At 39.8% G+C, this 72,089-nt stretch overlaps 1 protein-coding gene and 1 non-coding gene across 2 annotated transcripts; one reads left to right on the top strand and one right to left on the bottom strand.

Annotated features, from left to right (window-relative positions):
• Window positions 1–32,001: 32,001 nt before the first annotated feature.
• On the top strand, window positions 32,002–53,731 carry LOC145447908 (lethal(3)malignant brain tumor-like protein 4). Its single transcript, XM_080326179.1, has 15 exons — window positions 32,002–32,245; window positions 33,067–33,237; window positions 34,403–34,648; window positions 35,787–35,955; window positions 37,627–37,797; window positions 41,291–41,509; window positions 42,811–43,001; window positions 43,907–44,137; window positions 45,793–46,018; window positions 47,305–47,501; window positions 49,287–49,429; window positions 50,062–50,191; window positions 50,249–50,354; window positions 50,945–51,031; window positions 52,063–53,731. The coding sequence occupies exons 1-15, from the start codon at window positions 32,156–32,158 to the stop codon at window positions 52,296–52,298; spliced, it is 2,613 nt and encodes an 870-aa protein (XP_080182305.1). The 5' UTR covers window positions 32,002–32,155; the 3' UTR covers window positions 52,299–53,731.
• Window positions 53,732–67,137: 13,406 nt separating this feature from the next.
• LOC145449243 (U1 spliceosomal RNA) lies at window positions 67,138–67,301 on the bottom strand. The gene has a single exon (XR_013918188.1). It is a non-coding gene; the product is annotated as a U1 spliceosomal RNA (small nuclear RNA).
• Window positions 67,302–72,089: the final 4,788 nt, after the last annotated feature.

The following is a 72,089-nucleotide window of genomic DNA, read 5'->3' as shown; positions in this document are numbered from 1 at the left end:
CAAATGCATGTCTATTTGTAAATGTATTCAATTGAAGCTTAAGCTGGGATCGACGACACAAAGTAATTAAAGTGACATGACTCAGTGACGTTTAAATTTGAGAAAGCGTCAAAACATCATCGGATTTTTATGAAATTACTCGACAAAATCCCAAAACTAATCTGCACAAGCTGGTTTAATGAATTGCTAACCGACCACTACGTCATCAACAAAATGCCATTCGATATTTTCAGCTGGTTGGTAGCTGAAAAGATATCCGGTTGATGCTAATATCCTTTCCATCCAAGTCATTACAATATTCACGCTTGCTCGCCATCTCAAATTCTTCGGAAAGTTTTAATTAAGAGTTGCGCATCGCAACGTACAATGTAATTCCCGTTCCAAATAACAGCTTCGGACGTGACAATTACGTATCATCGTCCAAAGACCGGGAAAGAAATTACATATATGTCAGGAATGCAGTCATGAAAGTCCAGTTCATGTAGGCTATGTACCGACCATAGAAAATCGGCATATACTCCTTAATTTAGCAATTTTAAATCGATGCAAAAACAAAACATATGCGGAACGAAGTATTGCACTGACCATAAAATATGCAATAGCTTCTGTCATGCTTCTATAACACTGTTTTAGTTGCGATAGATAGGCAAGAACGCTTACATTAACGATAGAACCTATCGATAGCTAGTCGACAGACAATTCAACAATACTAATCAGGCCAACGAAAGTTCAGATCGTATATTGGCTTCTTCGTAACGTATCACGGAACAAATATATGCATTTCGAGTCCTTATTATATATCGCCAAAATTACTTTTGTCTGGATACATTTCTGATGATAACCATGAGCGCATAGAGTATATATCAAAGATGTCTGGGCGTTATTGCTCATCGGTAGAGTATTAAAAAGATAATTTCAAACTTGAAAATACTTCAATGGCACGTATTTCACGTGGTTTGTACTGTAAGTCCTTCCGTCGTAAAGATCAATCTCAATAACCCCAAAAAGATCGATTCTCTGATAATGCTCAATTATAGTTGAAAGCAGCCTTCCTCGCAATTGCGCGTATATAGAATATACCAAGAATATATTTTGTTCAAATATCCATTTGTCACACGAGGACGTTGGACGGCTTCGCTGAACGATGGATTTTGATTAAAGAGCTGCTCGTTCGTACATAGCTATTTTCGTGGCTGCATGTTTACGGCTTGTGGTAACGCTATCAATGTTGAAACCGCTTGTTTATAGAACATTTTTATTTTGGAAATTTTTGTTCTTCTATTCAATTCATAGACTCAACCACGCAACTATACAATAATATTTACCAGCCATGGTATGTGCTATAAGTCCTGTCAAGTATATATCAATGTTGTATGGTTAATATTCATGTGGTTTTCAGCGAACGCATGCTATTGCGTTTGATTTATATTTCGTAACTACGTTAATGTCTGGAGTAGGAAACCATATGATGGCCGTTCAACATCCAAGTGTCGTCACCGTGGCAATGTTGATTTGAACTACTGTTACGGACGTGTTATCCAACAAATATCCGAGGTATAGAACAAATGTTAGCTCGTCTCGAAGTGCCAGTGAAATTACTAGGGATGGTGTCAACGTGAGGTTCACGTTCGCGTTCTGTGTGTGAACCTCGGAAATATAAAGGTTCACGTTCACAAACGAACCTTGGTAGGTTCTGCACTCTGAACCTTTTTCGTATATTACAATTTTTACGTCATTTTAACATCTATGGTTGAAATTTAATGCATTTCAAGTACGGGCCAGTCCATGCCTGGTGCTGGCAGCATAAAAAATAAACACTAAACAAGCATGCACCTTGACAATCTCAAAAATTTTACCTGCTTTGTTACGAAAGTTTGCTCTAAATATCCAGCCATCTGTTTGTGAATATTTAGTGACTCTTTGCTGTGAGCTTGACCTGCAATCACACAACATCAAGAGCGAAATAACGCTACATGTCGGTAGTCATCGAATGATACTTCAACCAATCAATGAAATTGATATCGTTGTCTGATGTAAAAAATCTAGCAAGCGTACGGGGTTCATCCTGATTCCATATATCAACTATATCATAAAAAACAAATCCGTGCGATTGGGTTGTTGGCTACTGCTGTATAACTTGTTATTAAAATCCATAGCACAATCTGCTCAATATCAACTTAGCAACACTCGGACGCCGAATACATTGTTCGGTCTGGCCTAGACCGTTAAGGCGTAAGCGGGGCCTACGATAACTATGATAAGTTATCCTAGGCCCCGGCATAAGCTTATTTCCCCTTGCAAGTTCTCGTCGAAATTGTTGGTGAAGAGACGGAAGATATTGATCTTACGGGATTATTATATCATTTGATTGCACCAGTTAATACGTTTGGTGACGTTTAAAAAGTCAGTACGTACTTCACCATTGTGGCTTTATGTGGTCCGAGTCGTCGCTAGATATCGTGCACATTAATATATACATCACTTCACTGAAATGTGGGGTTGGAATTATCAGTATGACGTCAGGTGACGTCATGAGGTTCACGTTCGCGTCCACACAGAACCTTTCAAAAAGGTTCGCGTTCAGACGAACCTGAACCTTTCAGAGGTTCACATCATCCCTAGAAATTACGTCTATAGGTTTTTGAGTCTTGTTGTTCTTTTGTGGTATTCATGGTTCCTGTGGACTACAATGGTCATTTACACCAGGTGTTTGGACCTGAATGCGTGCTTGACAATAGCTGCCGCTCGTTTACCACTACGAAATGCATCTATTACTAACGAAGAATGGACACAAAAGTTTAAAATGAAATGTAATTTAAAAACTATCCCGTGGAGTTGTATTTTAGTAAGCCACATGTTTTACTGCATAGTTGCACGATTGCGTGCAAAATAAATACAACAGTAAAATCACAAAAGTCCTACGATGCAACACAAGCATAGACGTGACCTACTTCGTAATCTTGAAGTATTCTTCATTGCCGACTAAATCGGAATATTCCAAACCAAGACACCACTTAATACAGGCGGCTTCGGATTAAACCCTAAGGAATAAAGTACGAAGTGTCTGCATTCCCCTCTAGGGCAAAGAGCCCAACCATCCAATCAACCAGACTGGTATGCTACCCGAAAGTAATCTGTCTAATAATGCATATTTGAAGACCCCTGCTTGCAAGACCGAGACTTTACACACTGTGCAAACATAACGTAGGCCGTGAGACTATGTATGACTATCATTAGCATCTGAGCTATGGTATTTACTTCAACTCAGAAGTTATCTGCCGTGTATGTCTGATAGTGACAACAACACGACATAAACTAGCTGTGTATAGGCTATAGTTAGCACCGTATTACCAGATGTATACAGCCCACATTCTCGTGTACTTGTTCCACTGTCAACATATTCATTCAGATATAGAATGAAATGAAGTCGTCAATAGCGAATTTAACAGTCTGAGCTTTTATCGTTCACCTTTTAACGAATGGGCTACAAATGTTCTGAATACATCAAAGGAATCATATCCAAAGTGGCGTAAATATAAATCCTCATCTATCTTTTCGTGAGTGCCATACTCCTTGATGTACATTCGAGTCTTCAACCAGATGAGGATTGCATTCCAGAGACGTCGGGAGTATTCCTAGAATGAGTATGAGAATCAACAAATTACCACCATATTGTACTCAGATCAAGATCAAAACGTTTCAGTATCAGTATCATCAGTACCTGTTTATTAATAATTATGATCATTTCAAAACACAAGACTGCGGTATAATGAAAAGAAAGGAAGGTCTCGAAACGACTTGGAGTAGTCTTTGAAATCAGACACCCACCTGGACCCAGGCGATGTAAAGAAGAGGCATGCACGGTGGATGGAAAGAAATAAGGGACAACATAATACAACTTATAGTGTTGAAAATGAATGACACCGGGATGGATATATCAGATCGATGTCAGGTGATATTGAGGGCTGACTAGCATCGATTAAGTAGAAATTGCTGGTTTCGAACAATGCTCGGCTATTTTGCGGGAGGTACCACGAACGATGGACAATGAACGTAAAATAATATTCTTTTGATTTTTCATCGCGCCTCGAATACCTTGTGTGACCACTTCAGCGTCTATACAGGGAAATTGCTCGAATTTTATGCAGTAAATATAGGATTTCGACATACCGCGGGAAAAATCATACATTCGCATATACCACTGTGAGTCCACGCTTAATATAAATATTTACGGAGTGCGAGTTACTCTTAATACAAGAATGATAAGTTCGCTGTAAACGCGCGGATATGCGAGCTCCACGCATCATCATAGCAAGTGTCATATACTCCGGAAATGTCCCATAAAATCCGCTTACACATTCGATTTGTTACCAGAGCCGGGAGCCAAATAGTGAAAGATATTGATTCACGGAACTCCAGCTTTTTACATCGCGTGGTTTTGTGTTTTGTGCTCATTCAGCCAACAACAGGCGTTATGTAAAAAATTAAATGACTCTTCATTCCCGCTATAATACATTCAGTTACAAAGTCAATTCTGCAATATGCTCAGTAGGCTATAATGAAAAAGGGATTGGGATTCAAAACAGTTGGTTGGACAGATGCATTTATACCGCACTGAGAAACGATGTTATATGGTGCTTATATAAGATTGCCCCTGCGTGATTATTGCAGGCATAAAATTACCCGTTGCGAACGAGGTTATCGTTTCACTCGCTTCAATTCAACAATGACTGTACCGACAGGAAGTGTCATAAATGAAAACGCGCGCACGGCCGATTCGGCTGTATAAACGCGATCGAATTGGCGTGATATACCTACTAGGGATGGAGCGAACGTGAGGTTCACGTTCGCGTTCTGTGTGTGAACGTCAGAAATTTAGAGGTTCACGTTCACAAGCGAACCTTGGTAGGTTCTGCACTGTGAACCTTTTATATATATTACAATTTTCACTCGATTATAACATCTTTAACATCTTTTTATGAAATTTGTTGCATTTCAACTGCGGGCCACTCTATGCATGGCGCTGGCAGCATAAAAAAGCAACACCAAACGAGCATGCACCTTGACAATCTCAAAAATTTTACTTGCTTTGTTACAAAATTTTGCACGATATATCCAGCTTTCCGTTTGTGAATATTTAGTGACTCTCTGCTCTGAGGTTGACCCGAGCGAAATACACTACAGTCCGCGAATGATGCTCACTCAACCAATCAATGAAATTGATATCGTTGTCAGATGTAAAAAATCTGGCAGGCGTACGAGGTCAATCTTGACTTCTTATGTTTATTGTATCATAAAAACCAAATCCGTGCGATTTGGGTGTTGGCTACTGCTGCATAACTTGTTGAAGGGGTAATATCGGTAGCAAGAATAGATACCTGTTTTACGCTCTGCTCAATATCAATGTAGCAATACTCAGACGCCGAATACATTGTCCGGTCTGGCCTAAACATTTAATGCGTAAGCTTTTATTCCCTTGCAAGTCTCGTCGAAATTGTTGGCAAAGCGACGGAAGATATTAATTTTATGGGATTAATATATCATTTGATTGCCCCAGTTGATACATTTGGCAACGTTTAAAACGTCAATATGTACTTCAGCATTGTGGAATTATCTGGCCCGAGTCGTCGCTAGGTATCGCATACAATGTACATTAATATATGCTAATACTTCACTGAAATATAGGGCTGGAATTAGCAATATGACGTCACGTGACGCCATGAGGTTCACGTTCGCGTTCACACAGAACCTGAACCTTACAGAGGTTCACGCCATCCCTAATATCTACATTTTACATACAGGCGGCGTGCTGTGCTGCCTTTGGTTGAAATACTCAATTAGTTCCCGCCATCACATAATCGTCACCTTTTTGCGGACTTTATTTGGCACACTCGTATAACGAGGATCTATACCAGCCCAGAATATTAAGCACACGTTTCATTGCCATTGGTTAAGAATCACATCGCGCGATTAGCCCTTATAACATCAAACAAATTTGAATTTTTCACTCGATACGTACCTAGCAAGAAATGAGATATGCCATCGCCACGCATCGGTTGACATTTGCGATATGGAAGGCTTGCAATTGTAATCAATGTGAGCATGGCGTTGCATCACCATCGTACAAAGCGACAAGTTTGCTGTTAATCGCTTAATCCCCATAGTATTTCATGCAAAAAGGACATACATTCCTTCGATAGTGCGAGGGCCTGAAATGGAATTGTTTCTATTCGTTTGAATGATAGCCGCAATGTCCATTTCGTGATTTTGACAAGAGTTAACCAATAGCAGTGGTTCCCAACCTTTTTTTCTTCATTCCCCACTTCAGATTTTTTCAGAGCATTCATTCCCCACCAGGACCGTAACAGCACTTTGTCAGCCCCGCCAAAAAAAGACGTTGTTCTTGGGCCCCCAGAACCCCCTCAGCCCGCTGTGCCTGTACGCTTTTCCCCTGCAACTTATCAGCTACATTGGGTCTACTGTTTAGTGCATAGCCTTATGTCGGCTAAACGCGCGAAGCGCGAAAAATTTATATAATTCGTGTTCGAATCGGCTAATATGATCGGGAATTGCATATATTTTGCTATCAATTTTATATCCCCTCTCTGCTCACGTAATCCGATTTACCGGTCGAGCTGAGTGAGGTGTGTTGCAAAAGGTAGGAGGACCCCTAAATAAGAATTGAACATATTCGGGCGGACCCGCTGGTATATTGACTTCGTTACATTATGCTATTTCGTGACCTCCTATATCTGCTATGTCAAAAGATATGGAAATCGCCAAAACTAAAAGGCACACACGATATCAAATTGGTGTTGCTTTACTGGCAAATAATTTTTCCCTGTGGGATGGCATTTGTCCTGTGGGGTTCAGATCGCCAGGGCAGGAACATTCGGCACCAGCCATTTAGCCAATTAAACATATATGCATATTGCATATTGTATATATATCGAAGTTTTGGGTCACCACAAAGGCATTCCTTCTCGGCCAAGGTATTCTCGCTGCTGATCGTTGTGGGCTTGTGGCACACTTATCGGAGTTGCATGCTACATATCCTATAACTTCATATTCCTTGGCGTGTCGTGGCGCAGTAATGGTCAACGCCGAAGGCTCCATTTCTATAAATTCTACGTATGTTCGTGGGGGTAGGGTACCCAATAATCAGATATTCGGCAATATTAAATCGCGCACCCCGTGCGAAAATTTTTTGAAAAAGTGGCATAAATTGAAAAAATGCTTTAATTTATGTTAATTCACGAAATAATTTTGGGCCCCTTCGAGCTCGCCCCCCCCCCCAATTGGGGGATTTGGGGTGCGGCAGTTACGGCCCTGTTCTCCACTACCCAGCACTTTTGTCATCACAGAGCAGCTATTTGCTGGTTTGACTAAACAAGACACACAGCCACACCAGTATGCAAGACAATCGCCTATAACTGCAACATAAAACGTATTGTGAACCGATACCAGTAACGCTCAAAATTTCGCGAAAGCGTTATTTCACGTCAAACTAGTCGTGCTGGATGCGTTTGTGACGCCATGAATGGCCATCCAGAGTTCAAAATGAGGTTTTGTGAACAACACGCAATATAATTTTCGATACACACACAGGGTTGCCAGATTGGCCCTTTCGGGGCCAAATTCCTGAAATTTGGCCCTTTTTAGAGGCAGTTGGCCCCAAAATAATAATTTGGCCCCTTGGCCCTTTATTTTCAATTTTTGGCCCTTTTTTGAAGCAGTTGAGACATACCGCCAAACTAAGTATTCAAATAAATCTATCTCGCAAATTGAGCTGACAATGTTTATGCCAATGTCAAAGATTCGAGTGGAAACACTGTAGAAGATTTGGATTTGTTTTTGTAGAATGTAGACTGTGTTAGAATTGTAAATACAGATTGTGAACAGGTGGACGAAAAAGCATCGAACATGGCTGGAAGCTATGTAGCAGAAAAAGTCTGAAGAAGAGCACCCTTATAGTAGGCTACTTATTGATTGATAGAAATTTCAAAGAAAAGATTCAACATAACCGTAGAGTTTTTTGGTGAAAAACCTAAAAATCAGGTATATAAGTTAGATAAGTTTCAAATGTAAAGAAACTATTCTCTCAATGTTTAATTAAAATTCATAAAATTTAATCACTCTCATATTATGGCACAAAAAGTTTCGTTTTACGATTTTATATTCAGTCGGAAAAGGCTTGAAATAATGAAGCAGTTATTGTAGTTGGATCCATAGTTGCAGGTAGTGGATTTGGTGTCCTACAACAGTATCAACAATGTAAAACTGGAATTCCGGGTGTCTATGGGTAATGTTGCAACGTTATTGACGCTATTGAACAATTTGGCCCTTTTTGGCCCCTTTTCCGGCGCTGTTTGGCCCTTTTTCGCAAAAGATGTCTGGCAACCCTGTACATACATTCCAGAGCAGTTAACTGGTAACGGTAATTGCGCATGTGTCTCCGTGAATATATTGACTGTCCTGTATATAATTTTTAACAAATGCGTCTATTCCCCACCAGAAACCATTGAATTCCCCACCAGTGGGGGAATTCCCCACCGTTTGGAAACCACTGACTTATAGGCAATAAAATGTCTTGCTTGCGCTATAAATTGCAGTTGAATGAAGCTGGCTGATATGGAATATCATTACGCTAAATGCAGGCCTTGAAAGCATTGACGGCTCACTCAAAAGGATGCGTCACTTCAATCGATAACGATGAGTGCTCCGAAAAGGATTATACAGGAAACTGCGTTTCCCTATACAAATCAATTCTATTGAATTTCGCTTGTATAACGATTGAGAAAAATAATTGAGAAAATATAATTCTTATTATTACCGATGCTGAAGATGACATATATCTAAGTTCGAAAATGCTATGACCAGTAACCGACTTACTGACTTTCTCGCCACGAACTTGATATAGAAAAATTCAAATATTTAGGATCTGAAATTCCCCAAGATCCGATACTGCATTCTCTGCAGGCCTATATAATTATTTCGAAGTGGATCAAGTCAGAGAAGATTTTCCGAAACATTAATTCCGCCGTGATTTTGACTCACAGTTTTTGTTCTAGCGGTTATCCAATCATATGACAAACAAGGATCGGAAAAATACTCAATCAAGTCACTTCAGAAGGAGGATCATCACGTCTCAGACTTCTATAATTCATTGCCTCGATGAGTTGGATACTGGAACCGCAAGATCCAATTTAATTTCCCATCGGTGCCGTAAATATGTGCATCGTCGTAATGTAGACTTCATTGTTGCTGTTGTGCAACGACCATGTTGTCCTGTGGTAGTAACTATTTCACAGACGGGTAGAGTACAAATATATATCTAGGCATTGGTGTCCATTGGAAACCATTGAGCAGAATAGGAAACAACTACAATCTTTAAAACTAATGCAGCAGAACTGGAAGTGGGCTTAGGGCTTACATTCGAACAATCACCCCAGCCGAGTGCAGTAGCGCAATTCATAAAATCAATGCTTCGATATTCAGAGAAGAGCTATTCGTCATATTTTACTATATATAACTCTAATGACATGGGGGATAGGGACACATAATTAAAGAAACTATAGGCCGATTAAATTTACATTATCTTTAATTGTAATTGTGATTAGTCAATCAGCATTCAGCAGACAAGATAATTGATGCCACCCTGTTATATACCACTAGTAACTCTCACTCTCAAGGGATGGTATATTGTTCTGATAGATAAAAGTTTAAATGAAATCATTGGTTAAAACTATACTTGGAATTTTATTGGAATATATGTCATATGTAACAAAGTTATATATATACATAAATACATGTATTTTGACAATTTGGTTACGCATTGTGATTTACGTCTACTGTAACGCGTTCGCCACAGTTTTAACTTGTTTTATAGGTGTCAGAGCGGCGATAAGATTTCATTTTCCTCTCTTTTATAAACGAGCATCGTAATTAGAAGATAGCCACATTCTACACAGATTATTATTATCTTGTGACTTGACATTTTTAAAACATATGTGTGCTAGCCCACAGTGTACATGGTTTATAGGTAAGTATATAGATAGTCCTAATAACCCTGGCTGCAAGCTGTTACGAGAATCTGATTATATCTGATATTACATACTCCAAGTGCTTGCATTATTTTAAATCGGTCCTTGGTCATTGGAAATGAATCTTTTTGATGACTCATTGTGATCCAGCGCTTTCGGTTGAGCCCAAACAACCGAACTGGAATATTTTGGTCGAGCTTTACATCGTTTGAAATCGAGTATTTCGAAATTGAGAAAAAGTATCAAAGAATAGAACGTTGTTTTGGTTCTGTTAAACGAAAAACAGTTGACAACAATTAAAATTAAATATTGATTTGACGTTTTCACATCCTATTTTCCAATGCAATTGAGGTATGGTTTGAAATCGATAAGTTCAAAATTGATAAAGAATATCAAAGAATTGAAAATTTTTTTTTTTTTTCGGAAAAAAGAAAAGAAAAACAGTCTATAAAAATACTATCAAATATTGATTTGACGTTATCACATCCTGTTTTTCAATGTAATTGAGATAACATCGTAGCTGAATATCGGTTTTCATAATTTTTGTAAAATATCTGCTTTTGCGACCAAATCACGGGCTGACGTACTAATTTTCGAAACACTGGCACGAATTGACAAGCATTTAGACCACTTACATGTCGAAATCGCTCGCAAGACGAGCCAGTTCTAGAATTCAATTATATTAGACAGCTTGTAATCTGCGGCCGATTTTGTCAGAACGAAATATATCGGATATTCTGTTCCTATAGAAGAATCACTGTTATATGGGAGAGCGACCAGATCTCAACACAGACATATAGGATTATGGCATTAATTGAATACGCTATTTTTAATACAAAACCCAGCTGATAGTGTGATTTGTAGTTGATGTATTTCAGTCAGTGACGTCAAAAGCTTTTAGATCTGACAAGCACCGCTTTCCCTACTTAATTTTACTTGTATTGATAACGAAAAATACTGCTAACACATATTGTATATAAAAGTAAACACGCCTACGCCGTTTTTGACAAATGAAATCTGAGAGAATTATTATTCCCTAAAACAAGCGAAGTTTTTAATTTTAGAAATCACAGTCCTTGAAATATTCCAACCGTCAACGATGCAGGAAGGCGGATTGCTGAAATATACTCAGAACGCAATATCATGATGAATCTAGTTTTTCATTCAAAGGTTCGTGGCAGTTGCGACATTGGAAATTACCAATTGCTATTCTGAGACAAGAGCCGCATTTAAAACTGCTATATTGCGCACAGACTGGCGCATATTACTAGATCTTTCAATTTTAGAATTATGAATTGTTGTCCCGCGTATAGCAGCGCACAAAGAAACCATGCACCCAATGTATTGCAATTCGCGTAATGAGATCTAAATACAGTCCATTGAATACGCACGCAGAAGAGTAAGCAATATAGTGAATATGGTCTGTATAAGTCCGATACTTTACAACAGTGAGAGAATGCTACTCCTTTAAACCAACCCACCACGAATTCTTTTCGTTTAATGTAATCGATACCGATACCACACGTCGCGTTACATCGAGACTGAATATTCCGAAGGATTTTGTTGAAAACACGGGAAACTCGTCGCGCACTCACGGGCATGTTTTGAGTCTCAATGCAATAGAATTGGTTTATGAGTAACACGCCATATTTCTTATTCCTATATAGCAGGTTTCTTAAAGTATGGGCCACGAACGCGTTAAGGCGATTTTTTAATATATGTTGAATATATTGCAACAAAAACATTTCTTCGAGCGATCTCCTGTGGATAATTTGTAATTTCACCGTATTCAGTATCGGGTACTATAGCCAATACACGAGACACATAGAACAGTGCTTACGACGACATGCCTTTATTTCATGATAACTCGCGGGTGGGCACAGTTCGGCGCCTCAAAGATTGACAGCAATAAAAGCTTGGCCCTGAATGACTGTCGCTTGTTGGCCAAAACGGTCGATATTGATATTTCCGGTTGCCTAAATGGTCGTCACCGAATATAGTCCCGTCGTAGCCACGCAGTACAAATGCGACCCGCAGAGGAAATTTGTGCACCCCAATTTGAAATCGCGTTCGTGGCACATATCATAGAGCTGCGCTGCGTATAACTGGTTGTCTCCACCTTCTCTATTTCATACATGCCCGTAAAATGGTAGCATTCATTTCGAATTGTGGGGCTTGGTTCATCAGAAGCCAATAGAACTCGAATTTGGGTTGCGGTCTAAAAATCTATCACGGATGCATATAGCTTTGAAGTCTCAGCCTTACCAAGCGTCATCTTTATAAACACGGTAAAATGCAGCTATTTCATCAGTATTATACTAAATTTTAATTCGAGAGTCGAGTCCTTGTTGCTGAAGTCTAAATATCTCAGTATCTGTGTTTCAACGAAGGGGAATGTTGCTGAAAACATTGGTCAATTGGTCATCCCCATACGTAGCCGCTGTCATATCGATCACTTCCCTGACAGATATTATTACCAGATGGCATTTACATCCATGCACGTACATTGATTGATTATTTCAAGTTGACATGCTTCAGGAGCGACTCTACTGATTACACTCGCTAGAAACGCAGTCAATCACAATATTTTTGCGAAATGTAACAAAACAATCAGAAATCATCAACTTCTTGTATCGTTTGTAAGTCGTAAATATAGAATACACTGGGTGCCATCGTGTCTGAAATGTGTAAACGTTTGCGACGTCAAAGTCACGAGATAAGGCATGCCCAAATTACCATGCGCACAGTGCAAAATTTCTGGTAGGTATTGTTTGAATCAATACTAGCCCTCAAGATTGCCAGGCCACGACCTGACACATTGTCCTCGCCTTCCGAGACATGCCACCTCTTTTTGTCGCCTGGCCTATTATATTACCTTCAACTATATTAACTATATTCTTTTACTTTTCATTCAGTGTGCAACTGTGCATGCCTCCGTTTCACATCGCCTAGGCCAGGTTGGTGTCTGATTTCGAAGACTATCTCAAAGACGTTTCGACACCTTCCAATATATCTTTTCATTGTATCGCAGTCTTGTGGTGCATTGAAATGATTATGTTGCTAATAATACATTGAATTGAAACTGAATTGAGTTTAGAACACTAATTTTATACGATCATTTACTCGAACATTAACGCCATCTCGAATGTTACCTTTCTTACAAACACACCATGCATCTACAATGTGACGCAAGATCAGGTAGGCTATAGACTGATAAACTATGATAGGGCGGATGCCGGATACCCATCGATATGCCAAATATATTCCTGCATATGCATTATTAATTCAAAGACTTTCCATTTTGATACCGCTGTTTCCAATTCCATACATGTCAACAAAACAATCATCTATTCACCAGAGTAGTACTATATATACTTCTAATGACATGAACTGTAAATTATTCTGTAAGAGTGCGCGGTAGGCCTATCTTTCTAATTGTATATCTTTTTGAGGCACACAAAATATAAATTGACTCAATTCCCCGGGAGGTGTGGCGAGATAGCGCAGTGGTATAATCCGCGGCTGCAACACCAATGGGTGCGGGTTCGAGTCCGACCGAGGTCGACTTCCGAATTTCGATACCTAAGTGTTGGAGGTTTACCTAGGCTCCTCCTCGCCACCTCATCCGCGTCAGCGGTGTCTTACAAAAGCCTAGAGGTGGGCCGTGCTATAAGTCGGCAGTTACGGAAAATAAGAAGAATATCGGCCTGGTGTAAAGGACTATAGTAGTCGGCAAACACCATGAATACCCCAAAAACAAACAAATTCCCCGGGAATGCACTCGTTATTTGTCCAATAAAAATACAAGACCAAGTTGATTGTGAAATAAAATAAAAAAGAACCACTGCCGCTATAGTGTTATTGAGCTAAACGTGGTCATATCGCTTAAAAACGACATAATCTGGAAAATATATTGACAATTGTCATCATATGTTTGATTTTAAATTCTGTAATGTAACACTCACCACTTGGATAATAAAAATAATACTTGGATGTGAAGAAAACAGCACTAGCGTTGTGATCGCTAATCAAACACAGTCAACAACAACAGCAATCGTGACTTTTAAAATGGGAAACCAATTGTTAATATGGCAAATCAATCTTTCGGGACATGTGAAGGATATACTCATTCGTCATCAACGCTTCCAGATTTAATCAGAATACAGTGATTTTATATACAGCTGTGAATATAGGAAGTCACTAGATATGCGTAGGACTTACGTTTATCAATAAAATATGTGCGTTAGGTGCATATGATCGTTTGTTTCAAGTCCAAGTAAGTTGCGTCGATATAATTGTCGACTCCAGGAAGTTCGCAACGCCCTGTTACAGTTTTAATTTGACGTTTCAATAAAAGTCGCGACAAGCAGATACTGCGAGTTTTCTCCAAGTAAATTCGCATTTCCGGGCTATACAGGGAAACTGAAATTTGTGTAAGTATCAAAATCTGGAATTGAGACTGCGTGCGCGATTTTCTTGCTACATGTAGGAGACCCAATATGCTAACCGACTTGCGTTGGGTGATTGCACTATTCCGAACAAACTATTTCTTCCATCTGCTGACATTAGGTTTGAATCGATCGGTCGGTTGCTTAGTAAGCTCCATTGTACTGGACGTGCGAATTGGCCATCAATACATTCTTTGTTAATCGCACTGAGATGTAACTGTAGCCGATTGGGTCGATACCTGGTGTTGAATCACAACACTCGGTACCATACACAGCCGCAATAACTATTTTAAAACAAGCACCAGACGCTTGCCAATATATTATCGCCAGAAGAAATCAAAACTTAGACGTTTCTAGAGTTTTGATTTTGCGCGGAAATTCAAGTGATCGTATAAGCGTGATTTGCTGCGACGTTTAAACGTATGATACACATAAACTCCAGCGAGAAAAATACAGAATATTAATACTTTCCTTATTACGAATTTCCCTTATACTACTGGTTGCGATGACCCCGTTATCTCCAAGTAATTGTTTTTAAACCCGTAGTAATTTCGTCTCGACAGTAATACCAAAGATAATTCAGTATAAAAGGATTTCTGGGATAAGGAATATGGAATCTCGCGATATTCATATCTCGTGTTGATGTTCCATTATAGATGATCTCCCGGTAAATTAATGTTTCAATTGACGTTGCAATGACGTCAAAAGCTTTTAAAACGTCGCCCTTTCGTCGAGGATATCGGCGAGTAATTTTCTGATGACCCAAGACAACTGAAATAGACGACAACTTATGATGAATAGTGACGCAATAATCGCTGTGCGAATCCACACTTTCAATAATGCATACCTGTACTCTTTAAAACAACGCCTTACCAACGTCCCTTGCTTTTAGCACTCGGTGCAATAAACAGACAAGTGTAATTCAAAGAACTCCGGTAATAACCTTTCCATGACATGCTATTTCCGCACATGATTTTCCATTCTTAAGTCGTTGCGTAAAATAGCCCTGTGCCTGTTAGACAAACTTCTTTATGGGGGAGTTCAATATGTCCCTCTGATGATTTTACTAGCAATGTCCTACAAGTGCGCTCCTTGCAAATTTATTATTCAATGTATTTCAAGACCAACATCAATTTATCCACACCAATATCGCCTTGATGGGTAGCGATAGGCTATATCAATTAAGAATTTGAGTAGCCTTTCTTAATTGAATTCATCGTCATCGACCTAATCCGATTGATCAATTAACTGTGATGAGTAGGCTACTGACTGCATAGACCGCACTTTACGATGTTTTGCATATGCAGCAAACCCGGTTATTATGCTGCTATTCTTTGTCCATTATACTGTCCTATCGATCAAGTTTGTGTAATAAAAGGTTCTGCAAATTGAGTTACCTATATCCGTGAATACAGACTAACGTCATAATGACGTTTCAAACTATGGGTGACTGTTTTATCATCCGTGCCCGAGGTTATATCAAGATTTATCGTTACAGCATTATTTTAATCCAATATACTCTGGCTTCATTATCAGAAAAAAGTACATCGATGTTGTGTTGTAGCAGCGTTTGTTTTACTGCCACCCTATCACGATAACGAGTTGTTTTGATACGTCATCGTCTGTAAAAATGCGCGACCAGAGCGACTTAAATCAAGACTGGCAGCACCGTGTGTTTGTACTTCGAGACAGAGTTTCACACCGCTTACCGCTGACACATATGCTCCAGCGATATTTTAGCACTGATTGACGAATGACTGATTGGGTTCGTTTACCATATAAAAGCATAGCACCTGTGCTGAATAATATCTATCTTGATGACAGTAATGTTATGTTGCGTTACGTTATGAAACATCCGTTTCCATCGCAGACTTTTGCGGCGTGACAATGAAGTTACATGTCAAATAAAACAACAGCCGGTAAGACCAAACATAGACCCTCAATTACTGCGACTTTTGGACAGTACTGTAAGCCACGTCTCAGAAACTACAGGAACGTGATCAACGGGATATTATATGCAGAGTACAAAATGTTATTTTCACCAGCTGTCGCGAATGAACAGATAAAAGCACGTAAGAGAAGCGGTGATTAAAAAGTCAAGTACGCGCCGAAAATGGACCTATAGTACGTTGACAAAGACTATCGGTTGCTTGGTTTTTATAACCGAAAGACGCGAGGGATATGAAAATAGCAATGCTGCTAAGTAGGGATGGTGTGGACGTGAGGTTCACGTTCGCGTTCTGTGTGTGAACTTCGGAAATTTAGAGGTTCACGTTCACTAACGAACCTTGGTAGGTTCTGCACTGTGTACCTTTTTCATATATTACAATTTTCACGTCATTATAACATCTTTGGTTGAAATTTATTGCATTTCAACTGCGGGCCACTCTATGCATGGCGCTGGAAGCATAAAAAGTCAACTCTAAACGAGCATGCACCTTGACAATCTCAAAAATTTTACCTGCTTTGTAACAATAGTTTGCTCGAAATATTCAGCTTTCTGTTTGTGAATATTAAGTGACTCTCTGTTGTGAGCTTGACCCGCAATCACACGACATCATGAGCGAAATACGCTACATGCTAATCAGCGAATGATGCTTATTCCACCAATCAATGAATTCGATATCGTTGTCTGATGTAAAAAATCTAGAAAGCGTACGGGTCCTTTTCGATTTCATATGTTTATTACATCATAAAAACCAAATCCGTGCGACTGGGGTGTTGGCTACTGCTGTATAACTTGATAAAGGGGTTAAACCCGTTTTACACTTTGCTCAATATCAACGTAGCAACATTCAGACGCCGAAACATTGTCCGGTATGGCCTGGACCGTTAAGGCGTAAGCTTATATTCCTATGCAAGTCCTCGTCGGAATTGAGGGCAAAGCGACGGAAGATATTGATTTTATGGGTTTATTATATCATTTGATTGATCCAGTTGATACATTTGGCGACGTTTAAAAAGTCAGTATGTACTTCAGCATTGAGGCATTATGTGGCCCGAATCGTCGCTAGGTATCGTGTACATTCCCTTCACTGAAATGTAGGGTTGGAACAAGCAATATGACGTTCACACGAACCGGAACCTTTCAGGGGTTCACACCATCTCTACTGCTAAGTATCTTCACGCTATATAGTCTGTAACGATAGTTAAGTCATGTCAAAAAAAAACCTTGATATGCAGAAAACGTTATTTATCGATTGTATCGATGAAATATTTCGAACAGCGAACGAATGAAAGAACCGAGTTAAATTTAAAAATATTTTGCTCGGAAAATTTGAGCCTGCAACCATAGTCTGTATTTTAACGGTGCAATGAAAGATTTCAGTCATCGGTAGCGTCCTCATTAGATGCCACGAATGCGCTTTACGCTGTGAATCAAAAGTAAATGTATAAGACGTTGCGATGTCTCATACAATGCCATCATCAAAATATCGTTATTCTAAATCACGCAAAACAGTACGGCATCAAAGTGATTCAAACCTTTAGATTCGTCAGTCTAAAATTTTTAAAACCTCTCCCTCTCTCAAATTAAAGGGCTTATTTAGACTTCATCTTGGACTAAGTAACAATTTATTGCTGTAAAATACATTTTAGAAGGTACACAAAAACACGTATAGATAGTTAATGGGTGACGCAGCTTTTACAAATATATCCAAGATCGACAATAGACATAATTATAAAACAATCAATCACGCAAGTTTTGAAAATGACACGCCCGTATTGAAGCTTCGACAATTTTAGGATCACTGAAGAACGCGTGCACTAGGAAGTCACAAGTAAAAAGTATAGGGTCTGGTTTGAGCCGGATATACGCAGGTATGCTACACGAAATGTCTCAGCAGACCTGCAGAAATAATCAATGTCTGCAAGCCGAATCGAATTTTTCATCGACCCACCAAAACCTTCTGGATGTGACTGAATAGCAATAATCGCGGCACCCACATGCATTAGTACCGTAACAAATTAGCCCAATGATGAAAAACATTACGAAAATTCAAACGTTGAGTGGAGATCCAGCTACCCAATTTCGGGTGAAATGCAGCATATTAGCATGACGATTAGGTGCACGGAACACTGGTTTACAAATGTCATAACGATTTCGTTATATTTGAAGCTTTCCAATGCGAAGCTTGTCCACATGGCAGTTATCAAGGGTGACAGAAATCTATGACAAAAGCTTTTCGCAACGAAAAGCACACCCGAGATATGACGTAGTTACAGATAACTTGCTCATTGCAATTCGTGACCTCTGTCGAGGGGCGTGGCTGTACGGGTAATCGAAGTGCTGCTGGCATATCCCGAAAATGTGATACGATAAAGAATTTCCATCAACTCTTACTGCGTTTATTTGTCCATTGCAATTATAGCATAGCATCGATTTCTATGCGCATAATACTATATATCGATCAGGTTTATTGCGTGAATGACTCTGAAGTATGGAAAAGGATTTCAGCTACTGTTGATCGCTTATAAAGAGAAGGTTCGACGTATGTTTCGCTTGAAACAGATAGCTTGTAGCTTGTCAAGTACTTTTAGTTTCGTGATGGGTCTTACGTTTTTGGCATTATAGCGGATTACATTGAGCCATTTTCATTTTTCCATTTTCCGATGCAAAGATTTGAGATACATCTATTCAGTATGATTGTGACAAAAATATTCGCGAAGATATTCTCATCGCGTTTGTCATAATGTCATACTCGCGTGAAGTCAAGGACCTTCGAAATGCGTCGATGCCCCTTGTACAAATTGACATCTCAATTTGGAACTTTAATCTAGTTTAGCGAGTGCACTTTATGCGAATTCATGAATGGTGAACTGATTGGTTTACGGCGTCACTACAGCGTTAAATTTAACGATATTGCAAACTTTCGCCAGCACAGGGAATGAAACCTTTTCAGCGCTAAACCGTTAAGATGAAATGAATCTCCGAATTTACGGACTGTAAATCCAAAATTATTCTCTATAATTATTTCAAACCAACACATCATATTAGCAAACACCAATATAAAAATGATGATAAGAATGTACGGTGTTCGTTTAACCAATACTGTGCATGTTCCACAATCTGATACATGTTTTAAATTACTTTTTGTTGTTATATATTTAATGGCAGATCGGATACAAAGGTTTTACTCCATATATGCTGTCAGACTATCCTCACAATTGTTCCTCGAATCTTGAAAGTCCCAAACGCGAGGTTTACCAATTTAATTATGCTGGAGTGGAAGTTTCCAATAAATAAAATACAATGTAGGTTTCATGTCACAGAGGTAATGCGCTGTATGGTTTCAGGGAGATGTACATGTACTTGTACATTGCACATTACCGGATATCTCCGTTGTTAAAGTACTCAAAGATGGCCGCGTATACTTGCGAAGTGTAGTGCCAGTCATTGTTAAATGTCCCGCTGTTACCCTTATTGGTAGGATCGAAGAGTTTATGATATGTGATCCGCGGCTAAACTCATCATTTTGGTTTCTCTAGTAATCTCCCAGCATTATCATGCATATAGGTCACCAGATTACGTGCAAAGGAAGTGGCGAATGTGAGTCATCGCTCCAATGGAATGTCACGCCTATAAAAGCATACCATGTGTGCATCAAGTACCAGTGTGACGCGATGTTAATGACATTAGCAGCATATTGCCAGTTTACTATGATACTGGGCATTGTTTTCAGCAAGGCACGCTGCCGTATTCAGAGGTTAATCTGTCATCGACACAAAATACTGCGTGTTACGCTTCCTCTTGTCGCGTCCATTGTGAGTAAAAAAGCCACGCAGTCTCAAATGACTACGTTCGTAAACCTGGACCTTAGTCACATGACGAGTTATACTGTGATAATACAAGCGCTATCAATGCGCATCTTTTTGTTGCGTTCTGAATGTAGACCGTGTCTACCTTTTCAAATATTTGAGAAGTTTAGTAGACATTTGTTTTAACCCAATCCTGTGACATTTGTAGTCGGAAAACAGTTTCTTTCGTTATTCATTTCTTTTCTTCGTCGCTCGAAAAATAGCAATATAGTATTGCCGATAACGTATTTCAAATATCCATAATCAAGAGGGCTTAAACTGTTTCAAACAAGACGCGTAGACTTTACTACGACAGAAACGTAATATAGGCTACCTACTACCTAGGTATTGCTTAACATTAATAACACATGGTTCTAGTTACCAAGACCTAGCGTTGTTCATACTGAGCGATTCCTGCGTTGTACTACGTGGAGAGTGGGGAGCTATCCGAATACTGCGGGCAACATGAGTCACATAGAATTTTAGGCGTGCCACATATTTAAATTCACTACGGAAAACTCTGAGCACACCAGAGAAAGTACACCGGCCGGTAAGAGTTCTGATATCGAGTGAATGAATCTTTCCCTGGTGCAAATCATGTGATGTTTGCACACAAACTATACATTTTGCTATTTCCTATTCAGCATTTCCTAAGTTAATTGGCTATATGGAGCAGACATGGGGTAATCGCGATTAGTAATCGTAATCGATTACGACGATTACAGCATTTTCAAGTAATCGTAATCGCAATCGATTACATTCGAAAAAAATCCAAAGTAATCGTAATCGTAATCGACTACTTCACATATCTAATCGATTTTTTTGTGAAAGAACGATTACTTTTTATTTGTACAATGAATATGACATAACCGAACATTCGTGAACAAGGAAGAGATATTATACCAGGTTATTGATAGCGCAAGCGGTTGATTTTCAAACGCCACTGCTCATTATTACGTCAGAAGTATTAGCTTTGCTCATCCTTGCGTAAGAAGTATCCACAGGTAAATATATATTCGATGTACATTGTTGTGTGATTGTTAGAACAGTGTAAGCCACGCTGTATATCAGCTTATCAATACACTCCTGACGCCACTACCCCGCAGCAATATAGTATAATCACCACTTTGCCTAGTTTCAAATAGTAACTTATGCATTGATGTTTGGTTATGCTTATAGTTAAACGCAGTTTGACCGTTGCTACGTGGCGAGCAGTAGGCCTATCTATGTAGTAAACGTAGGCAAAGATTTGAAGTTTTGTACTCGTCAAATAAAACATTACGATGGTTAAAATCAACAGCTGCGTTTATATATCATAACCGAACCGTTCTTTACCGTTTCTCGTAACGGCATAACGGCAGTTTGCAGTATCTGTATTAAGTTGAAGGTAGAATTTTAAGTTCACTTTATCTTATTCTCATATGGCTACTTGAAACGGGCGCCAATCGTTATTTCACAATTCTTCACTCGACATTTATACCTGTCGCCATAGCCATCCGCTTATACACCATGTTAGCGTGGGTTGTAGGTACAATCAGGACCAAAACAGCAATTCGTCCCCCACTTCAAACGTTGGTATTGGTAAGGTTGTAACCAAGTTACAATGTTCCGAGTCACAAGTCAATCTCACTTTTATAGTTTTGCTCGAGTCAAGTCGAGTCATTTTCAATTCACCCCCGAGTCAAGTCCGAGTCCAAGTCAGCTGGTATAGGGTCGAGTCCGAGTCATATTTTTTTACTCGAGTAGGCTACGAGTCCAAGACGTTATGTTCACAGATCAGTTTTCTGATCAATCCGATTCAACCCATTTTTTTCAACTCTGCTCGAGTGATAGAATGGGTCGTATTCATAATATAGTAATTTTCATCAGTTTTCATACTTTACGGCCCTATTTCCAAGTATCGGGACTGATAGACGAAATACAATTAATGTGGTAAGTTTACTATTCTTCGAAGTTACATGGAATGTCTGTCTTGGCCGTTCTAGTCTCGAGTCATATGACTTGCTTCGAGTCATGCAAAATGACTCTCGAGTACAATTCGAGTCAATACAAAAAATGACTCGAGTCAAGTCTAGTCACCAAAAAATCGCGACTCGAGTTGAGTCATGACTCGAGTCATTACAACCCTGGTTACTGGGGCCCCATATGGGGGTCAGTTTTCAAGTTGATGACTGAATTTCGTCAATAATATTGGTAATTGCATTATATTGCTATTCATTCAGATTTACCGGTAGAGCTGGGGGCAAGTAATTCATAATTATAGCATCTGGTATGTTGTTATAATTTAATTATTGTATGTTGTTAATTCGTGAACTCCCGTCTTATATATAATCAAAAGATTCTGTAGTGGCCCTAACGTAGCAGACTAAAGTAAAAACTTTCGTGAGACGCACACACAAATTGTCATGTCTTCATTCCTCTGTGAGAGCCCCGGGTGGCATTTGCATTGTTAGGGCTCAGATTGGAAGGACCGGACTATTTGCCACGTCCACAGAACGCGGCTGCTGACAATGGACACATACCCAACGTTTTGGCCAAGGTCATTCTTTGGTAGCACACTTTGTGGAGTTGCATGTTGGCCGAAATTGCATGCGTCTTATGTTGTCGTGGCGGAGTAATGACCGACACCGAAATGCCTATTCCTATAAATGATGCATGCTTTTTTTCTTGAGGGGGAGAGGTATACATTTCAAAATCAAGCTATTTAGAGAGATTAAATCCCGAAGCTCGAAAAATTTTTTCAAGTTAATTAACTCTTGAAAATATGTTGATTTACGAAATGCTTTTGAGTCCCCTTAGAGCTCGCTCCCGGTCCTATTGGGGAGTTTGGGGTGTGGCAGTTACGAACCTGGCAAGAATGCAAATCGTTGGCTGCGACGAATAGTCCTGCATAAAGGTGGGCAATGGGTGCATCATGACGTAACAAGCGAATCACGTATGATTAATAAAGAAAGTTTTTATCTCATTAGACCTTTTCATCGCAAGCCTTATTTATATTGTCTTCGAATTTATATTGTCTTCTGAAATTAGTTCTAAGAAGCAAAGCAAATGTAATCGTGAGTAATCGTGATTACTTTTGGAAAGTAATCGTAATCGTAATCGACTACTTCCTGATTTGGCTGTAATCGTAATCGTAATCGTAATCGCGGGATTCACATGTAATCGTAATCGCAATCGATTACATTCGTGAAGTAATCACCCCATGTCTGATATGGAGCCCATAGTCTGCGACAGATCTGTAATCGGGGCTTGTACAATGTGCATGTGCATTGAGCCGGATCTTGAAGGCTGATTGTCACATACATTGAGTTTGATTTGACTTCTTAAGTCAGTGAAAATGTTATATCGCCGAGTAGTTAAGTGGTGCAATATTTACCAAATATGAGTGCGATACCAGCCCAGCTAGACATCCACATATGCCCTGGGAAATCGGTTTAGTAAAATGACACGCAGCAGTATCTGCTCCCCAACAGGGTGTAGTATAGGTTTATAATATATTTCCACAAAATATAGGGTTTTTTTCATTGCCATTTTCGAAGATCTCATTTCCTCGTGTATATATATATTTTTCAGGTGGCAAACACTATGAATAGATCACATACAAACATAAGGAATGATAGCAAATGGAATTTCCGCTATCTATTGTAGCTTCGTAAGAATCGTAACAGATGTTTTGGATATTGTGATACGACCAATTGAGATTTCAAGGCTTCCATGATGGAAAAAGAATCGAACTATTATACTCGTTGATAATATAATTCTTAAAGGCGCGCAAAATTTCAGTAATGACACATTTAGAGCTCACCTTCATTTCCGAATTTATTATTATTATTATATTCTTTATTCACAGTAAAACTGGTAGATACACACATAATCCGGGGAGCAACCTGCCCCCAAAGGAAAATGGCGAGATTGGAGTAAATGTTTAAAATTTCAGTAATACATTCAAATTGTTATTCCTATGCAATACACGGAGAAGTCAGATTACAGAATTGCAGCTGATGAAGAATTGGCAAGGGTTACAGAGCAGAGGTAGAGATGATTGAAGATGAAGAATCGAAATTACAGAAATTATGCTGTGATTCACAAGTGTAATTTTAGTCCAGTGGTGCATTCAAGGCCTTCCGAAGAATGTGCACAGTGCCCAATAATGTGATCTTTTGGATCATGTCGAATCGAACGTTACCCGGAATTTGTTGGATATGTCTCATGAGTTTTTTGCTCACGACCCCTGTAGCGCCAATGACTATCGGTACAATGTACAAATTATTATTATTATTATTATTATTGATGAAAAAGGGAGTTACGCTTTTGGCCTGTAAGGACAGGTGCGTCACGGACTATTGATGTATCGCTTTTAAAATGATACTGTAGTTATTACATTCCTAACGAAAATACAGTACATACCAAGTGACACGTAACTAAATCTAAATCAACTTGCAGAATTCACCTAGTGCCGTACATCACAAATTATCACTCACATTACGTGAACCGTCTTTCTGATTTAATAAAATAATATCGATCCATCGCATTCGTTATCATAATATTATTATAATAATTGTTAAATTTCTACTGGCGAATTCACCAAGGTCCGATTTCAATGTGTCTAATTCGCCAACTGCCGAATTCAATTGTAACGTGAAAAACGTAGTTGCATGTTGATGATTTTTTTACTGAAAGGAAAGGCAATCGAGTGTTTCTATTACATCAGAAATCTAGCAAGTAGTTTAGTGTGCGAAACATTTTACAGAAGTTCGATGTCATCACGTTTAATGGGCAGTAATTGATCATTAATGTTCATACTTTCCCGTGACCAGCTCCTATTGATTCTAATATCTTTTTTCCGTGTTATGGTAAACTATCCTGGGTGGGGCGCATAAAAATATCTTTTGTAAGTGCCACGTTACTAAATAACATTAACAAAGTATTTGAAGATACTCTCTGGTTTACAGGCCATATTTGAAATAAAATTGTATAATTTAAAAATAGTACGTTGAGCCCAACTCAACTGCTCGCTTATAAAATTCGAATTTTCAAGACTATGTACAAAATGCTTTCGAATTCTCTATAGTCGCTGACTATTGTCAGCCGAAAATATTCCGGTTAGATTCAAATACTAATAGATTATTCAATAAGTAAGTCGTTCACAATCATAGGCATTATGCGTCCCAAAGGAATATAGATTGTTACGTCTTAACGCCACTTAAATAGGTGAAAATGTAGAATATGCCCCAAGGCATATAAGGGCAACCAAATCCAGCAGAAAAATATGATCAACAAGTCGACGACCCGGCATCGCCTGATTCAAGCACAGTGTAATCTCGGAATCGCGGACATACTCGTGGATACCGATAACGCGTCTTGGCCAGTTACTGTGCCTCAATCATCCAGAATTCCAATAGATATTTGCCAATCAGGTAGGTGAAAATGCCATGACTTAAAATTAGAGCACATATATGCCTACGGTCAGAAAGCCTTTTTGTCGCGAAATCCCACTGTTATTTAATGTTCTATCGGCTAATTCTTCACTCCCACGACTTGACGTTACCATATTTTGAGATCCGAAAAAGAGCACACTTTTCAAAAATTCTGAAAGCTCCAGCACCGGAAAAGAAAGCTGGTGATTTTGAAAACTTTTCGACCGATAGTACTGTGTAAAGTCATTACGTTGACTCGTCTCCCGTTACAGCTGATTTTTTACAAATTTTTTGGCTGATTTTCTTTGGCTGATTCGGGGTCTAGTTTTTGATCGCATTTTAATACTTTTTCTAGAAAAAGAGGACAAAGTCCCAAAAAGGTCGCCAAGGCGTCCTCTGAGGACCCTTTATATTTATTTTTAAAAAAAAGGACAAATCCTCTTAAAAGAGGACGCATGGTAACCCTACATTACTTGAGTTCGCGAATAATTTTGACAAGTTACAATTAGTCCGCGGGCTAAAAAGGTTGAGAACCACTGATATAAGAGTTTCTAGCTAGTTGAAGACTTACTTCCTCATTGTCAGCAGCACAATATGATGGCGCATCTACAATCTATCCTTCAGGTCAGTGGTTCTCATCTTCTTACGCACGTCGCGGACCGGTAAAACTTCGAAATATATGTTGCTGACCGGTGGAACTTCAAAAAATTCAACCTAAATTTAGTTTTCACAAAGGAATCCAACATAAATGTAATATTGGAAGCTTTTCTGATACCAAATATATGTAGATGATTCTATTGCAGGCGAAGATCGAGAAGTTTTCTTAAACAACACTAAGTTGGTTGTAATTGTTCAGTACCCTATGAAAGAAATGTGACTTTGCTGTTTGCTATGAGCAGCTATTACACTGGCAATTGACAAGTGTCGCTTTACAGTCTACGCAGCTTTCACGTATAACTTGTCCGAAACGAGTTGTATATTAGTTTTAAAGAGTTTTATACAACAGTTACGTACACCCAACGCAGACCATCAACTCTATTACGGCAACAAGCAGAAAAATGCGTTCCAAACGTCTAAATGAATTTAAATTTATATGTTTCATTTCTCTAATTACCGGACAAGCGTCCAAATTCTTGCATCTGGAATTACGATGTATAATATTATGTATTTGGCGGACCGACAGGAAGCTTGCCACGGACCGGCACCGGTGCGTGGACTGGCGGTTGAGAACCACTGCTTTAAGTCTCTGTTTCGTCGTGTCATCTATATGCCTCATCTGAATTGGGTTGGGCGATTTCACAATGCAAATATTCACCATGCGATTCCGATAGTAGGCTACACGGAATTTGAATAAGAATGTCTACTATGAAACTACACCTTATGCGTATTATGGAACTTCAGAGAAGTGAATCATGCGATGAGGTTTCAGTAGCTCATGTCGGTTAATCTCTATATCGATGACAAAATTAAATATACCAGGACTACAAGATATGATAATTTCGAACCCCTGTCAATTTTGTAGAGTCCTATTTACATGGCTTGCGTGGTGTAAAGCTATGAATTGCTGACGGAACGAATAAAAATGATCCGTCTAGTCTCCCTTAACCAATTGATAAAGGAACCAACACCAAATAAAGTACCGGCAAATAGCTTTCACTGTAATTTTACGATGATATCCCCAACATCAAAGTCGTTGTAAATTGAAATCGACCAAATGAGCTCGATCATGGCACTGATGCAGCATGATGCAAAGAAAATTATGTGGTGGGAACAATTTTCACCAATTAGCTAGTAGAATACGGCGTGATTGTGATTCGTTGGTTTCCTGTGAAAGGTACGCTTTTCCGTATCAAAAACAAATAAAATAAGGTAAACACGGGCACGGCAAATGTTTTATATTATGGGAGGCTCGAACCTATCCTATATGTCGTTATCAGCAATACAACATTTGTCGAATGGTGTTTGGAAAGCCGGGTATAATTCCTTCCTAGGATTATTGAGATTTTGTTAGCGTGTTTTATGAATTCAAACTCGGTGGATTTTTATGTCAGCAACGGAAAATACCATAGAAATATCCAATTCCTCATGTTCGACGATATGTCTGATTAGTGATTACTAACTGCAACGGTTACCGGTGACTAAAGGCTCCAACTTTTTTTTCGAAGATTTTGCTTGAACAATCCTACGAGACATTTGGACGGTTACATTAGTTCTTCGGGTACAGATCAACGATGCACTTGATAGACCATATCTTGATAAAGACATAAAAATTGCAGCATATAACACTGCTCGCATAACTTACTCATCACGAGTGTTCTGTCTCAGAATGACGGAGCATACCACAGATGAATTTAATCATCTGGTCATGGTCTTATATAAATCAATCTACTTCTCATAGGGCGCAAGCTCGATAGTGTCATATCACAAATGTATTATAGGGTAATGTATTCATATAAAATTGTTTACTTCCCATACAATCAGAATGCAAGCATGCAGCTGCACCCTTTGACCGAAAAAGAGCTCTGAATATGTTTGATATTTTGACCTAACAATAAAACTAATCTGAGATACAGAGTCTTGTGTAAAGCTGACGGTAAAAATTTTTGCTGGTCTCGTTTTGTATAACCAGGTAATTTTGCGACCTTGACAATGCCAGCGGATATTATGATTGTGAGACATCCCGATCAATAAATGGCAGTAAACCGATACGCATGCAGCCATGCAAATGGGAAACCAGATTCTTGTGCCTGCGGAAATCAAATTGCAAATGTTACTACACTTCTCAAATTATGTTTGTAGTATCATTTACTGAGTGATATGACGTGTCATTTAGTCCGTTATTTTAATAGGAGTTTATAAATATGATTTATAACCATCGCTACAACTGTCTTCGATCTAATTTAACATTACCAGCATTGAAAGTGATAATTCCTTCACCCGACGGTACAGATTGTCAGAGGAAAACACATTTTCACTGCTTGAACAGTTAAATAGATGATGATTAGTATTTTGTCTTACAATTCTGAAAATAATTTATTATCTTCTATGTCACAAAGTATCTGTTACATTTTGTCGAAATGAATTGCACATAATATGCCCAGACTGTCAGAAGCAAGCTGTAACGCAGTGTCGTAACGATTTCTCTGCGTGCGTGCTACAGGCTGAAGAGATCAATACCTTTGAAAATCGAATCAATAACATGGAAAAAACTCAAGGATAATCTTACCATGTTACATTGAAAATGGAGTATGTGGGTGTATAAAACAATTTCGCAGTATATAAGATTTAGTGAAGGACAAGGTGTGCTGTGTGAAACATAGACAGTAGATACTATACTTTTCAGACTAATCACTACAGTTACAAATTACAGTTACACGTACATTTTAATTTCATTGCCTTCCAAACCAATGTCTATATTGTCAACTTGCCACTTTTTGACTTCGAAATCATATTATATTCTTGAGTTAATAACTGCGTTTTCGGAAACTGTAATTTGCTGTATAGGTCTTAAACTGGTCATTTTTCGTTCAGTAGTATTGTGTGGAAGAGTCTTCCGTATATTAGAAACAATCTCTATAAGGGGATCGTTCACTGATTTTAATTGCAAATAGGTTGACTCTACAACAGAATATTTACATTATTCGATTCGCGAGCTAACGACGTAATAGAGACACAATAAGGTTAATACTAAATAGGCTGCGTATTATTCCAAGACGTGTTCGAAATCCATTGCGGATATCGCGGCATAAGCGAAAATATGCGAGCATTTTGATTTGATTCGGTAGTTGTTGTCGAGTGGCAAGCAAGGCCTAGTTGGTGTTTCCTGGTACGGCCTAAATTGTTCACTGTAAAATTGTTTTCATTCTCTATTCATTCGCATATATGGCGTGTAAATATATGAAACATTCTCCTCGTGTCATATGCCATGCTCAACTGTCGGCCATGTCTGAGAAATTTCAGTAGCTTTGAATTTTCCTATGGGTTTGTGAAGAGCTTGACCTACATTGATGTTACCGCGAAGTCATGAGCATGTGTTTTGAGTAGATACTAAAACCTCAAACGCATTCATTTTCACTATAGGTGCGACATTCTGTCGGTATTTTAGTCAGAGTTGTATGGATTACAGAGGTTTAAATAAGTGAGAAGGGTCAGCGATGATATCAAAGGCGACAATGTGACCTAAATCAGTCCTAGCACATTTATGCTATACTTATATTCTTGCGCAATTCTCTTGTTACTCATCTACATTTCAATACGGATCTCGTGATCAGCCTACGCCATGGCGAATCAACTAATGGCTGCTTGCCTTGAGTAAGCATGACTGTGTGAAATACCCGTTGAGTATACGAATGCATAGAGAATGTGGTTATAGTATTCAATTTTATTATCGTATCACTGAAATTCGTATAATATAATGAACGTTTTTTTTAATGAGCAATAAAATCGGAGCCTACAAACTACTAAGGACTCACGAATTTAACTCAAAATTCTAGTCTCAAATATGGATTTAAATTATTTTTTACGAAACATATTAGCGTAAACCATATGATGGAAATTTCTTATAAGTCTGAATTTGATCATCCACTATTTATCGAACTCACAGGCAATTCTCATAAATATTGGTTTTAAAAACCAAATGTATATAGTAGACCAACCTGATTACGTTACCGTGAATTTTTGTCCATAATCCGCTGTTATAGAATATATATAAATTTGAGCGTGGATTGAAGAGATTTCCAAATTCCAATTCAGATGTTTCGATTTCCTATTCGTGTTGCTGATTTAGTTGCTTTCAAATTGAAACTAGCATTGTGGATTTGTTTTTGTTAGAAACTGTACGATTTATTATACGCTTGTATTTTTCAATTTACTAATGTCATTTGTTGCAATTTAGTAACTGCTAATATGACATTAAAATTTGTGATATATATCATCAGCGGCGGTCAGCATATGGCTTCTGTTTATTGCTTTTAGCTACAGGCCGTCGTCAAACCCACCGTTGCGTGACCCATTCTCATTTCCTTCTCGTCTCATTTTTCTCTTTCCGCTCGCGCTAAATGCGTCGCTGACTCTCTTTTTATTATCCTACGCTACTTTTGTGGTGTAATATTTCTTTTATTCTCTCTGAAATGTCGATTCAGGATGCCGTTGATACCGTCAAAACTCATATTACACGCTGTCTAATTTCACTCCCCCGTGTAGCTAGGAACGAACTTCCCAGTTCTCAGTCAACCCAGTTAGGATTATTCGGTGCAGTTAGAAGGTGTTGAAATTGTTTTGCGCAAGCTGAACTATAATTACCGCAAACTGTAATATTTTTTACTTCACTTTTCAATTTTCATCAAATTTAAAACCTAAAATATAACTACAATATTGTGAGACATTGAATGTATTGGAGCATATTTGTATTTAACCTGTAAGGTGTGCTATGTTTTATAACCAACCAACTATTTTTGATTAATCTTCGCGGCGTATGTTTACCAAATATGCAATAGTACGATATCGATTAAAATATTTACTTCAAAACACATCCTTCGGGATTGAATTTACGGTTGTTGGCTTGGATTGAGAAGTCACTTCGAGTTAGCGTTTTTCAGTTGCGAAATGAAACTAGATCGTGATCCTTCGGTTCCCGATAAACTATAGCTGGGATTGATGATTTCCGAGAACAGCTAGCGTACCTTTTGAGCATAATAGTCGCGGGTATGCAGGCTTACCGCGTTACCGCGAATTTAAGTCGACCTAACCTCGTTTTCGTATTTTTCGTTATGTGTTATCAAATTCCCTAGGTAATCACGGACGCAACAAAATGTATGGAAATAGGTTATATTAATTCCCTTGCTATTTTAGAACTTTTTGTAATTAATCATGTGGGCTTTGTATGTGTATCATTCGAAAACGATTTTTTTCCTATTCAACTTTGATGCCGCGGGGCAAATCGTCTTCTGTTAGTGCATTGTGTTTCATTTTGAGAAACTGTCAACTTCTTTTGTCGCTCCACGACACCCACGAAGACATCTGAAACATCAATGTCTCGGCGATATTAGGGCTGCATGCGCTTATCGGTTATGCGCCACGCGGAGTAGGTTTTACTTAAAGTTGCAGTTCTTTCTCTCATCGGGCAGTAGTCTCGGTGGCTGTATGGTTTTTTTCCTCGCGGCCGATATCTCGCAGCTTCAAAAGAAAGCGCGAGACAAAGGGAAAAAGGTAGTTTGCTATATTGTATTATAATCACGCAGGCATCGAAAACTTCATTTGAACAGCGCCAGCATTCGCATAATCAGCAGCCTGTAGTCATGTCTGTTTTTTCTTTTAATAATTTGTTTATCAAATTTAGAAAATAAAGGATATATTTTGTAGCGCATATTTGAAAAGTAGCCTCCACGCATCGCTGGATTTTGTACAATAACAAAACATCGGCACGCGTGAAATTTGTGAATATCTCGGTGCGATGGACTTGGAATACAAGCCTCCTCAATACGAGAGTTTTTATTCGTCCAACCGCCGGCAGGTTTCGCCACCATGGACAGAAAAAGACAAGGTAGGTTTCATTATATCTTGCAAAGGTATATCTATATTTTGCGGTTACGTTATTGGCGTTGGCAGGTAACTAACACCCGGGTTGCGTAACTGACTCATGAATTTTTGATTAAAATATATTTTGGTTGCGGCATGCGTACGGCGCGGCTGCACAGGAAATACATAACATTAGGCTGAAAGACTATATACAGTTTGACCTGTACCAGCGCGGGTAAACAAATCAGACGCATCCGGGAGCAATCGTTACTAAGTATCAGTTTTCGTTGGCTGTATCATATACATTAAGAAATGTTCCCGCCAAATCAATAATCTCCTTTTCCATATGTTAACTAACCTTCAGTTCTGAACCCGTTCGGGCGTTCGTGTTTTGTTTGGTAGCTTCACGTAGTTCTGGTCTGCTGAAGTGTTCATTTCTACCTCTGCTCTCAATTGACATTCCAAAATTTTGATTGATTGCATTTCAATACATGAACGACCATTAAAAAGAATTAGTTTATGCAAAGGATATCATGCTGTGCCCAGTGAAATTATCTTCCCTTTCAACTCCACAGAGCAGTGGATAATCCTCAAATAAATTAGCTGTCAGAATTAATAATTTCATCACTTCAAAAACACCACAAGCCTGCGATACAATGAAAATATAGGAGTTTGTAGTAGTTTGTGAAATCAGACAAACACCTAGGCCTTTAGGCAATGTAAATAAGAGGCATGCACACTGGATGGAAAGAATACCAGATAACATACAAGGACTATTGATGAAAAAGAATGTCGCATGTGTCAGCAGCAAACATCCATTGATATGTTTAATCTATGAAACCGCAGGTTGGCGAAGACCCTGATGCAGCTATTATTTCTGACGGAGAAGACCAATCATCACCACAAGGCAACGATGTAGAAAGTAATAATTGTGACATGGGAGCTTGTGATGGAGGACTCAACAATGCTCTTGTGTGGAAAGACGGCATTGGGACCTTGTTGGGGAGTGATTTAAAGGTATTTTGTGGCACTTAACAAACACCAATACGACATGTACGAATATTGATAGACGAATAGAGTTTAACGGAATTTGTTTAAAAATTGTGAAATGTTATTATCGTTCTTTTTTATAATTCTAATCCTTGCCAGACTGGATCTGTTCCTGCATTCTTAAAATTCCTATCAATTAGAGAATTCGAAATTCCTCGGATTTTTATTTTCATACCGATTTTCGTCATATTCACGAAAGAAACAGTACCGTGGCCTACTTTTTTACCCATCATGTTTGGTTTGATGAAATTGGGATCGAAAAATTGAATAAATATTCGGGTTTGAAATCCAAATAATGTGCGAGCTGACGCACATCAGGATTCAAAAATATTGTAGCCTATATCAATATATCATATCACCAATTATTAAACCACAGATATCACAATTTGAATATTCAAGGCTCCCATGACTGTTAGTCCATGCACTATTTTAATGTTATACAAGAACTCTTTCTGCTGACCCAAACTAGGTTGTTGAATTTTGATAAAAATTGATTCCAATGCGTGCACATGACAGAAAGATCGGCCTGTGGTCTGGATAATTTTTTGCAATAATTGAATTTTTCATTAAATCCGCAGTAATGTAGGTTTTACACCATGTTACTAAAGCAGGAGTGATTTTGAGTTCACCCGAAGACAAGGTAAATAAGTGCTTTAATAATTAAAATTAGGCCGACATAAATAATTGCATATAAGTCGTGTGACAAAATACCGTTCTGATAGCATGTAACTTTATAATATACTTGTAGGCCTAACTTACAGGAAGGCTTATACAATTTCGATGCCTCTTCTGGTAGTGAATTTTTTATCATCTCACAAGGAATCTTCTAACTTATTGCCACACAGATCATTAACAATGATTAATCTGAATTACCTCCTGTTTAGCGAAAAAGTGCTGTAGCCTAAGATCGATATAATAATTGTATCATACAACATATATAGTATAATCCTAACTTGATATTGCTCCTTCGTTTTGCATCATAATTAATGGATTGATTATGTAGGTAATGTCGCTGATACTATCAATTATCAAATCCTGTTTAAGATATTGGATTATCCTCATTAGGAATGACGAATGAGGTACTTATGTACATTCTGCACCATGTCTACAATTGTAATATTACCTATTTCAGTTCCGAATGAATCCAAACGGTTACATCGAGATGATCTTGGATGAAAAGACTGACAATTCGTCTATCAGCAACAACCTGGAAAGGGCGGATGATCAAGTTCCGTCTGGCACTACGTATTGCGATACAGATGTTGCCCAGGAGTCAGAAACTAATCTGCCATTCAACCCCGAATCTGATAATCTCGTTTCCAAGGCTCAGCAGCATGTTTTGCCACACCATTGGGAAACAAACGCTGAGGTTAAAAATGTATGTGGTCCTAATTTTGTATTGCTACACACCTGTAAATATGCAGAATAGGGAGCCTTACTCTCCGATCCTTAGAACAGGGTTTCCTTCTGGACCTTCTTTGTTCTACGAACTCTACCTCTTTTTGGATGGTTCCATGATCTCCTTGATCGCTAAATTTTACAAACCAATGTCCTTAAAATCGACTTAGTGATAACCTGATTGCCATTTGGGTGAAATTATTAGTGTTGTTATCGTAGGGGTGGCTATTGGGACCTGTGGTGTGCATTGCAAATTAGACAAAATAAAAACCAATCTGACATAGCGCACGGTTGCAATATTGACGTTTCATGGACCCCTTAAAATAGTCCGTGGACATCAGGTCAACAACCCCTGTCCTAGAAGGATTTTAGACCTGGACCCATAAAGGCAGGAGTGTAACTCTATCTTAACTCTGCAACCCTTTGGAGGCTCGCCGTGCATGTTTTGGCAATAAGTGACATTTTCTGCCGAAAGCATTCACAGCGTTCTCCACCTTTTTAGCTTGGAGAGTGGTAAAATTACAAAAACGAATTTTTCAGATCACCAAACCTTCAAAAATCTTGCCTCATTAGAATGAATATATGCAACTCAAAAGCTAATATTGGAAAGTTTCATTGATTAAGAAATTTGATATATTTACAATACATAATACGTGGTTCGATTGAATTTTCTACAAGGTAATGTCCTGTTGAAACACTAATTTGATTTTTACTATTCTTTTTCTTTTGAAAAAACTGCGACTTTGCTATTTCCAAACTTTTATTATGCTGCCAGATATTGCTAAATCGTACCGAATGTTTATTGTGATAAGCCTTGTCACACGACCTCGCTATTATTTTAACTTTTTGGATCAATTGGTTCCCACTATTTTACTTGTAATTCAATTTTGCTGCACTTTGTTTATGATATCCAAGGTAATTGATGTTACAAAATAGTTGCTACACTGTGTCATATGAAAATTTCCCTACTATAATACCCATCAGTAACGTTATGGCTGGGCTGTTGCACATTTTCAAAAGCTCAAGCCAACTTTGAATAACTGGTTGTTGTGTCATCACCTATAACTATATTCACAACTCGTTTGGCTAGTTCTTAACATGATTCTGTTTTAATGCAGGTACCATATGATGTCGCCAGTGGCAATTCAAATCAAACTTGTACTGATAACTTCGAGAGCGACTGTGATGCAGTATTGAAGGAGGATGTTGAGGCCTCACTCTATGCGGACGGTATTTCTTACACAGAGGGATGTCGCAACAGCGTATCTCCAGCTTCTGATCTTAAAGGTGCCCCACCGTTATGTTTAATTGCTGGATTCCCATTTGAAAAGTGAATGCGATGGATATTGCCTAGAATTTTGTTGATGTAGATTGTAGGCCTGTGTAGCAAATCTCATAGTTGAGTAGGGTTGTTATAAATTAACTGGCTAATGGTTAAAATTGTTAAGTTGGCTAAAAAAAATGCTGCACGCCAAATTTGGCTCATTTCCTACACGTAGAAACAAAGCTATAAGAGTTAATTTATTTATTTAAGATGAGGAAATTTTTATTCTCAGTAATTTTAGAACCACCCTCCGCAAATACTATTTTAAGCAAATCCTAAATTTTGTACTCCAATAACTTTGCTTCTGCCGATTGGAATTGAGCCAAATTTGCTATGCAACGTTTTTTAGACAATTTAAACAATTTCATGGCATAGCCAGTAAAATTTGAAGAAAAAATTTAATATTTAACAACCCAAATATCCTGAAATAAACCCGGATGTTTTTGGCTGACAATTGTCAGCAGCTAACAGAGAATTGAAAAAAAGATCACTAACAATCGTATCACGAAATGTGACATGACTGGTCTGAAAAGTCAAATACGTCCACAAGGCTCATCTTGGTATTGGAGATGGAGTTAATACTACTAATATTCATACAAGATAGACTATGACAGAATTTGCCTTTGGTGGAGTTCATCACAGTTCTCATTACTCATTATCATCATTCTTGTATGGTGTATTTCTCATTGGTAGTTCTTGTTATTCAAGTGGTAAGCTAATCCAACCCACGGTCACATAGAAGCAGATACAGGATGGCTGATACGTGGTATATAATTCGACGGAAAAGAGGTCTCTCAATCTGTAGTAAAAGCACCCACCAGTCACAGCAAGCCAGATGGACAATATCCAAGGAAGATTGATGCGATCTAGGCCCACTTCATGCTGTCTGTATAGTTCTTAGGCTTAAATGACTTACTGGGACATCCACCACAGGGCTGTCCAGCACTAACTAGATAGTTCGTTAGCTCACTGATGTCAATTTTGGACCCAGATTATATGACCCTTACGGTAGCGTTATTCAAAGCATCATACCGTGATTTACCCTGGTCATGTCGTTCTCTGTGTGGCACCTTGCGTTTTTTCATAAAATACAATTGAATAATATATTCATATTGAAATATACCCTATTATTATCAGCTTTCTCTCGGTCAGGGGTAATCTACAGCGAATAGCAGAGAATTCAAAAGAACTTTATCACCAAATATGACATTACAGGCATAGAAATTCGAAAAATCATGACCAACAGCTGGCTCAATCTCAATGTACAATTCTATATTATTCACGAACTCCCTCCGTTGGCTTGGCTTACACTAGATTGGCGGGTGTTGATATAAGTCGAGTCCAAGAAGGCACATAGATGGAAGAATTTGATATATTTTTATTCATTGTAATGAATTCTCTACTAGATGCTGACGATTACCCCTGACCAGTGTCAGCCAAAAATACTCTGTTTATTCAAGTAGGCTACAATGTATCATTCAATGGTATGTTGGTAGTTCTGTAGGCCTACTCCTAAAAGTCGGTTGATAGAATATGTACTGCACACTGCAAGAATCAGTAAAGTGCCCTGTTGTCATTCATTGAACCAATAAAGCGTGTCGGCCTTGCAAGTGAGACGTGGGTTTCGATTTCAGGCGATTTATCGGACGTTATCAGAAACGATGGGAAACAAGATGGTCCCGCGTGCGAAATCTGTGGACAACCGGGTCAACCAGGAACACGATTCTGCAGTCGGCAATGCGTTGGCCGGTATGCCGCGATCAAACGCAAGACGAGTCAACTTACCGGTAACAGAAAGGCCAAAGGTATAGTTCAATGGTTATTAACCTTTGGTAACTCAAACCAAACCTTGAATCACAAAAGCATAAAAAATAGATTATAATGAATATTTTCGAGAAATCAGTGTGGCTTCTCGTGTATTGTGGGGTTACCAAATTTTGTGATCTAAAAAAGAGGACACCTTTAAAAATTTTAAGAGCTATAACACCGAAGGCAAAAACGAGTGATTTGTAAATTATTTCGAGTAATAGTATTAGGTTGACTACAAAAAGGTCGTTTTCCGATCTCGCTCCCGAAATACCATTCGGGGCGTATTTTTTTCATAAATTTTTAGCCAACCCTAGCGTTCAGAACGTTGGAGTCTAATTTTTGCAAGTATATCAATACTTTTAGAACAAAATGAGGCCAAATTCCACAAAAAAGACGACATTTGGGTGACCCCTTGAGGACACTTTTGATTTATTGAAAAAAGAGTACAAATCCTCTAAAGAAGGCGTATAGTAAATCTACTGTATGACTCAGATGTGTGTGTTGACCTCCAGCAAACCTGAGGTACAGAACTTCAACATACAATTGACTAGCATATTCATACTGTAATGAACCCGAATATTTTCGACTGACACACGTCAGGGGTAATCGTCAACAACAAATAGGGAATTGGAAAGAACATTGTTCATCAACAATCGCATCACAAAATATGACGTCATCCGCATGAAAATATTCGGGTTTGTTTCAATATGAAGATACTATTCAACCTAACAATTGTACATTTTTCCAATACTCACACATGCACGTTGAAACAAACACTACCCATGCACAGTTCCACACGGTACACCGGTATGATGTTTTACTGGACAGGTAATTGAGCACGACAGTTGGATTACGTATGAAATCTAGAGAGTGGTGGAATGTGGGGAAATTAGCATGGAATTTTGATGTCTTGAAGTTAAATGCGGGAGAAATTATTATAATTCACGAAGTCTAGTTTATTTTGTGGGAAAATTTATACAAACAGTTGTGATTTGTTGAATGCTTATTCGGAATAACGTCTTCCATCATGGTATTGAATTGTATTCTATTGTTTGTAAAACGAAAATTAGTGGACGGAAAAAACGTTTTAGAATGCTTCCTTCCAATCTGCTCAATGTTAACAGGCCACTGGCACGGTGTCAACTACTTTAATTTTAACTGCGATTTCGTAACAGCTGACACTTCAAAATTATTATTCCCATTTTTTTTCAATTAGAACTGGCAAACGCCCTCGTAGGTATGCAAAACGCGTTGCCGGCTCGCTAGGTTTTTTTGAATTGGATACCCTTGCTGAGAATGCACATTTGAATAGCTATTGTTTGCAGCATATTGCTAGTTTGCAATTCTATACCAGTACCGCGAGTTCCCTTCGAAATAGTGTGGTGCCGACTGAATAATGTCTTAGTCACCAGAATATTACATCAATCCTCGTGGAGTGAGTCTTGTTTATCCCCATTGATCTTGCAATTGCTTCAAAATAGATTGTGACCTTGTGGTAGCAAATATCTGTTGCGATTGTGCGGTGACAATGGATGCGTCTTGATTTGTCACCTTTACCCGTTAATGCAATCCGGCTTTGAATACCACTGGCCAGTCTTGGAAAATTAGATAATTCTAACGCTCTAGTGAGACTAATTAGAGCGATATCTATCTATTTATCTATCTATCCATCTATCTATCTATCCATCTATCTATCTATCTATCTATCTATCTATCTATCTATCTATCTATCTATCTATCTATCTATCTATCTATCTATCTATCTATCTAATTCTAATCTAGTTTGTGAAATGGTACTTTGCTATAATTCAAATCTAATTCGTGACAGGTTTTATGCTCTAATGTTAATTCTAATCTAATTTCTGGTTTCCCTGAACATGCTAGAGGAACTGTGTATTGTGCGAAACGAGACAAACTTGGTGTATAAAGACATTTGCCATCCTCATATTTATGAAAACGAACTCTTGATTTGATATAAACTGAACTTGGTTCAATTTTCAAGTTTTTGCGAATTCAGAAATTCTAATTTAATTTAGAAAAAATCTATAGCGATAATTCTAATTCTAGTTTGATTTAAAAAAATAAACAGTTTGGCTGTAATTATAATTCTAGTCTAATTTGAAGAAAAAACTCGGTAGCTGTATTTCTAATTCTAATGTAATTTGAAAAATAACCGTGCAGCTGTGATTTTAATTCTAAATTGAATTTGATAAAACTGTAGAGCTATGATTCTAATTTAGATCTAATTTGTCAAAAACCTGATAAGCTATAGGTCTACTACTAATCTAATTGGAAAAGCTGTGAGTCCAACCCTTGACTATGCGCTATGCAGGCTGTGGGCTGTCGTCTTTGATTTGGTGAATGCAGTGCGTTGGTCAACCAATTGCTCTTTGTTTCGTAGTCTTTCGGCTATGATTATGTCCATAATATTCTACGTCGGTGAGTAGTTTCAAGTCTTTCAAACCGACTTGTCATATCCGCCTTTATTTGTCCAGCTCATTTCGTGCCCTGTTGTTTACTTTTTGGCAAGCCTGGGGTGATGAATTGTGTAGGTGTTTCCCCAGTTATATTCGCTGCCGACTTCCGCACCTATGCTGTAGAAAGTTTGTTGACAGGCATTCCGATATGCCAGTGGATAACATGTATTGCTTTTTTATCACCATAACTCATAATAGGCTTATCGCTTTTCCGCAGTTTAATCCCATTTTCAGATCATAAAATGTGTCCCTCAAATCCTGGTTTTGAAGTTGTGGAATCTTCTTGACGTGTAACGTCACCATCGCCAATGAATCGATTTGGATTGGAAGAGATTCATGAACTCGGAGAAAAGATTCAGTCGGGAACATGTGTGCACATGTATTCGAGATGCTTAGATCTGAAATTTGCACCTTTGGTTGTGCTAGTGATGTAACATGTACTGTTGTGAAAGAGCCCAACCTAATTTAATAATACTATATCATTTTTGTATGCAAAACACACATCATTCCAATTGCTTTTATACACGATGAGCGTGGTTGTTAGACTTGAATGTGGAAAACGTAACAGATGTGAATCATTGGAGTTGCGGAACATACCGAGATCAAAAAGTTGGAAAAGCCTTCTAGACCAGAAACATGGGCCAGATAACCTAATATCAATACATAGGGCGTATAAGATCATACTGGGTTGGTTGCTTATTGGTGAAAGACCGTTTCAAAACAGCACGCTTGGGAGCTCGAATATCACTATATGACGACTATTTTATCAAAGCCTCCCAAGGAAGATGGCAAAAATATTGTGCTCGCGGTGTAACCATAGTAGCTTTCAGAGTCGCTTGAAAGGTTACAAGATTTTTGAGTTAACCTAATTGAATTGAAAAATTCTTGCAGAAATGCGCCACGACTAAATCTTTTTGTTTCACCGTGACGCTATGAATGTATCATTTTCCGCACTTCTGTTGAAATGAGAATGCCGTGCTGGTGGGTTTCAAGCGTGTTCTCACTTTCTTAGCCGGTAGAAAGAGAAGCGTGGGCCGGCCTAGGAACGACGAACAATACCACCCACACTCGAAAGACGTCTTGACCGTTGTCCACGATGATGCGCGAAGTGATTTGAAGATCAAAATAAGGTGGTCGTCCTCTGCTAACGAAAACCAAAACCCTGACTGTGCGCAGACAGACCGGGAAATCGCGAAGAGAAAGCCCGTGTTGAACTCGAATCTTGCAAAAGGTAAGATGAGATAGTCATCTGATAAGTAATGGTGTCATGAATATACCAGTGATTAGTATATTTGATGGTGCGACACATTGTTGTGAAGGAATGAATCAGTGGCCCGCATAATAGCTTGGATGTGGTTTCCAACTGCTGGTCCTTGCTAACTTTCAGCGCGGTCCTCCTCATAATTTCAACTTTATTTTCATTTGAGAAATATGCGTCGGAGGCTTGACCATTGTATCCAAGTAAAACACTAAATTTTATATTAGTTTCAAAATTTAGAATGTTTTTTAGAGTTCTCTGGCGGGATTTAGAGGTAATGGTCTACTTTCTATTTAGCCTATGTCACAATGTTGCAAATATTGCACCAAACTGTTTAATTCTACTCGTTTAACACCAGTAGTATGTGAAAGCTAAGAAGACTTTTTGAACAAAATTTATCGAAATTCAGTACCGGTAGTGGAATTTAGCGACGTCTGGCAGCATGTAATAGAAGTTACCAAACGGTAAAGTCATGCTTTTTTTCAAAATAAACCCAACATTCATAATCGAGTGCGGAAAAAATTCAATTGAACCATGCCTATTAGTTGTAATATCAGAAAGACGTCATAAAATTTGTCATTACATTAAAGGTTTTCTGTTACCTTCTTTTGTCGTAATCACATACCAGGTTGAGCTATTGGACTGTCTATTGCTGTGTATGAGAATACTTCCTTATATTCTTTACTCACAGTGAAACTGATGAACGCACACATAATTCATGGGGCAACCTGCCCCTAAAGAAAATGCCTGGGTTGATAATACATTGAAATTGTTATTCTTATGCAATACATGGATGACGGGGTCAGATCACAGAATTGTGATAGACGAAGAATTGGCGAGGGTCGCAGAGGTGGATATGATTAAAAAGGAATAATCGAAATTATAGAAATTCTGCTGGGATTTTCGATCACAAGTGCAATTTAGTCCAGTGGGGCATTTAAGGTCGTCCGAAAAATAAACACGGTGTCCAATAAAGTGATCTTTTCGATCCGTGTCGAATCGAACTTTTCCAGAATCATTGGGATATAACTTGTGAGTTTTTTTGCTTACGACCCCTGTAGCGCCAATGACTATCGGTACATTTTCAGGTCTGCGTATTTTGATTGTTTATCTGATTCTTTTTGTATGTTTTGATCAGCTGGGACGGCAAGTTCAATGAACATGAATATTATTATTATTAGCATTACCATACCAAGTTATGGCACTTCTCTATTCTGGTGTGTCCGCTGTGTGTGTGTTATATTAAAATTTGAGAATCCATTCTTATTATCCAGGAAAGAAAAAGGTTTTCGCCTGGCCGTCTTACCTGCTTGAAGAAAATGCCGAGTCAGTGCCTGTCAGCGCGTTTGAAAACATCACGAGAAAAGCCCCGTATCCTGGCAGCAACAGGTTTCGGGTGGGTATGTCGTTGGAAGGTGTGGATCCGGAAAACGAAGCGTTGATCTGCCCTCTTTACGTTGCCGAAGTGAGTGTTGTCTGTTTTATTGGCCCTTTACGCATGGTTTTCTATTGTTGGGTTTGTTTCATGAGGATGGCTGTAACCTTAGGTTTAGTGACCTAAATTGGTTAAGCTTTTAGAACAGTACTGTTTAGATGCGTGCCTCACACTTTTATTGCCTTGTTAACTGCTGTGTATATCCCTGAATAGCCAGACGGGTTATATTCAAGCTATAAGAATTAGAGCCTGGCCTGTGCTGGATTTTAAGCCAACATCGATAAAATCTGTAACTAACACCTTCACGCTAATCCTGATATGTTCAGTTGGGATATATCATCTAGCTTAGGGCGTATTTCCAAAACTTTAGAACATTCATTTGAACAGCTCGATTACTTGAATTTAGTCTAATCCAGAAAGTTCTGTCACAGAAAGCATGATAAAAAATGTTGCATAACGGCTAATTTAGTTGATTCCATATATATATAATGCATAATGTGAAATCTGGATTTCGACGGCAAGTTCAACTAAAAAAAGGTCAACTCTAACCGATTATACATGGGGTGGGGAGGGGTCTTTCGGGAGTCGAGTCGAAAAAATAACCTTTTTTTATCTTTTTTTAAGTCAACACGTCAATATAGCAGTAAAATTTCTACTTCATCTTTTGTGACTATTAAAAAGTGTCTTCTATTTCGGATCTCAGAATATTGAACTTGTAACTCTATTTTCACATGAAGTGGTTCAAACTATGCAAACGTTTTGTCGAAGATAGCATTAAAAACCAATTTTTGCAAAAACTACTAATTCAGCATAAGCAACTTGGCTATCTAGACCAGCGGATTACTTGGGCTGCAATTTTATTTTCATGTTAAGTTTTGAATCTGGTCTATTCCAGAAAGTTTTCCTGGTGAAACAAATTCCGCTCTATTCCTCAGGTTCACGGATTTCGTATTCGACTGCGGTTCTACGGATATTCCGAGACGCACGACTTTTGGAAGAACGCCGACTGCCCGTTGATATTCCCTTGCGGCTTCTGCGAGAAAACGGGCCGCACTTTGAGACATCCCAGCGAGGACGGGCCGCGGCACTTCGACTGGGGCGTGTTCGGGAACAGGAAAGAGTACGTGCCGGCGCCGAAAGAATATTTTACTTCTTCGGAAGACACGGTAATTTGCTATTCGAATTATTTGAAGAGCTTCTTGGAGGTACAGAACTTCAATATACAATTGAATAGTATATTCATATTGAAATGAACCCGAATATTTTCGGCTGACACTCCTCAGGGGTAACCGTCAGCAACTAGTAGAGAATTCCAAAGAACAGCGTACATCAACAATCGTATCACAAAATATGACGTCACCAGCATGAAATGGATGAAATGAAATGGAATTCCATTTGTGTGCCTTGGAGTCGACTTTTATCAAAATAAACCAACCCAAACTCTGTCAACAAAAGGAGTGCGTGTACCACCTAAAAATAGTACATTAACGCTCTCTCATTCGAAACTTCATGCTTGTGACGTCATATCTTGTGATACGATTGTTGATGTACAATGTTCTTTCCAATTCTCTACTAGTTGCTGACGATTACCGCTGACGAGTGTCAGCCGAAAATATTCGGGTTCATTTTAATATGTATATACTATTCAATTGTATATTCGAATTATCTAGCCGTCAAAGTCCGCCTGGACGCATGTAGGCTATATGGAATATATCAATATTCCCAGTCTGGCAGTCACAGAGTGTCTTTCTGTCACTCCCTACCGCCATATTCTGAATTCATGAGAATTGCCGTCATTTTCTTACCTAGGGCAAGTTTTTGTTGCAGTCAAATCCGTGGAAAGTTAGACTTATTTTTCACAAAAGTTGCATTTAGGGACAAGTTCCTTGAATTTCTCAGGGTATGAGATACTCGAATCATTTCATATCCAAGGCACTTTAGGGGAACCCAGTGTTGGCGACTTCAACAAAATCAATAGCCTGAAAAAATTGACCCTGTGAAAATATGATTTTCGGCGGTCTATCCTGAATGTACGTCAATTGAGAAACGACCACGAATTAAAACGACAGTGAAAATCAAGCGATCGATTTACATAAGGTGCCAAATGTTTCCGTTAAATAATTAGTTGCATGGAAAATCGAAAAAACTTGCAAAACGTCGCATGGAAAATCGAAAAACCTACAAAAAGTTGCATGAAAAAATGGAGAAAAGTTGCAAGATAAAATTCCTCCAAACACCTCAAAACACCATACTATGTAACTTCCGAGTATTTAGGAAGTTGCCAGAATCTGTAAAAAAAAGTTGCAATAGTTGCAAAAACTTGCCCTACTAATGACCAATACTGATATTTCTTTGAAATTTATTGACTTGATAGTATCAAACTGATACATTTAATCGTCCTGTCTCTAGTGTGAAGTCAAAAATGGGGAGCAAGGGGTATGAAAGACAATGTATTTTTATGGTTGTGGTTTCGTGGACCCCTAAAAAACCCTACACTGGCCCCCAGGGAGGTTTTCCGTCACGCCAATCCATAACAGCTGCATTGACCGTGGTATTTATTGCATTTTTGTAGGCTAGGTAAAATCGCGGAATCCCCATATTCTGCCGATATTCTTTCAGATCAACATGCACACAGATGTAAGGAATGAGTTACAGAAAAAAGTAGCTAGAATACGTTTTATGGATATAAGGCATGGGAAATCAATGAGTTTTTGAAAATCGGTCAATTCCGAACAACCCTAGGATCCGTGGACCCCACGTTGAGAACTGTACTCTTGGCTAAATGAAGTCTCGACAATGACATTCCCCTCTGTCTTTGCAGAGGTCTGAGCACAAGTTTGAAGTCGGTCAGAAGTTGGAGGCCGTGGACAAACACAACCCGACGTTGGTGTGCGTCGCCAGCATCAGCGACATTATCGGCGACCAGCTACTGATCAGTTTCGACGGTTGGAGCGACCAGTTCAACTTCTGGTGCAGCGCGCGATCTCAGCTGCTGCACCCCGTGGGCTGGTGCCAGCAACACGGCGCTCATCTCAACGTTCCCAGAGGTAAGCGAGCAATTTTTCCACGGCGATTTTTTTTACCTAAATAATGGAAGATTTTGACGTAAAAAATCAACATTTGTACGTTTTTTTTAACTTGAAAGACCTAATTCTGACGAATGTTTGTAAATTAGGTATTTGCGCACATAATGTTGTCTACATCACAATTTTTCATCAATATCCGCTTCTTGATATGACTTTGTATCACTTTTGAGTATAAAATTACATCACAGCAGCATCTCTCATGGTAACTGAAAATACTATCGGAGATTCCACCTATCTGTAGTTGGTTTCGCTATGAATATAAATAAAACCCAATATTGATTTTGTTCATGTACTTTGGGATTCGATTTACTTTTATTAAGCCGACTTCGAGCTAATGTCTGACTCGGTAATGGGTTTTCTCCTGGAACTCGTTTTGTGATATGAATCAATGCTTATTGCTCTTTCTCAATATTGACTCGACCTAAATTCATGGATATAGCCTCGCGCGGCGCGGCAACGCAAAGTGCCATTTTTCACATTGACGTGTTGAATTTCCCTGCATTTGATGCCGTTTTGTAGTGATTGTAGTAGAGCGACCAGTATATATATATTATAGTCCTGCGTCATCCTTGTGCGATACATTATCAGGTTTCAATTTGACCTTGGTCCGAAATCACCTCTCCACGAAACCTACTTGCAATAAACTGTAGTTATCGTAGGCCGCGGATCAGAGTTGGACAATAAAAAATTTTTGGGTTTGAAATTATATTAGAATTAAAACTTGAGCTTAAATTAAAATTAAATTTGTAAAAACTTGAATTGAGTTCCCAATTGAAATTTAAAGCAACAAAGACGAGCGAGGAATTGAGGATGCTTGGATCATTTTGAATATTACGGTTCTCATGAAGAGGTTTTAGGAAAACCGGAAGTTGAATAAGGATTAAAATTCGAGCATAGAAACATTTTGCTCTGATTAGTCTAATCAGAAACTAGAATTAACAGCCTGCCCCGCTCTATCATACTGCGATCCAACAGCCAGAGATACCTTTTTGAAAGATGATTTCGGACCTAGCAAAACCTGAGGGTCCAATCATATTTTGCTGCAGTGAAATCAAACAAGCTCATAAATTGTATTCTTGTGTAAACTCCTTCTTTTTCTCCCTGATTGTGGAGAAAATCAAATTTGGGGGTCCCGGGTTAAAATGATTGACGTGATTCCCTAATTTTGAGTTCAATATCGGCAGACAGAATGCTTCGTGCACTGCCGAACAAAGTCTTCATCGATTTTAATTGTCGTGTGTTCACAGGATGGGACGAATCCGCCAATTTCGACTGGGGCGCATTTTTGGAGAGCAACCACGCCAGCGCTGTCTGTTTGTCTGCGTTTGCCGGCGAATTGAAGCACGGTTTCGCGGAGGGCATGAAATTGGAAGTGGTCGATCCGAAAAATAAAATCCTTGTTAGGGCCGCCACCATCGTTGAGATAAGAGGCTTCCAAATCAAGGTAAGTCAGGTCTATGTATAGCGCGATGTTAGGGGTCTATGTTTCAGGTTTTTGTGCCTGGCAGATATTACATAGGCCTATAGATTGATAGATTCATTTCGTCTGCGCAGAAGAGATGATAAATTTAGACCTAGGTTTAGTGAAGAATACAGAACTATTCGAAAAGGACACTCGACATCCATAGACTAAAATATCATGTTATTTTAGTAACGGCTTAACGCTTAATAAGTCATTACGTAAGTAGGAGCACTCTGTTATTATTGAAGTACATTTCATGTTAGTTATTTGCCAGCGGTCTCGCCTTGTCAAGTCTTGAAATTTTAAATAGTAGCTCAACTCTACATAAACAGGGGTCACCAACATGCGTGGTCCGCGGTCATATTTTGTTGGGCGCGATCCGATTCGAGATATCGGAAAAACGCTACATAAAGCATTTTGAAATGCTGAAATCGCTTTCAGTTTCGTAACATTGTTGTAGTTAATTCCAAATCAGCAATTCTCCTTTACCCAACATCACTATTCCTCATAAACTGAAACGGCTTTATTGATGGCAACAGGAACAGCATTTCATCGGGGGAGAATCAGATGTTATGAATTGGCAATATTGGGCATATTTGCTTGACGTGCAATGGCCCAGACACTGACAAGATCGAGATTCTTAGAAAGCGGCTTAGGGCATCCCCACGAGATCAAGCTTCACAAGGAGATAGTCTTTCAGCTAGTACCGTGTCTTGTTAGCCTCAAAATTGATTCCTTCGTCGCTTAAAATCATTGCGAGTTATCGTGGGCAGCTCAGAGTTAAAAATAAATTAAATATCTTTAATAATATATTACTTATTTTGTGGTAACTATGCCCATTGCCCATGTTAGATAGCACAGTGTTGTACTGTCTTACACTGTGTGGCCTATTTTATTTCGATATTGAGTTCCAGCGGACCGCGGCATCTACAAAATTTGAAAAGGGGGGACCCCTGGTTTAGGACAAATGGGCAGTTGCAGCTATTTGTGACATAATGAGAAATCTTGTGATCTCAAATTTACAATTAAATAGTATATTCATATTGAAATGAACCCGAATATTTTCGGCTGACACTCGTCAGGGGTAATCGTCAGCAACTAGTAGAGAATTGGAAAGAACATTGTATATCAACAATCGTATCACAAAATATGACGTCACCAGCATGAAATTTCGAATGAGAGAGCGTTCAATGTACTATTTTTAGGTGATACACGAACTCCTTTTGTTAACAGAGTTTTGGTTGGTGTATTTTGATAAAAGTTGATTCCAAGGCACACAAATGGAATTGTGAACGACCTCGACCTACGATTCGAAATCGGTCGTCTCGATAATTATTCGCACAAATCGGATTATCCAACAGATGTTTGCCGATGGCAGAATTAATGGCCTTTGATCGATCAGCATCCATCTTAAGTGGATGAGTTAAGGGTGAGCTTTTCACATCGCGTGACGCACGTGTTCTGATAAATCTGGGGACATGTTGGTTTATGCTGTCCTGCAGACGTCTTGACGTTCTTCCCACGTAGCCACGTAGATTAATCTGGTCGCTTTTCGATTTGAAAGTCTTTGTCTCAAGTGTAGTCGGCCGGCACGATGAAGCACATTGAACAGTGTTAGTTAACAGAGTTAGAGTTATCTTCTTGTCATAAGCTGCATTGTTGCTATGGTTCAGTTACAATTGATGCTAGGGTTAGGACACTTTAACATCCGTCATGTTACGGCATCACGATATTGATCGAGTGTCGAGATTCTGATTCTTTTTACAGATTCATTTTGACGGTTGGGGTGAGATCTACGATTTTTGGACGTTCCTCGATGATCCTGATTTGCACCCGATCCATTGGTGCGAACGCACTGGACATCGTCTTGAGCCCCCCATCGGTACCGACACTTACTCTGACGACGCATGGTGAGATTAATCCCGCATTTTGTGATTTTCCAATTTACGTCATTATCAACGTACCGGTAGAGATGGTCAGTGGGGTTGTTCAAAATAACGTTCTTTTTCCGGATTGCGGGGATTCAGTGAATGAATTGTTTGGTTTCCTAAAAAAAAAAAACTGCACACTAAATTTCGCTATTCCATCTGGTAGATGGGAACGCACAGGAGTTAGCAAATTTTAAATTTATTATAATGAAATTTTAAAAAAATCAAATTTTAATGTCAACCCTGTGAAATTGTTAAGTTGTCTGAAAGAACAATGCTTAAATTTTGCTCACTTTCAACCGGTTGAAGTGAAGTTATTGCAATTGAAAATTTTGGATTCACAAAAACTGCCTGGGTAATCCCAGAATTATGAACGAAAAACTCAGATAACTTCGCTTCTACATGTTGGAATCGCGTCAAATTTGTTTTTCATCGTTTTTGTAGACAACTCCACAATTTCATGGGGTTAACAGTATAATTTGGCACTTTGTGTTGTGAAGTTCACAATTGCTGATCTATTTATCTCCAATGGCCGATACTGATGTAAACGGTCTGGCTACAGTTATGCTTATTGCAATCTTGTCTCATGCCGCATACATCTTGCTTTTCCGTAGCCAAAATTCGGGATGTCCGCTCCAGGGCTGCCCGGGCATCGGGCACATCAAAGGTCCGAAGTACAACAATCATTACAGCGAGTTTGGCTGTCCGTACGCGTTGCGAAATCTCAACAAGGAACACATCAAGGTAGGCGGCTGACAAATATCTCTGCGGCTTTAGGTTATAAAGTTGAAGTTCTTACAGAATCGCCTGTCGACTGTCAAGTACCAACGACGAGTTAGCTCGGATGGAACGACGGGGAACATTGTGTTGGAGCAGTACACGCGTCCTGTCGGCAGGGTTGGCAGACGTAAGTACACAAGGGCTGTAACCTTGTCACAAATTCCCGAGTCACAAGTCAATTCTACTTTTAAAGTTTTGACTCGAGTCAAGGCCAAGTCACAGTGTTGAGACTCGAGTCCAAGTCATTGTGTTCACTGTTCATTGTCAAGTTCAATCCTGTTCAACTGGCGTTTTTACAACTCTATTTGGGTGATATTGAATGCCTCGCTTCCATAATATCATAATTTTCCTCACTTGACCGTGTCTGGCCCTGTTTTACAAACAATAGCATTGATATAGGAGACACCAACAATGTGGCTGCTTACTATTATTCGAAGTCACAACGGAATGTCTGTATTGGCCATGCGAGTCTCAGGCTATATGATTTTTGTTGTAGCCTACTTTATAATTCCGAGTTATTTTCCATTTATTTTTTTTTGAATTAAGCAATTAAAATTTGAATCTAATTTGAAAAAAGCTGTGTGGCCATTATTCGTATTCCAATGTAATTTGGAAAAGCTGAATATTTTCTCATTGTCCAGCTCTGCTTTCAATATCAACAGTTGTATCACCAAATACGACGTCATGTTAAAATCAATCAAACACATTCATGTACAGCTCCGAAGAGAAAACGCCCGGCCGCTGAGATGCGGGCTGATTCGAAGAAGAACAATTGCAACTTTGACAACGCTAGCGAATTTGACGGTAAGTTTGTAAACAGAATGTTGTCGGTGATGGCTCTACTTGGGAGTTTATTACAGGGCTCTAGTACATTTTCTCTACTGCTGTTCAGTATGCCTATGCCTATGCCAGTCCTGTCAAACTTTCGATGGCACAATTTTGATGAAGGGAAATAATTTCGTGCCCCCCTTATCCTCGTAACAAAAAATATTAAAAGGAGCAATCAGAATGTTTGCAATCCCAATGTATTGCGTGGTGGCTTGGGAGGTGTTATTGGCTGTTGAGACACTTCTCAAATAAAGAATTCGGACTATATGCAGAGTGATAATTCTGAATTTGTGGTAAAAATTTTTCGTTTTTCTCTCGTTAAACATAATCCTGTGCAATGGTAGCACACATGGTACATGGATTAGCGATTTTGTGCCTAATTCCTTCTATTAACCCACCCGCGCTTAGCTCAAATATGCCTGACCATGAGATAAATAAAAAACCAACGACACAGCTACACGGATTGACCAATTACACTTCATCCAGAGACATCTTCTGATTAGCGCAAGGTTTGGTATCAGTCAAAATCTAGCATCAGTGTGTGGATGGTACGACGATGACATTTCAAATCGAAATATAATTAGGATTATTGCGATTGTTTAAACTGGAAAGTTACAGCACAGGTTAAATTCATTCCGAATTCAAAAAACATCATTTCTCTCAGGCGGCTTTGCGACTCCTCTCACATGCTTTCACTCAACCCAGTTTGATAACCACTGACCTTTATGGTTTTAGAAGCCTTTCAATTTCCGTCAATTGGAGATAAATTTCAGTAAGTTTTACAAGGAAAATCTACGCGACCGCCAGGCATTGCGTCCCACACTCCCACGTGTAACTCTCCGACAAAGCTTGTCAAATTAATCAGCGTCGTCACTCTATGTTATGCCGCAGAAATACTGCTTCATTACAAATATAAATAGCTATTTCCAAGACATGGCAAAACTGCTTCAAGAAGTAGTAGAAAATGACGAAGTGCAGAGTATTAAGTATAGATCACTATCTTCTAGGTCCGGCACTGCGTAACGTGGACATCGTCTCCAAATGGACCGTCTGCGAAGTGTCCAAGTTTGTGGAAGAGGTCACCAACGAGCCGCTGTACGGCGAGATATTTCGTCGCCAGGAAATGGACGGCCGCTCGCTGTTGTTGCTCACCCAAGCCGAGATCCTCACGATAATGAGAATCAAACTGGGCCCTGCCGTGAAGATCTACCATGCTATCCTTAACATCAAGGCCGACTCGTGATGTTGAATACACGAATGCTCTGGATTAGAACCTGGACAGTATCGGATTTAAGGCAATACCGATAAAACGGTTAATTAGCACCGATTACCCCCATATTTTCAGTCGATATCCAATACTTCAGAGCATTTACATGAACATCTTTACATCTGTGTTATGCTTGGATATCAAACGAACTGGAAAGGCCGCATCTGTACACCTGTAAACTATAAGAAATGCATTGATATTCCCGGTTTAACAGTCGCAGATTACAGTTCTCAGACTGGTATTATTTACCTTTAATGGTCGGTACTGTTAACGTGTAACATCGACTAGATCAGAGACTCTAATCTAGACGCATCGTTTCACTTTTTTGCCTTCTTGTTAAGTAATTTGGTGGGATTTTCTTTGCGTAGCGATGAAATACGGAACTGTTTTCCGAAGAACTGAATTTTCTCGAGAATTGGAGAGTCTGGCACAATCTGATGTGGTCTGTGCGTACGCTGATTGTCTGCGGGCGATGAAATAGCTCCCGACACACCAATGGCCACAGCTTGCAAGCAGAGGTGGTCAAGTTACTTGAAGTAACATCATCTATCTCTACCGGATTACAAGTAGAAGGTCAAGTCAAGTAGACCTTTCTTCTAGCTGTGTAAATTTAAAAACCACCCGTTTTCTCGTCCGCTATAGTAACTATCGCGTAAGAAAATTGTGTAAGAAAATATGTTAAACTCCACGGTACAGGGGGCATATCCCTAAACTGCTACGATGTGTAAAAAATAACTGGTTTCTTCCCCCCCCCCCAAAAAAAAAAAACTCCAGGTAGAAATGGGAGCAGTCTGAAGCATAACCACCAGTGTCAGTCCACCTCTGCTTGCAAGCGAAGTGATGTTGGACACGTCCCTTATTTCCTATTATTCAAATTGTTGCTGTTGTTTTTATATTAGTGGAAATTTCCGATCGTTTTTTTTCTCTGCTATTGTGACGGCGACAAACTATAAAATCCTCGTCGTTTTCCTGTCTAGAGCTGATGGTCTTTTAGGCACTGTCGCTTGCATCCAGAGTTTGTTTATGACGCGTTCGCTTCTGTGTATTCACAGTTAAAATGGCAAGGTGCTAGTGTGCGGGTGTCTCATTTATTTCGTGGCATTCTATGTTGGTCTCGCAATGTCTTAGCCGCAGGTGAGGAACTTTACATCGCCATGACCGATTTTCTGCACATATCTTCACTTCTGTTTATTTCTACCGTACGTTCGTTTTTGTTTGCAATATTTCAGACAATTTTACTGTTTGCTCGCCTCTCGCTGCGGGGTTATGCGGCTATGCATATGGATCGCTGCTGTCTGCGATTTCTTGAATTTACCATTCGTTGAGACTTTCTTCACTGTGACTGACGATTGAGTTCACGGACGCTCTGGGGATTTGAATACAGTCTGGTTAAAAGTTTCTTGATTTTATTTGCTTGTGGATTTGTTGTATTGGATCTGGGATCTGGAAGCGAGATAGCATAATGGCATCGGTAGGCTGTGCGAGCGATGGTGCAGACTAGATGACCTTGCCTAAGCGGTACCGCATCTCGATGATGCAGGCGAAAATAAATCTTATCTGACAGAGTTGTAGGTACAGCACTTCAGTATACAATTACAAAAAATTCATATCGAAATAAACCGGATAATCGTCAGCAACTAGTAGAGCATGGGCTCCCAACATTGTCATGGCCGCGACCCCTAATTTGTATTCGAAAATGTTCCACCACCCACCTCTCGATTTGGCATGGATTAGGATTTGGGAAAACCGGATTTGTGAAGTTTTGGCGGATTAGGATTGGAGTAGGATTTAAGATTTTTTTACGAGTGGACTATAGGGTTGGATTTACCGATTTCGGAAGATTGATGTCCTGTGGCGAATGGCGACAAAGTTTTTCGTCCTACTTAAGTCACTTCATGTATTGTGGCATTCATTAAACGTTTTATTTTTACAGAATTATAGGCATACGATGTAGGCTTTCTAAATGGGATTCTAATACCGAATACTGTCCATGCAAATTTTCTGTACCACCATCACTGCCGTTTGTTATGTATTTTGGTTGGATAAAAATAAAGACTCTCTCTCTTTGAATCGGATTAGGATTGGAATATGCAAAGTTTTTGGATTAGTATTACGATTTGAAGCTTCGGATTTGGATTGAATTATGACATAGAAATTTCAAATCCTCTCATCTCTGGAAGCTGGCGAGTGGCGACTATAAAATCGGCAATATCAAGACTGTAGTAAAGTATATATAGGTCTTCAGGAACGATCTCATATCCAATCGTAGGGGTCAAGTGGTTTTGCGTGGAATCCTGCGTCACGCGTAATACAGAAAACGATCTCTAAGTTATTCGGCCATGCCGAGGCGCCGAGCGTGTGTGTAATGTTAACACAGCACTACCGGCTCAGGGTTTTCCTGAGAGGAGAAATCCCCATCATATCGATTTCTTTGCACACGACCCATTAATCTTCATCATGATGGCCAGACATCGCCATTCTTACGTTATTATAGATGGCGCCTCGACTGATCTGATACCTTGGTTGCCGGGTTCGCATTCATAAAATGTCGTTTTTTATATTGAACAGAACTCAAATTTTCAGAAATAAGCCGCTCATAGCATCCGATGAATTGGCATTATCGTAATAGCCATTTCTATTTAATTTTCGTCTCCGCGACCGTCGGAGAATAGACAAACGACTAGGGCTGGGCACAATGATTCGAGTACTCGAATCTGAATCGAGTATTAATTTTAATGATTCGAGTCGAGTAGTAAAAGACGATTTTTTCGAGTACTGAAATTATATGCTCCTCGCAACTGGTAGTTAATTTACTAACGAGAATTATAGTTTTGATACGATTTTCCGCTGAGAAGGCCTTGAAACCTTGATTGGCCGTGTCGCAGCATACCAGACATAGTACAAAAGCTACGAACGTTACAGGAAATAACACATTTTCGAAGTCATGATCATCCCACAACATTGCCAAGAAGTGCAATGAAATCGGTATGGTCGAAAAAATACCGAAGAAATTTTAATGTGACGGATAACAGGCATTATGTTCTTTGTGGTGGCATAAAAGGTACATATTTGAATTTCGACATAGTATATTATGTTGTGACGTCATAATGAGTGATACTCGATTACTCGACTCGACTCGAAGCATATTAGGTGATTCAGAATCGAATCACTCAGGTACTCGATTTTGCCCAGCCCTACAAACGACCCCTAGGTTGAGAATCCCCGTAGTAGTGAATTGTAAATATTATCAATTGTATGTTTATTTGCGTCCTTATCTTCATGTCTTATCGGTTCGAAACACCACTGAACTTGATGCGGATGAAAGATGAGTAGACGCCGGCTGCACTTGGCTAAATTGGTCGACCTCACACCCACTTCGAGGTGCGGATTTAGGTGAATTGCGCAGTGAATGAGAAATACAAAATTTAATACTATATTAATATTGGAACAAACTCGAATATTGTCGACTGACACTCGTCAGTGGTAGAAACCGGTGTTGTAATGACTCGAATTGAGTCATTTTCTTAAAATACGGAAAATTACTTGACTTGCACTCGAGTCATTGCGCATGACTCGGACCCAAGTCATAGGATTCGAGACTCGGACGGCAAAGACAGGCATTTTCTTGAAGAATAGTTAAGTCACCACACTAGGACTATTGGTATTCCGTCTATTGCAGTGGTTCCCAACCTTTTTGTCTTCATTCCCCACATCAGATTTATTCCGAGCCTTCATTCCCTACCAGGACCGTAACAGCTCTTTGTCAGCCCCGCCAAAAAAACGTTGGTCTTGGACCCCAAGAACCCCCTCAGCTCCGCTGAGCCTGTACGCTTTTCCCTGCATCTTATCAGCTGCATTGGGTCTATTGTTTAGTGTGTCACCTTTCTACGACTAAACGCGCGAAGCGCGAAAAATTTATCTAATTCGTGTTTGAATCGGAAAATATGACCGGGAATTTCATATATTTAGCTACAAATTTTTCATCCCCCCTCAGCTCACGTTATCTGATTTACCGGTAGAGCTGAGGGAGGTGTGTTGGAAAAGGTAGGACCCCTAAGTAAAAATTGAACATCTTCGGGCGGACCCGTTGGTATATTGACTTCGTTACATTATGCTACTTCGTGACCTCCTATATCTGTTATGTCAAAAGATATGGAATCGCCAAAACTAAAAGGCACACACGATTTCAAATTGGTATTGCTTTACTTGCAAATTATTTTTCCCTCGGGATGGCATTTATCCCGTGGGGTTCAGATCGCCAGGACAGGAACATTCGGCGCCAGCCATTTAAAGCCAGCCAATTAAACATATATATTGTATATATATCGACGTTTGGGTCACTACAAAGGCATTCCTTCTCGGCCAAGGTCTTCTCACTGCTGATCGTTCTGGCACACTTCTCGGAGATGCATGTTACATATGGCCTATAACTTCATATGCCTTGGTGCGTCGTGGCACAGTAATAGCCGACGCCGAAGTCTCCATTTCTATAAATTCTACCTAGTTTCGTGGGGGAAGGGTACCAGATAATCAGATATTTGGCAATATTAAATCGCGCACCCAGCGTGAAAATTTTTCGAAAATGTGTCATAAATTTAAAAAAAATACTTTAATTTATGTTAATTCACGAAATAAATTTGGACCCCTTCGAGCTTGCCCTCTCCCCAATTGGGGGTTTGGGGTGCGGCAGTTACGGTCCTGTTCCCCACTACCCAGCACTTTCGTCGTCACAGAGCAGCTATTCACTGGTTTGAATACACAAGACACACAACCATCACCAGTACGCAAGAAAATTGCCTACAACTGCAACATAAAACGAATTGTGAACCGATACCAGTAACGCTCATAATTTCGCGAAAGCGTTATTTCACGTCAAATCAGTCAAATCAGGCGTTTGTGACGCCATCATTGGCCATCCATAGTCAAAAATGAGGTTTTGTGAACAACACGCAATATAGTTTGCGATACATACATTCCATAGCAGTTAACTGGTAGCGGTATAATTGCGCATGTATCTCCGTGAATATGTCGTCTGTCCTGTATATAATTTTGAACAAATGCGTCTATTCCCCACCAGGAACCATTGAATTCCCCACCAGTGGGGAATTCCCCACCGTTTGGGAACCACTGGTCTATTGAGAATGGTACTTAAAAATGTGACCAAAATCCAAATACGATCGATTGCGGTGCTGGCTACTGTACAACTTAATCTGAGATATTATCTGTAGCAACTATAGAAACCGGTATTTCCCTCTGCTTAATATCAATGTAGCAATAGACTGGCGTCTTCAAAATAGGCCTATATTTTCCTGTCTAACCTGGACAGTTAGGCGTACGCTTATATTCCAGGGGTTGGCAACCTTTCGTTTGCAGCGTGTCAAAGTGTCGAAACAATGTCAAAATATTACCAACTATGGCGCGCCAAACATTTTTTCATATTTAGCGTTTCAAACAAGGAATCCCAACAAGCGCTAATCTGCAGCTGGCAACGACATTGGTTACACCAGGGGTTCTCAAAGTGGTCGCGAATGGTATAAATTTTGGTCGCTACCGCACTAGACCTATCGCTTAAAGTTCGTAATATTTATATCATTGAATTTTAGTCATGCTGTGATAGATCTTCTGTGTATGCTTTTCTCGTTTCCAAGTCCACTGTGTTCGGGACCATAGCCAATAAGTGACAGACCCGTCATTGTTGTTACGATGATATGTCCCGATGATGAAAATTGTGACCCCCCCTCTTTTATCATGTCACATTAAGGTTGGTTTGACACTAGATTTGCCCCTGTTCCCGATATTGGAATCACTTACACGTATCAGACAAAACTAAAAGAATATATCTTTTCGTGAGACGAACACGATTCCAAATTCGCACTTTGACACGGGGCTCATTATTCTTCTCGCCCGATCTCATTTGATACGTGCGGCTCAAGCTGCCGGCGTTGGGCTATTCGGCGATAGTCTGGCGCTGGCCTGGACAGTGGACAGCATGTGGAACGTTTAGGCCAACATACGGTGGTTCTTTTATTTCAAGGTTTTATCGCCGCTAACCATTTTAGGAGCGCGCATCACGGAGTCGCATGTTACCCGAAACGCATTGGTGTCTCCTAGCTTAGAAGCACCCAGCACGACCGAAATGCTGGTTTCTAATAGTTGCCTCCCACCCACTGGTTTCTAATAGTTGCCAAGATCACAACAGAGAGTCACCAAATATTCATTAACGGAAACCTAAATATTTCGAGCAAACTTTTGTAACAAGCAAGTAAAAACTATGAGATTGGTCTGTTGCATGCTAGTTTAGTGTTGAATTTTTTTAAGCTGCCAGCGGCACGCAGAGATTAGTCCAAAGTTGAAATGCAAAGATTTTCGATCAAAGATGTTATAATGATGCGGAAAATTGTAATGAATAGAAAAGGTTCGCAGTGCAGAACCTAACAAGGTTCGTTTGTGAAATTTCTGAGGTTCACACAGAACCTCACGTCCACACCATCGCTTGTAGTTCTTATTAGAGATGGTTCGCACCCTGAAAGATTCCGGTTCGTGTGAACGCGAACCTTTTTGAAAGATTCCATTTGTGACCGTGAACGTGAACACGAACCTATATGATGTCACACGACTTCATATTGCTAATAATTCCAACCCTACACATACAAGTAATATGTTTATGCGCACGACACCAAGCGACGACTCAGGCTACACGACTTATGCCACAATGCTGAAGTACAGGGTGACCTTTTAGTCATCACCAAATGTTCAATTGGAACAATCAAATGGTAAAATCATTCCATAGAATCTATATTTTGCCAACAATTTCGACGAGGACTTGCAACGGAATAGAATACCCAACACAACCTTACGCAGGCTAGACCGGACAATGTTTTCCTAAGGCAGCGGTTCTCAACCGGGGGTCCGCGAAGCAAATTCAGGGGGTCTGCGAGACCACTAAATTTTTAAATGGTTGATAACGTAATTTTCATTTTATTTTTTAAGTTGAGACAGCATGAGGCAATTTCACACCACAACGGCTGAAACCTCATGACTCATATCATCATAATAATCGTCTGTCATGAACTATCGTAGTGTGGAAATTCAGTTTCATTGCCAATTTTCCAATAACCTGCTGATACAAACATATTGCTGTTGAGAGACGTTTTGTTGAAGTTTGTTGAAAAAATAAAAATATGGAGATAGTAAGGTCAATCAGGGTGACTTCATAATGTCTTCTCGATTTGAAGTTGTCAGTCTCATCAAATTAGTGAACAGTCGTTTGAAATAAAAATTGCCGAAGTATTTCCCCAATTTGTCCCAATGCAGGGATTGAAACCTCGCCTCGAAATCCATTTTATCCTGTGATAACCACATATTTGAACAGCTTCTTGGGGGTACAGAACCTCAATAGACAATTGAATAGTATATTCATATTGAAATGAGCCCGAATATTTTCGGCTGACACTCGTCATAAATTGGACGATGATATACCTGCTCTTAAAGCTCAGCTATCAGATTTGGCGCATTCTTGTTGCGGATGCCCTATCGACAAAGCTGATTTTTTGATGAACAAGGAGTGTTTCGTTGCTATCAAAGCATTACGCTCCAACCCTGAAATTTATATCGCCAGTTATATTGGTATGCAGCCTTGTCTTGTTAATTTTCAATTGTTCATGGTCGAAAATGTTTACTCGTAAATATATATGTAAACCCGAACAGAACCAGTGGTTTCATGACAGTCTTTCTCAGGGCGGAAAACTTGGTTCCATTCTTTGGCGCATAAAATTTGTCTGATTTCACTTTGACGGTAGAATCTCTCTGTGGGCCGATCAAAATGCGTCGCGGGCCGAATCCGGCCCGCGGTCCGTATGTTACCCGTCCCTGCGCTAGGTGCTGGACGTGATATGTTCATAAAATATATGTTTCTTCATTTTGGTGCCATAAATGTTGCGATCATACGAAAAGTGTCGTCGGAAGCATTATGCGTTAATACTGCATTAGCCTCCATCTATCTTTGCGGAAATGGTTTTCGGCACTCCTCGTTCATATCAAAACGAAGACGCATATTTTCAAGACTCGACCACGTACTTCAAGAAATACAGCAGCAAAATTAGCTTTGAAATAATAAAAGTCTACCAATTTCTACATAAATAGTATGATGTCATTTTCAAGAAAAATCATGATTTTGCTGTTTATCACAAGCCAACAGTTCATATTTGCACAAGACAGATGAAGGTTGCACCATAATAGAGCTAAAATTGAACTAAAACTTTAGGGGGTCCGCGAGGGTCCGTGACATTCAAAAGGGGTCCGCGAAGCCAAAAAGGTTGAGAACCACTGTCCTAAGGCGTAGTCAGACTATTGCTACATTGCTATTGATCAGAGTAAAAAGCCGGTTTCTATACTTGCGACAGATATTACCTCACAAACAAGTTACACAGCTGCCAACACCCCAATGGGACATATCAAATCAAGATAGATCCCATGCGTCTGCTAAACTTCTTGCATTAGGCATGTATTCTTTATATCCATTTCATTGATGAGCACAATTCGCTGACTACCTATATATGTAGGGATGCATTTGAAAGAATCGAAATATTTTCCGGACAAGAGATGGCTGCCTATTACATTGCATTGCAACTCCGGTACTCCGATCAATGGGAATTCATGCCAAGGCAATGACGTGCTGTGTGGTGAATTCCTGGTGAAGCACTGACCCCCCTCGCCGCCCCCACACACTCACACACACGTGAAGTACCTGATAAATTTACACAAAGATGTGAATAACAATTAACATCAGCAAGAGAAAGCGGGTATGCGAGAACGTTTTCTCTGTACCCGTTAGCCATTGAAATTCTACAATATACATAATTGAATTTTTCCTTCAGTGAAATGTTCAGTTTAATACAGATTGCTCAAAGATGTATGAAAAAAAAAACGAAAAAGTATTTTATTTATGGCCCTAATTTCCATTTAATATTCTGTATTGTCCTTTGATCATCCAATCTCTTCTTTTACAAGATTGAAATGGACACTGTATTAGCAAATCTAAATATATGTCACTCACTTAAATCAAACTTAAATGGTAACAGACATCAGCCAGACTTCGAGAAATCAGTGTAAGATTCATGATTGGGGATGCAAATTCCGTTAGAATGAGATTTGCTAATAGGTTAGCTATTTCAGTTGACGACCTGTTTCTTATCACGATAGTAATCTTCACACGCCATCTGCTCCATGTAAGGGGTGTCTTACAAAAGCCTATAGAAGTGAGCCGTGCTACATGTCGACAGGTATGGAATCAGCATAGAATATCTACACGATGTAAATGGTTATTGCAGTCGAAAACACCATAAAAGCCATAAACAACGACCACGCAGGCTTTGTAAGTAGCTATCACATACCACAATTTACGGTAGCCGTGTGGATGTAGTCCCGAGCGATACTAGGAATATACACCGTTGTGGCGTTGCCATAATTGCGAAGACTGTTTGACTCATTTCTGTAAATTATGCCTACGATATTTTGAAATATTAGTATTATTTAAGGGAGTGGTACCCATACTACAACAAACAAAAAATGCACTCATGTGAAATCGCGCGATTACTGAAGAACATTCTAGAGTTGAATAAATCTGCACATCAAATTTATTACTGTATGCTGATTTTCAGAACAATTTTTGGCTCTAAATAACGCATAATTCCACAATGCATCTCATACCACCTGCTTTGGTGCTTCGTAACCGAAATGGGTCCATGAACCCCATGTTGAGAGCCCCTACATTAGAATGAAGTTCGCGGCGCCTTGAAGTTTCGCACTTATAATCTCTGTGGATGACGATCAAACAGTGAATCCATAAGTAACGAACATTTTAAAGCTTTAAAGTACTAGATTGTGAAAATACGGCCTTTATACAAATTCGGGCAAATGTGCAAAGTGACCACACTCTGCTAGTATATGACTTTTACCACTTTTACGTCAGAAATATATATATGCAATGTATAGCCTACGGGGCGAACGTTTTGTATACGTTAGTGCTCCGTATTCGAACCTTCCTAATTCGGAGAGAGAGAGATATGATGATATTTTTCGCCTGCATTATCGAGATGCTTTGACGATTTAGATGCGACCGCGAAGTCATCTAGGCTGCACCTCCGATTTTTTCTCCTCCGTGCAATCCGTGGATGCTGAGCGCTATAGGGATGGCGTGAACGTGAGGTTCACGTACTCGTTCTGTGTGTGAACCTCGGAAATTTAGACGTTCACGTTCACGAACGAACCTTGATAGGTTCTGCACTGTGAACCTTTCTCATATTACAATTTTAACTTCATAATTACATCCTTGACTGTAATTTATTGCATTTCAACTGCGGGCCACTCCATGCATGGTGCGGGCAGCATAAGAAATCAACACTAAACGAGCATGCACCTTGACAATCTCAAACATTCTACTTGCTTTTTTACTAAAGCTTGACCTTGAGCTTGACCTGCAATCACACAATATCAAGGGTGAAATACACTATTCATCAGGGGCGGGCAACTTCTCGAGTCGGCGGGCAGGATATAGGAAAATTTAGTACTTGGCGGGCCGGATTGCTGAATCGATACAATATTCGCCCATTTATCCACATTCCACATATACAAGGAATAAATCGCATTTAATGAATACATTTTAACGACAGTAATGTCACTTCAAAGCCATTTCTCGCCGATAATGACGAAGACTATGTGGATTTGAGAATAGCATTGTCATACAGGCGCCGCCATGTCTGCTTCTATCTGATCAATCAACACACGGTGCAATTCTCAATTAAGATTTCAAGGAGTTCGATAACCCCGGTACCCCTAATTGACCAACACATATATTCGTTGGGGTTGAGTAGGTGACGAGATAGCATCGTTGTTCAACTGTGTGGCCTGAGAAATCACGATAATGAATTCATGCGGTCCGCGACCTCTAAGAAATTTGAAAAGTGGCCCGCGACCCGTTTTGAGTTGGCGACCCCTGGTATAAGCAGTGTTTTCGTCTTACAAAAGCCTAGAAGTGTGCCGTGCTACCAGTCGGCGGTTACAGAATGAAAAATAAGAAATATCAGCCTGGTGTAATTGACCATTGTAGTCGACAAACACCATGATTACCACAAACGAAATTAGGGTTGAGTACATCGCAAATGCCGATAATGCAAGTCTTCTCGCTTCGACGAACTTACGCGTAAGCTCCACTCTAGCACGCTGCGCATATACGTATATAATAACATGCACATGCAGTCACTAAAATTTGACGTTGTAAGCAAGTAGTGGGAAATCTCGGCAGACTAGGGCCGCGGGCCACATTATCATGTAAAACGGGAAACTGTCCGCGGGCCGGACAAAATCCCTTCGCGGGCCGGATCCGGCCCGCGGGCCGTATGTTGCCCACCCCTGCTATACATGTAGGTAGTCGGCGAATGATGCTTATTCAACCGATCAATGAAATTGATATCGTTGTCTGTATGACGTAAAAAATCTAGAAGGCGTACGGGGTCAGTCTTGATTTCATATGTTTAGTGTATATTAAAAACCAAATCCGTGCGATTGGAGTGTTGGCTACTGCTGAATAACTTGTTAAAGGGTTAATATCGTTACCAAGTACAGAAACCAGTTTTACACTCTGCTCAATATAAACGTAGCAACACTCAGACGCTGAATACATTGTCCGGTCTGGCCTAGACCGTTAAGGCAAAATAAGACGCAAGATATATTGATTTTACGGGATTATTATATTATTTTATTGCCCCAGTTGATACATAGCCTACATTTGGCGACGTTTAAAACGTCAATATGTACTTCAGCATTGTGGCATTATGTGGCCCGAGTCGTTGCTAGGTATATCGTGTACATTAATATAGGCTATCAATTCACTGAAATGTAGGGTTCGAATTAGCGATATGACGTCACGTGACGTCATGAGGTTCACGTTCGCGTTCACACAGAACCTTTCAAAAAGGTTCGCGTTCACACGAACCTGAACCTTTCAGAGGTTCACACCATCCCTACTGAGCGCCTATATCAGGATTACTGCGGATACCAGTTTTCCGATTCTTTGGTCTGACCCGGTCGGGGATGGAACCCACGACCTACCTACCAACCGAGAAGCCGTACGCATCGCCATTATACCATCTCTAATCGCCATCACGAAGTAACTATCATAGGTTCAACACTGTGAATATTTTTGACTACGATAGGACATCCGTGATTTATGACAAATATCAGATCATATCTGAAGTATTTATCATTTAGCAAAACCTTGAATATTACTTCCATATATCACTCGCTGCATCGTGTTGGCAGCAAGAAATGATATCGAAAAGAAAACCAAGAAGAACCTTGCGTCGTTACAAAAAACATTGATTCTCGAGAATTTCGCTTGCAGTATCGCGCTTCCGCTGTAAATAATATGTTATCATCATTCTTTCGCTAGTGCGACTATGACCCGACAACAATAGGTTCACCATATCTTGAGATCCGAAAAGAGGACACTTTTCATAAATATTGAAAGCTATAATACCGGAGAAGTAATCAGGTGATTTAAAAAATTTTTCGAGTAGTAGTATTGGGTTGACTAAAAAAGGTCATTTTTCCGATCTCGTTGCCGAAATACCCGTCGGGTCATATTTTTCGTTTATTTTTTGCCTACCCTGGCGTTGGCTGCGCCGGATTTCAATAATTGCTCGCATTTTAACACTTTTTTTCTAAAAAAAACGAGGACAAATTCGAAAAAAAGGACGGTTGGGCGTCCACCGAGGACACTTGCTATTTCTTGAAAAAGGAGCACAAATCCCCCTGAAAGAGGACATATGGTAGCTCTCGGGCGAGATCATGAGCATCGCTCCCCGCAGTTTTCTTGAAATACGCGGCCATATCTTGCAAATCCGCGCCGTCGATTTGATATGACCGTATGCCGAAAATCCATTTCCACGAGGATAAGTGGCGGCGAATGTAATAATCACTGCGTAACGCTTCCGACGACACCCTTGGCTATGATGGCCACACACATGGACCAATATAACGCCCATGCAGCCAAGGCATTTCTATCTAGCAGATCATCTTGAAGTTATTTTTTTAGGATATCAACTGTTTGTCTGTGTTATCCATGGTGTCTGTCGACGGCAATTGTCATTTACACCAGGCTGATTGTTTTTATTTTTATTTTGTATCTGTCGACTTGTAGTTCCGCCCACTTCTGTGCTTTTTAAGACACTGCTTACGCGGATGAGATGGCGAGAAGGGGCCTAGTATAGATAAACCTCCAACAGTTAGGTAGAAATTATGGAGTCGACCTCAGTCGGAATCGAACCCACAACCCATCGGTGGTAAGGGCTATTTACGGTGGTTGCTTTGTAGTTTCTGCGCTCGGTACCGTAGCCAATAAGCGACACGCGCATCAACGTTGTTGTGACGGAATGGCTTGATCATGCAAAATGTATTCAGGATTCACCACTGTATAACACAGGTCGGCTTGACACATAGGTTTGTCTGCAAAGCACGACGCAACAGCGATCTCGCCTTCCGCCGCATGCCACCTCATTTTGTGGTTTGACTTTTATATTCTGTGCTTTACTTTTCATTGAGCGTGCATGCCACATCTTTACTTCGCGTTGGCCACCTTATTCTTATCTTTTCATTGTAGGTATCGCAGTTTCGTGATGTTTTGAAATGATGAAAATATTAATTAAACTGATTGATTGATTGACTGATTGCTAATGGGCGTGGTAAAGACTGCCGCTGTTCAAAATATATTGGAATCACTTACACATATCCGACGAAACTATGGAATAAAATCTCCATTCGTAAGACAAACGCGCATTTCACATTTCGTCGCAGGGCTCATTATTTTATCTCTGGCTGTGGGTCTCATTGGCACCGTGCGACTCATGATGTGGGTACAGGAATATGTGGCCCCGTCATTTCGATGCCTGGACGTGGACTTATCAATATCGAACGTTTTGACCAACATGCGGCGGTTATTTAATATGAAGGTTTTATCGCTGCCAATCATTTTAGAAGCGCAGTTAATGAAGTCGCATATTTCCGAAATGATATATCTGTTGGTGTCATTGCTGTATATTAAGCGTATTTTGTATTTATTCGATGTATTTTAGGGGTATCCACATTAAAATTGTATCCGGTCCAACTAAATCGCGCCAAGCGCGGAGAAAATCTTCAAGATAAATAGAATCTGCCACTAAATAGCCTACTCTACTTTATATTGATTTACGAAATAATTTATAGACACCTTCGAGCTTTCTCCATTTTGAACATTTCTGTTTGACTTTTTGCCAGAAATAGGATTAATAGGCCTACATGTTGTGTGTGTCAATTCACTTGGCGTGCCATGAAAAACCATCCCACGTGCCACAATTGGCACGCGTGCCAGGAGTTGACGACTCCAGCACTATACGCTATATCGACACACCGGTTATCAACTGTGATAATTGCTCCTGTCCTGGGTGGGCTCGGCTCAAAAATCTTTGCCATATCGAGCCTCCCGTCTACCTTGCCCGTCGGATATCACTGCGTCACAATTTTGTTCTATGATGTTGATATGTAATGTTGACGAATAAAGATTCTCTCCCTTTTTCACTGCCGTAAACAAAGTTATCATCCAACCCCCGAATAAGGAACACAGATAATATGGAAGCCTTTTGTACGGATAATAATCACTGTCACCCCAAACCCAACAATTCCTGAGTTGGCTGAACCTGCTCACCGTACATGATGGCTTGAACCATTGAATTATCGGTCTCGGCAGCCAGCGAGGAGCAGTACAGTTCGCTTCAACAAGAGTAAGGGGTTAGCGCGAACGCAGACCCCACTAGCAGAAATTACACGACCGAGTTACCCACATTTGGGGTAATCGCCGGGGTCAACCATGCCCATGTGCAATGGCATGGCCTCGCCCGGGCAGAACCGTCTGAGTGATCACGGTTTACTACTTCGTCAGGTAAGTATGATTTCGTATGAAATTTTTGGGCTCCCGTATTTCTGTAAAAACATAACCTTTGTGGTGATCACGAGGATAACATTCCACTGACGTACCGATGCGCAGTTGTTGCAGACCGATGCTTACAATGCTTTTGTAGCCTTTGTGGCTGTTCTCGCGTGTCCGGGCATATCAATCTCCGGCATCACTTCGACGTGGTTATCTCGCGCAACTCTCAACATTTGTTTGTATTCCTCAGCCGAGTATGACTAATTGACTATAGATAATTAACCTACGGATAGATGCGCATCGCATGATTCACAGTCGAGCTATGCTACAGTCGCAGATTTGTCGTCGCTTCATAGCATGAAACGGCAACGTAATAGGCCTTTTGCAGGACTTCGATCACGTGACTAGATACGCATAGCAACAACAAATTGGTTAGCAAGCTACTTTCTCGCGCACCTGCTTCAGTGCTAAATATCGCATAGTGTACTGTTGATTTCTGGTTGTAAACGTTTCGGAAATTCCTGTCCAGGCGATCTGGAACCCCACGGGACAAATGACATCCCGCAGGGAAAAATTATTTGCCGGTAAAGCAATACCAATTTGAAATCGTGTGTGCCTTTTAGTTTTGGCGATTTCCATATCTTTTGACATACCAGATATAGGAGGTCACGAAATAGCATAATGTAACGAAGTCAATATACTAACGGGTCCGCAAGAAGATGTTTAATACTTAGTCAGGGATCCTACCGCACTCATGTCCAACGGTAAATCTGATTACGTGAGCAGGGAGGATAAAAAAGTGATAGCAAAATATATATAATTCCCGATCATATTGATCGATACAAACATGAATTATATAAATATTTCGCGCTTTGCTCGTTCAGTCAAAATAAGGCGATGCACTTTACGGTAGACCCAATCTAGCTGAGAAGTAACGACGGAAAGCGTACAGGCTCATGAGGGCTGAAGGGATTTATCACCATGTGGGGGGCCCAATACCAACGTTTTTTTGGGGGGGGGAGGGGGGCTGACGAAGTGCTGTTACGGTCCTTGTGGGGAATGAAGGTTCGGAATAAATCTGAAGTGGGGCATGAAGACAAAAAGGTTAGGAACCACTGAACTAGGGCAATCAAATGATATAATAATCTCATACAATCAATATCTTCCGTCGCTTTGCCAACAATTTCAACGTGGACTTACAAGGGAAGTTCACCTTATACACAGGACCGTAACTTCCGCACCCCTAACCCCCAATTTGGAGGCCCGAGCTCGAAGGGGGCCCAAAATTGTTTCGTAAATTAGCATAAATTGTAGAGTTTTTTGGGGGAAATTTATGCAACTTCTAAAAAAACTTTTCGCGAGTGAATGTTGCCCAGTATCTGGGTTTTGGATACGCCCCCCCACACACATACAAAAGAAAAAATAAGCAAGATTTGTACAAATGGGCATTTCGGCGTCGGCCATTACCACGCCATGCCGCTCCAAGACATATACAGTTTTAGGCCATATAACATGCGACTCCAAGAATAGTGTGCCAGAACGATCGGCAGCGAGAAAACCTGAGTCGAAAAGGACTGCCCTTATGCTGACCAGAAACTTCGATATATATAAATAGGGCCACTGTTCCCTCTACGCTGCGCGCGTGCGCAATTGGGACTCACAGTGAGTTGGTGAGTACGCGCAGACTCGTGAAAATTTAGAGGGAACATATTGCATAGGCCTATATGTTTAATTGTCTATATATAGGCGCCTAAATGGCTAGCGCCAACTGTTCCTATCCTGGCAATCTGATCCCTGCAGGACAAATGCCTACCCGCAAGGAAATAACAATTTGAAATCGTATGCGTCTTTTAGTTTAGAGTACGTTTGGGCGATTTCAATATCTTTTGACATACGCGAAACATCACGTAATGAAGCATAGGCGCCGACTTTTATTTTTATACGAGTTGGCGAAGTCTTGTGACGTCATAATTGTTCCATATCAATGACGTCATCGTCGCACTAAAACGCACTTTACTACATGCCGAGCTGGTTTACGTGCAGCGTTAAACTATTCGGGTGGCGTTTTAATACCGGCCCTGTGGTCATTAATATCAAACCATGCGGTCGAGTTATTAAATGGAATCTTAAAACGGTACGAGTACGATCATATGAAAATATAACTGCGCTACTAGTCCGTCCGACGGAATGCACCGAACAGAAATCAGAATTTACGTCACTGAAAATTCAAGCGCAATGCGCTGTGGTGTGATTAACGAAATACGCTACGCACTGGCCTGGCAAGTTCGCAATTAACACACAACTCTCGAACAAGCAGACAATAATGATGATTACAAACGCGAAATCGCGCAGCCAATCAATAATTGTCTCTTGCGATTTCTAGCTTCGCGTTGATTAGCTCGCATCGCGGCAATTGTTTACAGATTAAAACAGCGATTTTGGCGGCATTGGTACATTTCCGATTTACGTTCGCGAAGCATTTTGGGAGTACATCGGTCAATTCGCAAATTCAATTTGCTTGTCGACGGCCGCCAACACATACTAATTGACTTACGTGTTGACGGCTGCACAAGTGCACAAATTTCCTTCTACGGCCGCTGGTTGACTAACCCTGGACTAGAACTAATTCCACTTCCCGGTGCATGCCGCGATCTTATCAATAGAAATTCACTGTCTACCAAATGCCCAATAGTTTAATATTCGATATTGTTGTTCTCGATACGAGTACATCCAGCAATCAAGTTGATCGGAATATAGAAGGTTTCCGGTTCAAACGAATCGAATAAAATCAGAATTTGCGCCACCCAGAATCTCGTTATGCATCAATATTGGACAATGGCATGGCATCGCCTACTGCACTTTAATAATGAATGGAACACTGAAAAATGACATCGTGCGGCAATTTCGGAGTACGAATATATCAAGTAGAAAACAAAAAAATATGGATGGTTGCAAACGAGAAAGCGTGTATTCTAATCAGAATCGTTATGAATAGGTTTTGAGTTTGACATAGTATTGAGTAACTGTCGTTGCGACAATTGTTTTCTCATTATATCGGTGTTTAAGCTGTATTGCTGCATTTCCCGATTAATCTCACTGGCAAAGCCTTCTTAGAGAAACGAATATGCGCAGAAATGAATTCCAATTGGGAGGCACACACCAACACATCCTCCAATTTCGCGCTCCGATTACGAAGAGTATCACACGAAGCTAGCTAGCTCAAGAATGGTTTTGTAAACGAATGTGGGCGTGCATCATTTAGATTTTAAAAAAGCAGATCGTCTATTTGGGCGGATGGTCGGGAGAGGAGATCTAGGATGGTGTTCATGTTGACGATTTTACGCGTATGATGAGCTTGTCAAAGAGTCCGGTAGTGCAGTCAATTAGTGAGTCCCTGATCTCTGGTGAACAATTAAATACGCGCGCGTATTACGCAGCCTCGATGACAGTTTTCGCAAATCAAAATATCCGAACTTGACGGCACCGATTTCAGGTGGTTCAGACCCGACACGTGTCGTCTTTTAGAGCTCAAACCATGATACACATCTTATGATCGTTACGTTTAAGTATTAGCGGGAATCAATTACGTACGGGTCTCTTTGCATTCGATGTTATTCAGTTTCGCGATGTCGCTCTTTAATCAATGTAACATCAACAATCACCAATTAGCGTAAACTCGACCGCATTGTCTCCAAACCAGCGGAAGATAGGAGCCAAAGCATGCTAGGCCCGAGACGCGATAGTTAAACCAGCAATGGTATCTTTCGCACCAGGCCTATCGCAGATGCTCAATTGCTCATGTATATGGCAGCGATGATATCGTGTACGCCAGGCCGAAGACGCCAATACAGATGCGATTGCGCAGGCAATCGATAGTATAGAGCAGTGGTTCCCAACCTTTTTCGACTCATCGCCCCCATTTGAAGCTACACACCGATCATCGCCCCCCAAATATTGGAAACCGAAAAACAGCACTTCGTGACGCCCCCCCCCCGAAAACGTTGGTCCTTGGCCCCATAGGGTGATAAACCAACCCCCAGTCACCCTCAGCCAGTTGGCTTTTTGTCGCTACATATCAGCTATACCCTATTTCATATACTGTTTGATGAGTCACCGTATTTCACCGAAACGCGCGAAGCGCGACAAATTTAAATAATTCATGTTTAAATCGGTCAATATGGTCGATGTGGTATGTTGGAAAAGGTAGGACCCCTAAATAATAATTATACATCTTCGGGCGGAATCGTTGTTGTATTGACTTCTTTACATGATGCTATTTCGTGACCTCCTATATCTGCTATGTCAGACGACATGGAAATCGCCGAAACGTACCAAACTAAAAGACGCACATGATTTCATATTGGTATTTCTTTACTGGCAAATATTTTTTTTCCTTGGGGGATGGCATTTGTCCTGTAGGGTTAAGGTCGCCAGGACAGGAACATTCGACGCCAGCCATTGAGGCGCCTATGGACAATTAAACATATATGTATATATATTATATATCGAAGTTTTCGGTCAGCGCAAGGGCATTCCTTTTCGGTCAATTTCTTCTCGCTGCTGATCGTTCTGGCACACTTCTCGGAGTCGCATGTTACATGGCCTATAACTTCATATGTCTTGGTGCGTCGTGGCGCAGTAATGGCCGACGCCGAAGTCTCCCATTTCCATAAATCATGCGTATTTTTGTTGGGTGACGGGGACCCCAACAACAAGATACATGAAAAGATTAGATTTTGGAAAAAGTCGCATGAATTTCTAAAAACTGACTCTATCATTCATGTTAATTCGCGAAATGATTTTGGGCT

Source organism: Botryllus schlosseri, chromosome 10 (genome assembly GCF_051294905.1).
Source record: "Botryllus schlosseri isolate E-star chromosome 10, Bs_hap1, whole genome shotgun sequence".
Lineage (NCBI taxonomy): Eukaryota > Metazoa > Chordata > Ascidiacea > Stolidobranchia > Styelidae > Botryllus > Botryllus schlosseri.
The sequence above is the reverse complement of the archived record's forward strand: the minus strand, read 5'-3'. Positions and strand labels throughout refer to the sequence as shown.

What these genes read in the sequence shown, in the direction of transcription:
- LOC145447908 (XM_080326179.1), top strand. Translation starts at nt 32,156, where the DNA reads ATGGACTTGGAATACAAGCCTCCTCAATACGAGAGTTTTTATTCGTCC. An exon ending in ACTTACTCTGACGACGCATG is followed by an intron (nt 49,430 to 50,061) that starts GTGAGATTAATC and finishes GCTTTTCCGTAG; the next exon opens with CCAAAATTCGGGATGTCCGC. An exon ending in TGTCGGCAGGGTTGGCAGAC is followed by an intron (nt 50,355 to 50,944) that starts GTAAGTACACAA and finishes ATTCATGTACAG; the next exon opens with CTCCGAAGAGAAAACGCCCG.